We start from the raw sequence: 60,948 nt of genomic DNA on the forward strand, positions 1-60,948 counted from the left end.
AAATATGTAAAGACAATGTTCATAGGAGAAACAAAATTATAAAAAGTTTTAAAATATCAGTGATAGGCCCTGGTCAGTTGGCTCAGTGGTAGAGCATTGGCCTGGTGCGTGGAAGTCCCAGGTTCTATTCCTAGCCAGGGCACAAAGGAGAAGCGCCCATCTGCTTCTCTACGCTTCCCCTTCTCCTTTCTATCTTTCTCTCTCTTCCTCTCTCACAGCCAAGGCTCCATTCGAGCAAAGTTGGCCCGGGCGCTGAGGATGGCTCCATGGCCTATGCCTCAGGCACTAGAATGGCTCCGGTTGCAATGGAGCGGTGCCTCAGATGGACAGAGCATTGCCCCCTAGTGGGATTTCCGGGTGGATCCCGGTCGGGCACATGAGGAGTCTGTCTCTCTGCTTCCCTGCTTCTCACTTAAGAAAATATACACACAAGATTTTTCCCATGAATTTTGGATCATGAGGCATGCCCTCCCCCGCCAAATTCATGATTATGAAGGAAACAAATTCTTCAAAGTCACAACTGAAAATTTTAGATTAAAAATTCAGCCCTATATGCTCAGAAAATCAACTGTGGCTATGATCATATAACTCAGTTGGTTAGAGCATCCTTCGGATAAAGAGATTACTGGTTCAATACCTGGTCAAGACACATACAAAAACAGATCAATGTTTCTGAGGGTAAATAGACCCTTTCCTCTCTCTCTAAAACCAATCAATAAATATGTAAAAGCATATATATGTAGACACACCACCATGACATCTAAGAATACAACAAAGAAAAAATAAACTCTAAAATTGTCCAAAATTAAAAATAAAATCAATTGTGAGAAGTCACTATTATATACTACCAAAAACGTAAGTTGCCAGTGATCGTTAACAAATGATGTTGTTTATTAATAAGAAAAACAAACAAACTCTAGGTTATTTGTTGACCTTTTTTGTGGGGCTCCTCAAAGATTATTTTATACTTTATTATATTTGTTTTTGACATAGAGAGTCAGAGATAGGGACAGATAGGGACAAACAGGAAGGGAGAGAGATAAGAAGCATCAATTCTTTGTTGCAGCTCCTTAGTTGTTCATTGACTGCTTTCTCATATGTGCCTTTACTGGTGGGCTACAGCAGAGCAAGTGACCCCTTGCTCAAGCCAGGGCCGTTGGGCTCAAGCCAACAACCTTTGGGCTCAAGCCAGCGAACATGGGTTTATATCTATGATCCCATGTTCAAGCCAGCTAACCTGCGCTCAAGCTGGTAAGCCTGCGCTCAAGCCAGTGACCTCAGGGTTTTGAACCTGGGTCCTCTGTGTCCTAGTCCGATGTTCTATCCACTGCACCACTGCCTAGTCAGGCTACTTTATACTTTTATTTATCCACAAGTTTAGTAAGGATTGTTCTGCTATAAATTTATAATTTATATCTACTTTCACTTACAGTGATAGTATGTTGCCTCTGCAAATTAGCATTCCCCTACTGCAGTCCTCCTTTTACATCTTACTACTCTTGAGCCTCTTAGAATAAAAATTATGTGAAGCAAAGTTTGAATGTAAAGGAAAAGTAAGACCCGATTAGAACACCAAGAAATAAAATAATCCAAGACCTGTGGAAAGAAGTTTACTTTAGTATCATGGTGTGAAGGACATTTCTTTAGTGTACCATGACATTATTACATGTTTTGAAAGAAGGTATGAAATGTACTGGGCCTGCTAGCCCTGGGAAAGAGGTAGACTCAGAGGTCTATTTTTGAAAGCTGGATTTCTGAATTTGTGTATTTCCTTTTTTATTCTTAAAATATGTGGAACCTTTTTAAAGCCAAGAAAATTAAGCAAGAAAAAAAATAAAAGCATCAAAATTGAAAAAAAAGCAAAAACAATCTCTACTTGCAGATGACACAGCCTTATAAATAGAAAACTGAAGAATCCACAAAATACCAATTTCAGCATAATTGCAGGATATAATATCAGTAATAAAAAATTAGTTGTATTTCCATACACTAGCAACGAGCAACCTGAAATAGAGATTTAAAAAAAAATCCATTTACAACACCAGAAAGAAAAAGTACTTAGCACTAAATTTAATCAAGAAAAATAAGACTTGCACACTGAAAAGTACAAAATAGTGCTAAGAGATATTAAGGAGGCCTTAAATAAATGGAAATACACCCATGTTCATGAATTATAGGACAATTTTGATAATATGACAATATTCCTCAAACTTATCAGCGTAAGTTTTTGTGCTTCCTATCAAAATTACAGCTGCCCCCCTTTTTTGTAAAAATAAACAGGCTGATTTTTTTTAGTATTAATTTTAATTTATTGTGTTAACATGGATTCAAGTGTTCCACTGATACCACCCTCATCCCTAACCACATGCCTCTATAACAACCCTTTGCCCCCCTCCCCGTAACTTCCTCCCCACTTCTCTTTGAGATTTCCTGTCCTGTTATCTGTATCTCTGTTATGTATATATATAATTTCATTAATCTCTTCCCCTCACCTTTTCTGATCCCTCATCCCCCTTCCTTCTGACAGCTGATCCTCTGGTCCCTGTGACCCCACCCCTACCTCTATTTTGTTCCTCATTTCACTGTGTTTGTTAGATTCCACATATAAGTGAGATTATATGGTATATGTCAGGCATCGGGAACCTTTTTGGCTGAGAGAGCCATGAACGCCACATATTTTAAAATATAATTCCATGAGAGCCATACAATGACCCATGTACATTACGCATTATCCAATAAAAATTTGGTGTAGTCCCAGAAGACAGCTGTGATTGGCTCCAGCCACCTTTAACCATGAACATGAGCAGTAGGAAATGAATGGATTATAATACATGAGAATGTTTTATATTTTTAACGTTATTTTTTTTAATTAAAGATTTGTCTGCAAGCCAGATGCAGCCATCAAAAGAGCGACATCTGGCTCACGAGCCATAGGTTCCCAACCCCTGGTATATGTCTTTCTCTGCCTCTCTTATTTCACTTAGCATAATGGTCTCCAAGTCCATCCATGCCATCGCAAAAGATTTTCTTCTTTTTTATGTTCGTGTATTATTCTATTGTGTATATGTACCACAGCTTTTTAATCCACTCGTTAAACAGGCTGATATTAAAACTCATATGGGAATGTAAAGGACCCTGAACAATCAATAACAAAGTTGGAGAACACATACTTTCTGATGTCAAAACTAGCTACAATGTTACAGTAATGAAAAGTTGCTACTGACATAGAAATAGACATATAGATCAATGGTATAGAATTAGGAATCCAGAAATAAACCCATGCATCTGTGGTCCATTGACTTTTGGCCAAGACTATCCAATGAGAAAATAGTCTTTTTAAGAAATGGAGCTTGGACAAATGGATAGCCACATGTAAATGAAGTCAAATGCCTACTTCACAACACATACAGAATTTAACACAGAACATATCAAAGACCTAAATGTTAAAACTATAAAAAACATTCTTTATATGGGTGAGCATCTTTGTGCCCTAGGGATTGGTACCAGATTCTTTGATATGCCACCCAAAGCACAAGCAACATAAGAAAAAGTAAATAAAATGGACTTAGTTGAAAAAAAAAAACTTCTGGACATCAAAGGACACAGTTAAGAATGTGAAAAGTGACCCCACCAACTGAGAGACAACTTTTGAAAATTATTATTAAGCCATATATAAAATGGCATGTATTCTATTTATGTAAATTATCTGGAATAGGCAAATCCATAGAGACAGAGAATAAATTAGTGGTGGCTAGGGACAAGTAGGTTGGAGTTGTCTAAAACTAGTGGTGATGGTTGTACAACATTGTAAAAATGCTAAAAACCACTGAATTTTACTTTTTGAAATGAGTAAAAGAATGAATTTTATGTTGTTAATTTTATCTTAGTCCAAAAATATTAAATTATTTCATGAACATTGCAACAGAAAAAAATCAAGCATTATAATATTTCATTAACTATATTTTTGGATACATAACAGACCACAATAACTTTGAAGAGAACGTTTATTAAGATAAATCTAGGAAAAATTTGTGGATACACATACAATCAGAACTGCCCTTCTGAAATAAACAGTTTCATTTGTTTTAAAAATGAAATTACATTTTTATTTCTTCCCAGAGTAATACTAAAGTCACATTTGGAAAAGATAATTCTAACTCCTTAGCATTACATGAAAATACTTCACCTTCTTTATAAAAGCAACTTAGAGAACCACACATCACTTTTTCTTTTGAGATCTCTCCACTTTATGAAATTATCATATACAAGAGTAAAATCGAAATTCAAAGATTTAGCACATAACTTACACAAAAGGAAATTTACTGACAAAGTTGAAAGTGTTTTCTCCCCATATAGTCCACTACTATAATCACAAAACTTATAAAGGTTTCACATTGACAAATTTGTGGCTAATGATCAGTATGAAGATATTCTGAAATTCAGTTAACGCTAAAGAAAAACAGTGTTTATAAAATATTTGATAAAAATATTTATCTCTATAAACATTACAACATGGAGGCACACATCACCAAATTATGCAACTACACAGGGCAGCTTTAAACAATATTCTGAGACTCTTCTTTTTCTCCATCTTCCTTTTCGACTTCCGCCTTGTTTTCATTTTCCTTGCCAACTTTTCCATTTTTCCCATCTCCTTTTCCATTTTCTTCTTCTCTATCTTCCTCCTTGTTTTCTTCTTCTTCTCCATCTTTCTCCTCATTTCCACCTTCATAATATATTTCATCTTCATCTTTTTCATCTTCATCCTCTTCTGCATCTTCATCATCTTTTTCATCTTCATCCTCTTCTGCTTCATCATCTTCTTCATTTTCATCCTCTTTTGCATCTTCATCATCTATATCATCTTCATCCTCTTCTGCATCTTCATCTTTTTCATCTTCATCCTCTTCTGCATCTTCATCATCTTTTTCATCTTCATCTTCTTCTGCTTCTTCATCATCTTCTTCATTTTCATCCTCTTTTGCATCTTCATCATCTTTTTTATCTCCATCGTCTTTTTCATCTCCATCATTATTATCCTCTCCTTGATTGTCATCTTCTCCTTCATCGTTTTTATCTTCAGATTCTTTGCAACCTTCTGTTTCCCCCTTTCCATCTTCACCCTCTTTTTCATCTCCTTTCTCTTTTTCATCTTCTTCCTCTTTGTCATCTCCTTTCCCTTTTTCATCTTCACCCTGTTTTTCATCTCCTTTCTCTTTCTGGTCTTCTACTTTTTCATCTTCTTTCTCTTTTCCATCTTCATCTTCTTTACCATCTTTTTTCCCATTTTCATTTCTGTCTTCTTTTTCATCTTGTCCTTTTCCTTCTTCCTTGTTTTGATCTTCTTTATCTCCTTCCTGATATTTTTCACTTTTCTTTTCTTCGGATGCCACTGTTTCTTTCTTTTCTAATCTCTCTTCAACATCTTCAATTTTTTCTTCTTTTATTTCCTCAACTTCTTTTTCAGGAGCTGGTGCCTATATGTATACACAAAAACAAACAAACAAACACACAACATGGTTGTATTTATAAATTTAGAATTGTTTTCTCTAAAAATTTAGACCTTTTCTCTAAATATATAATACATATATATTATACATAATAAAAATGATAACACTTCATTTCCAAAACATTAATTTTCCTGTGGAAAGACCTTCTAAATATCACATCACCAAAAAAGTATTCCAAGAAATAAAATTAATTAAAATATCTTTATATAAACATTTACAAATGGACATTTGGCACAATAACTTGGGGAAACATATTAATAATTTTCACTACAAATATGAACAAGGACAATAAATACAGAAAAACGACATACTCCATATCAGTAATTCTCAATGAGTAGCATACACATAAACAAAAATATGTTGTTTGAGGAAATAATGTTTTGTTTCTATAATGGTGAAATTTAGTTTTTTTTGTAAAAAGTTACTTGAAAAGTTTTTTACTATATATCATAGGATCACTGCAAAAAGAGTTTTTGTATATGTACAGGCTTGGTTTGTATATTTGGCACTTTATCCCATTTTCAGGATTTTATTATAATACTTAAATTTTTTATGTATTAAACATGCATAGGAAGACCTATTAGAAACATTTACAGAACAACTTGTTTTGCAATTTTCAGTGAGGCAAAGCATCATAATCTGCGAAAAGGATTTACAAATAACCCATGTGCTGACAAAAGGAATAGAGAATTAGCCAGTATTTAAGAGTCATTATATTACTAAACTGTGATCAATTCCATTTTGTTCTGTTAATAGTAATGCTAAGCCATTTCTCCCATTAGCTATACCTGTAAATCGCATATTTAAATTTATTTTCTTCATTTTCCTCTTAGATACTATTAAAGTATATGTTATATATCGAATGTTTGTATCCTTGAAAACTCATATGATGAAACCCAATTGCCCATGTGATAGTATTTGGAGGTAAGTGTTATGGGAGGTGATTAAATTATGAGAGTACAGCCTTCATGAATGTAATTCATGTCTTTAAGTGTCCCTAGAGAGCTCTCTGACTCCTTCCATCATGTCTGAACATAGACTACTGTCTATAAATAAGGAAGCAGGTCCTCACCAGACATCAAAAATGCTGTATCCTTGATCTTGAATTTCCTAGCCTCTGGACTCTGAGAAATAAATTTCTGTTGTTTATAAAGCACTCAGTTTATTATTTTCCTATAGCAGCCTAATGAACTAAGACATTATGGATCACTACTCAATTTAATGTGTCTCAACTTTAAAACTGCAAGGCAAATAAAGATTTCTTTCAGTTATACTTATTGTTAAACTTTCAAATAGACAAATCTGTTAATATTGTACGATACCTCTAGAATTTTGGCTTCTCCATTTTCAGGATTTTCACTGCTGCATTCTTGTTTAACAACTTCTTCTTGCTTGCTTTCAGCTATTGCTTGAGTACTTGTATGTGCGTTTCTTTCCATCACATCATCTTTTTTCATTTTCTGTCCAGCAACATATAATAAAAATAAATATACAATTTAATTGGTATATTGATTGAATGGACCAAATAATTTTACCAGCTGTGGTAATAATTTATGAAAAAGCATTAAAATACCCATCTTTTACATACACATGTAAACTTTACAGCAACACAATTATCACTAGATTCATACAGTTTTATTGTAAACATGTGTTATTAAAAGAGAAGGTTGAGGGATTGGCTGAAAAAAGTGAAGGGATTAAGAAGTACAAAACAGCAGTTACACTCTCTTAATGTGAATGTAAAGTGCAGCATAGAAAATATAGTCAATAGTATTATAATAAATATGTCTGGTGCCAGATAGGAAGAATCACTTTATAAATTATATGAATGTCTGCCTACTATGCTGTAAATATGAAACTAATATAATACTGGATGTCAGCTATAATTGAAAAAAATTAAAAACTAAATAAATCTCTTCATATATATTAAAAATGAATAATTTTATTCTGATAGAAATCAAATAAATTTTCTTTTAGATGAGAAGCAACAAGTTAGAATGCTGAACAGTGGCCACTCAGGGCTAACTGCCACCATTATATTAGACTTTGATAAATTAACTCTCTTTGACTTGAGAAGCCAGTTTATCTCTGTCATGTCTAATAATTAGCAACAGGTTTTTGTTGATTACAAATCCTTCATTGGTAATAATTAAAAGAAATGCTAGTGAGATTATCAATTTAGATATATTTGAAAAAGATTACTTGGTGACATAGGTGATTCAATCTTTGTGTTTACAAGTTTCAGAATGAAATAGAGAGAGCACTGGCTTAAGAGGTCAGAAAATCTGTGTTCGAATTCTGGATCTACTATTTACTTTATGTGATATTGAGCAAAACCATAAATGTCTGAGTTTATTCATTTATATGTAAAAGAAAGTAATGCCACCTACATCATAGGGATATTATAAGGAGCAAATGATAAAATATATGTGAAATTTCTTTAGAAACTGTAAAACGTGATATAGATTTTTAAACTTTCAACATAGAAACTAAGAGCCAAAGAGAATAGATAATTTTTAAGTCCATGATTATATATTATTTTAGTTTACCAGTATCTTCTATTTTTATATTAATTTTAATGGGGTGACATTGATAAATCAGAGTACATATGTTCAGAGAAAACATTTCCAGATTATTTTGACATTTGATTATGTTGCATACCCCTCACCCAAAGTCAAATTGTCTTCTATCACCTTCTATCCGGTTTTCTTTGTGCCACCCCCTCCCGTTACCATTCCAAGTGTCCGTCAGTGGACTAGTGGATTAAAAAGCTTTGGTACATATATACTATGGAATACTACTCAGCCATAAGAAATGATGAAATCAGATCCTTTACAATAACATGGATGGACCTTGATAACATTATACAGAGTGAAATAAGTAAAACAGAAAAAAACTAAGAACTATATGATTCCATACATAAATGGGACATAAAAATGAGACTCAGAGACATGGACAAGTATCTTCTATTTTTTTTTTTTTGTATTTTTCTGAAGTTGGAAACAGGGAGGCAGTCAGACAGACTCCTGCATGCACTCGACCAGGATCCACCCGGCATATCCACCAGGGGGCGATGCTCCGCCCATCTGGAGTGTTGCTCTGTTGCAACCAGAGCCATTCTAGCACCTGAGGCAGAGGCCATGGAGCCATCCTCAGGGTCCAAGCCAACTTTGCTCCAATGGATCCTTGGCTGCAGGAGGGGAAGAGAGAGACAGAGAGGAAGGAGAGGGGGAGGGGTGGAGAAGCAGATGAGTGCCTCTCCTGTGTGCCCTGGCCAGGAATCGAACCCGGACTCCTGCATGCCATGCCGATGCTCTACCACTGAGCAAACTGGCCAGGGCCAGTATCTTCTATTTTTTTTTTTTTGCATTTTTCCGAAGCTGGAAACGGGGAGAGACAGTCAGACAGACTCCCGCATGCGCCCGACCAGGATCCACCCGGCACGCCCACCAGGGGCAACGCTCTGCCCACCAGGGGATGATGCGATGCTCTGCCCTTCCGGGGCGTCGCTCTGCCGCGACCAGAGCCACTCCAGCGCCTGGGGCAGAGGCCAAGGAGCCATCCCCAGCGCCGGGGCCATCTCTGCTCCAATGGAGCCTTGGCTGCGGGAGGGGAAGAGAGAGACAGAGAGGAAGGACGGGGGGTGGAGAAGCAAATGGGCGCCTCTCCTATGTACCCTGGCCGGGAATCGAACCCGGGTCCCCCACACGCCAGGCCGACGCTCTACCGCTGAGCCAACTGGCCAGGGCCAGTATCTTCTATTTTTAAAGGAAATAAAGTGCTTACTATTTTCATAACCTGTAAATTGAGTACTTAATTTTATATAATAGTTACCTTGACATGTGTAATATAGAAAAAATAAAAGAAACTTTTTCTTCTGTTGTCACTTACTATTATTACTAAAACTTTGCTTGCCTTAATTTTAGCAATATATTTTAATCAAGAATTTCAAAGAACTTTACAAACATGACTATATTTTATTTAACCAAAAAACAATAGGATTACATGACTCTAATATTCTTATAGCTATAAATATTTATAATTTTAAGAATTCAACCAATTCTTAAAAGAGGGGTTGGGAACTTTTTTGGCTGAGAGAGCCATAATCACCACATATTTTAAAATGTAATTCCGTGAGAGCCATACAACGACCCGTGTACATTACTCATTATCCAATAAAAATTTGGTGTTGTCCTGGAGGACAGATGTGATTGACTCCAACCACCCGCAACCATGAACATGAGTGGTAGGAAATGAATGGATACAATCATTTATATGAGAATACATGAGAATGTTTTATATTTTTAACGTTATTTATTTTTTTTACTAAATATGTCTGCGAGCCAGGTGCAGCCATCAAAAGAGCCACATCTGGCTCGCGAGCCAGAGGTTCCCGACCCCTGCCTTAAAACATCAATCATACTTTAATAAAGCAGTTAAAAAATAAATACAATTTAATTATATTCATACATTTACACATAATAAATATAAATAAAAGGAGGAAAAGTGAACTTAATATTAAAGCTATTTCTATTTTCAATGTCTTTAGGCATAACATCAGAGCATAGGAGCCTAGATTAGATCAATTGTGCCCATTTAAAAATAATGTGGAAACACTTTGCAAACTGGAATGTATTATCAAATGTTACCTACTACAATTATTAAAAAGCATTATTCTGGTTACTATAGTTTACACCTTTTGTTTTTCTAGGAATATGGGTTTTGTGTCACAGACATGTAAACTTTTTTATATGATATCACAGGCATGTAAATTTGACGGGTCTATCCAACTAAAATTTTGTTTTGTCTCTTCCTATCGATAGTGCCAAAACACAGTGAAAAACTACAGAATGTGAACAGATATTCCTTATTCAAAGGGATTATATGCATTACATATAGTACAATGTAATATATTACTAACTGAATAGAAAAAAAGTATTTCTGAAGAAAAGCAATTGTCTCTCAACATTGCATGTTGACTATTTACCCTTGCAGTTGATGCTCTTTTGGGTTTCAATTCTGGTATAACAGGCACAGGCATCTGCATAAAAAAACAACCAAGTCATAGGGGGGAAAAAAAGGAAGAAATCAGAAATATATATAGAAAGATTACTAACAAAATTAAACCTCTTAATTAAAATTAATGGGTATAGTTGAAAATGAACCATAAGTAAAAGAAATACCTTGGTGTGAGATTTTTTTCCCCTTAAAATGTTAAAAATAAATCTTGTGTTAAACATAGTATTGTCCAGGATTACCTGAATTTTAAAATTATATTTTACAATATATGGGCAGCTTTTTAAAAAGACTACTTACAGCAGAGAGCCTGGCTGATCTTCTCTTTGGCTGTGAGTGAAAAACAATTATCAGTTAAGAGAATTATGGACACATAAAACTAGAATTATTTATATTGCAGTAAAAATATTTAGTGTAACACTACATAAGTATTGTCATTACAAAAGCAATTATTATATTTATTATAAAGTGCCATAGTAGAAATATAAGTTTTGATTTCTCAGTCTTCTAGACTCTTTAAACAGCTAAAGAGAAAAAATCCCAAATTAAACGTCAATTGCTAGGCTAACTGAACAGAATAGCTAGTAACAAGGAGCATATTTAGACGTGACAATACAACCTTTTTGTAAACTAACAAAGCAATTCTTTTGCTTAAAAGGGAGAAGTTCCCACCTTATCTTAAGTATAATAAGGTCCTAAATTCCAAGAAGTTTGGAATTTTCAATACCCACTATATTTTTGAGAGAGCTCACCGATATATCATATTGGCACTCACGTGGTAAAATATACTAACTAGCATCTGTTTTTCAGCTGCTCATGAGCCTTAAATTATAAAAACAAGTGGATTTTTTGGACTAACAAAAAATTGATTCTAATACTAAAATATTCTAATACTAAAGAAACTCACCTCCTGACTTGAATCACCTTGACCTGCAGCCTATACAGAAGAGAAAAGCATACAGAAATAAGGTAATCGATATAAACATATAGGTGAGAAAATATTGCCTGTGGATTACAGTTGCAATATAATAGTTTATGACTTTTTCCTGGATTCGCGCTCAAGTTGCTGAGTGTTATTTTTTCTAGAAACATGCTACATATTGTCTACAAATGTGCAAACGTGCACCAAGATGCAAATGCGTTCACAAGACATAATTTTACACAAATGATAATCAATTTCATCCTTTTGTGTACATTGAACCTCCTAAAAAACAAATCTTTAAAATTTTAATATCCACCTGCTGTAGCCACTGTTAAAGCCAAAAAAATGTGGGGGCGGGGCTTCATGCAATTTCCCTGTTTTGCCTTATGTTCGAGATGCAATTGTACTTATTTGAACCTCTCTGACGACTGTGGGCTATTCTCCCCTCCAAGTTCTGCACAAAAGAACTACAACCCCCACAATGCTTTGGAAGGGGGGGCCTCTTTGTTACAACGTCAATGCGTTATTCTGAGGAGCCAGCCGCATTTTTAAAACTTCCCGCCACTACCTGCTACAAGGTTGCTGTCAGCTCAGTAAAATAGCAAGACCCATTGCACAAGCCTAGAAAAACGCAGCGGCGGGAATCTCGGAAAGGGGGATGGTGATTAGAAACCATTGCTTTCCGTGTCTGAGCAGTGCCCTAGCCTGGGAATCATCAAGCTATTGCACAATTCATACCACAGTCTAAGAGCCCCGGGAATTTCGATCTTATTCCTATGCTATAGAAATAGGGAATGCGGACGTATAAATAAGAATAATATCAAAACAATCATAGCGCCTTACATTCGCACAGTGTTTTACAATTTTAACCAACATGAAACCGCGTTCGATTTCCCTTCTAAGGGACCTCCTCCCAAACAAACAAGCAAATAAACACCAAGCGTGAATTTATTTCCTGTCCAGGATAGTAGCCACGAATTTTGAAGTAAGGGTTTTCAGGAGACCTTTAGCCCTTGAGTAGCTCAGATCAATTCTGCACGTCTAAAGTGAACACACCTATGCTATCCCAACATCAACAACAGTTAACTGATGCCATTCTCTTATCTTTCTACCTTCAAACAGAACTCGGGAGAGCCCTAGCTCTCTCAGCCTTGAAGTTGTTAATTAGAGCGGTGAATCTCTCCCTTCTCTAAGACAGTCTGAAGTCTGCGCCGCCTAATGGCACACAATTACCATTGCAAAGCCATCTGGCATGACAAGAAGTGGAGGAGGGAAAGGGAAAAAAGGAAAAAGAAAACGGGAAGAACAAAGACAAATATGGGAGAGAGCCTAGGCTTTCGGACTCCCAAATGGGACGGTTCCCTGAGAAAAGCCGGAGGCTGAGGAGGAAGCCGGTGCCTGGAAGTGGGGTTGGGAGAAGTGTTCTCCAATAGGGTAAGCGGAGGAACGGGGGTGGGGTAGGAAGCGACAGCACAGCGCTATGGCTGTTTGTAATTCAGCATGGAGACACCTCTTAAGCGAGTCTTTCCCTTAAACAAAACAAGTCAAAAGTGAACTACTAGTTGCATGCGATACGATCCTAAACCTTCCAGCGACTTTTCTTTGCCGCTCCCTCCCCTTTCATTCACTACATCACAAAATCGAACTAGAAGCCAAATTGCTTTTAAAAAAATCTCTGCCGATTAGGAAATATGTATTTCATTAGTTAATCTCCCCTATATCTTTCCATTTCACTTACCTTTCTTTTGGGCATTGTTTCGGCTCTCTACAGGGGATTTTAATAGTCAGGAGACAGAAGCGGAAAGCAGTCTCCGCTCGACTGGTCCGAGAGCAACTGAGTTTTCAATGAACTAACTGCAGCGCGACCTGTACTCGCCTCCCCTCTCCCCCCTCCTCCCAAAAAAATCTCTTGTTATTGGCAACATTAAACACACCAAGACGTAACCGAACTACGTGAATGGTTAGCTGGAGTGCTAGCCAGCTTGGAGTGACAGATTGTCAGGCCAATAAGGGGAGGTGGCCAGCCCATAAGGCGTGGTCCATGGACTTGCCGGGAGCCCTTGTACTCTGCCACCTCTGAACGCTGGTCGGGGAGAGGAGCACGCGGATTTAGGAAATGCGGACTGCTCAATTTTAAACCAGAGGGAAAGCCAGAGTTATCTGGCTTATTTTTTTTCCCTTTTATATTGTAATGACAGGCGAAAGTCACTGCAGTTGCTTTCTCCAAGTCTCCTAAACCTCCACTTTTACTTCTTCCAGGGGCAGGGAAAGGCAGGGAGTGCTTTGGAGACCTGGTTGAATGGAGGCTCCGGTCTTTCCATCTACCTTTGCAGGAGGATGGAGACGAACTGAGATGGCAGCGCTCACTGAGAAAGTAGAAAAGAGTGAAGCTGTTTCTCTGGTTGTAGGTACTTTCTTCCAAAGGAGAATTATGTCCCTAACACAAAGAAGGTGCCAAAATGGCTTGTCACCTCAAGTAGAGAGTAGCCGGAAAACTGGGAGGTGGAAAAGCAGGAGGTGCCTAAACGTAGGGACCTCAGATAAATACTGTTATCCCACTTGGTGGTAGTCACACCAAGAATTCAACGGGACCCCGCGTGAGGTTTGTAATAACAGAAATCTATCCAGAGGAAAAATACTCATACAATGGATTTTGAATCTAAAGGGAGCGGGGCGGGGGGGAGCCCACATCTAAAGTGTTTAGGACTCAAACCTGGATTAGGAAAAGGTGGTTAAGGCACTCATCTCTGGCGCAAAACTTTAGAATGTGCCCAAAGCTTGGGAGATGCAAGTCGGTCGATTCAGGTGAGACGTGTAACAGCAGGGTAGGATCCTGTCATTATGTAAAAATTTGATGTTTTTGTTCATGAAGAACTTTAACAATTTACATCTTTTAAATGTGATAAATATTTACATTTTAATACATAAAATATTAAATAAAGTGTATTAAATATTTATCTTCATTACTGAGTTTTGAGGCGCAACCTTTTATTTTGTACCTAAAGAGAGTGCTTCCTTAATCTCGCCCTAGCCCTAGCCATTTTAAGTGACTCTGTACTCTAAAAGAGGTTTCTATCTGCTTTCCAATGTTATTTCCTGAGACCTAAAGGTTGTTGGAGTGGAGCTGGGGAGGGGAAAATAAGGTACTTGGCTATAATTATGAGTAAAACGTAGGATCCAAGTCCCTGAAGCCTTTTTTCACAGTGCTTTGGTTGTTGTAACTGCTAATTGGTCTTAAAAGTGCTCCAAACAACAGCTCAAATCCCTATTCTGGAAGGTTTATCAAATAAAAGGAAATTAACCTTTTGAACAGTTATTTAAAAGAAGAATTCCATTTGGAATCGTGTGTTTAAAAAATAAATACTCGTCGCTGTTACAGAATACCAAATCACTCCTTCAAATTAAAATACAGTCTAACAGAAAAACCCATCATTTTAGTTTTACACATTTTCCCCAGCATGTAGTGTGGAATTAAACAGATCAGGTAGTATGACTGTTTGATTGCAGCTCAATTTCCCTCCTCCAACTTCATATTGCTTTCTAATTCAAGTAGGTAAATCAGAAAGACATTTAAATTGCTTCCTTTGCCCATCTTTATTAAGATTATCCCTAAATGCCCTGGATGCCTCTTTTTACTTTAATGATGAAGTATTATTAGGTGAGAATAGATATGTTTCAATCATTTTATTTTCCAAAAATTAAAAGTTAAGTGTAAAAATCAGGCTCAATACAAGGATTGTATCTTAAAGATAAACAGAAGCATGAAAAGAATAAAAAAATGTATCAATGCTGGAGCACATTCATTCAACAAATACGTATTTGTGAGTTGGATTTTCTTTTTGTGGACTAGCCTAAGAAGAGACAAAATCTTGTAGCATGAAAACTTGCATTGTGTGGTTTCTGACTTGAAGGATTTTATGTTTGTAGGATTGAGCGAACAGATGCACATATATTTATAAATCAAGCTTGCTTGTATCATGTAAGTTGCACAATCTACAATTTGCTCTGAATTGTTCCGTAGATTGTTATATTATAGCAAGTGCAGAGGTAGAAAACATTTGTTTTTATTTAGAGAACAGAATGCCTTGTCCAAATGAATTGAAACAAATGATTAGGAGGAACCTTGAGAGGTGACCCGTTGGAGGCAAAACAAAATGTTGCAGGTCAGGAAGCTCTTAAGATTCCACTTGTTTGTCAGCAATTTTGTTTTTGGTCAGTATTTCTTGCAGGCAGTCAAACCTTCATGCAGCTGTGTTTTCTGTGTTACTACAATACAAAACTAGCCATGCATTCAGAACAAAATTTTCAGTGTGAAACATTTCTTTATTTCCTGATCTCCACCCTCTACGTTCTGCTATTCAACCATTAAGCAGAGTGGTCTTTTGTACAAACCAACCGCCCGAGGCTCTTTGCTTTTGCTATGTTCTTACTACCAACTGCATTCCTATTCTTATATCTTTGCTTATCATATATCTGCCAAACTGCTCAGGCCCCAGTAAAATATCACCTCCTAGAAAACAACCTTGTCCAGTCATTTCAGCCCTAAAAAGATACTAATTTCTTGTTATATTATATAATTTAGATTGTCATAGGACACCAGAAAGCTTGATATTTTCCACTACCTCCCCAATGACTCAGTTCTACAACTTCACATTTAATTAAAAATTTATATACTTAATTCTTGTTGCTTAAATATTTTCTCAGCACATCACACTATATACCTCCTATATAATTTACTAACTTTAAAAACTACTTTTCTAAAATTGATAGATTATTGCTTAGTATTTTTTTTTATTTTTGTAGAAATGTTGAAGTGAGATTTTTTTATAGGTTTATTTTTTCTCTAAAATTACATTGGCTAATTTCTCTTTGTAGATTATCTTATGATGGTTGATCACCAGGCAATTCTCCACAGGACTCTCTAATTTCCACTGGCTATTAAGTATGACTATTACCACTCTGAAAACTTACAGGAGCTATAGCATGTCCATTTAGTAACCACTAGGAAATGATGCAGAATGATATGAAAAATTATAGAGGAAACACATTAACATTAACATGTTTGAGATAGAGAATCCAAAAGAAACTGTGTTTATTAAAAAGGGGATGCTAGCCCTGGCCAGTTGGCTCAGTGGTAGAGCATCGGCCTGGCGTGCAGAAGTCCCGGGTTCGATTCCCGGCCAGGGCACACAGGAGAAGCGCCCATCTGCTTCTCCACCCCTCCTCTCTCCTTCCTCTCTGTCTCTCTCTTCCCCTTTCGCAGTGAGGCTCCATTGGAGCAAAGATGGCCCAGGCGCTGGGGATGGCTCCTTGGCCTCTGCCCCAGGCGCTAGAGTGGCTGTGGTCGCAACAGAGCGGCGCCCCAGAGGGGCAGAGCATCGCCCCCTGGTGGGCGTGCCGGGTGGATCCTGGTCGGGCACATGTGGGAGTCTGACTGTCTCTCCCTGTTTCCAGCTTCAGAAAAATACAAAAAAAAAAAAAAAAGGGGGGGGGGATGCTAGGCAGTTAAGATAAAAGGGGTCTTTAAATATTCTGTATAATCAGAGTTTGAAAAGATATATATAAATGATGCATCATTAAAAGTATTTTTATATACACTGCTTTGCATGAAATGAGATCTCAAAAATACTGATTGAGTAATAAAAAATATTTCCTTTTCCTTACTAAATTATCTTTAATTTTGATTTCATCCATTACATTATTATTATTATTACCAAAAATGAAAACTATCAAAAACTACTTATTGTTGTTAACAAATAATAATGTAAGACTTCTAGGATATAATTAAAATGCTGTGTATTAAATATATTGTTGGTTGTTGTTTGTAGAGGGTAAAATAAATGATAAATTTACATTAAGTCATATGCATCAATGTGCTTATTTTTGAGTTTTATTTAAGATTGATTTGAGGAATTTGTTTAGATTAATTACTGCACTTAGATGAAATACTGGAAAAAAACTAAAATCCCAGGACCCATACTCCATGTTTACTTGCAGCAGGCCTGAGACTAATAAAATACTGATTTAATGAGTGACCCCTGATATGAAGAATCTGGAAAATATGTTTCTAATGGTAAAATGTAAATAGGGCTGTTTTTTATGGGGGAAAAAACAATAAAATACAATTTTATGTTTTTAATTGAAAATTTTTCACCTACTTTTAAGTAATAATTTGAATCTTATTTCTAGGCTTTCAGACCTTAAATCTTAGAGGAGATTATTAAGACTTGCCAAGTACTTGCCCTTGTTTTCTTCTTTCATTTGCCAGAAGAGTTTTCAAAGATATCCAGCTTCCAGTAGGTGTCCTCATTTACTTTAAGAGTTTCAAAGTTACTCGCTTTAGCTATAGATTTCTGGTTCTGTTAACTTTACTAAATTCGATCTATGGTACTTCATTTGTGTTTTTACTTACGTTTTGTTATGGTTTATACTTATGTTTTGTATGAAATATAAAACTTAAAATCTTAACATTTTTATAATATTGTACCGCCAACTTTATCATATAGAAGTATAGATACCAGTAATAGCATATAAACTTTTTTTTTTAATAATTTTATTTTTTTAATGGGGTGACATCAATAAATCAGGATACATATATTCAAAGATAACAAGTCCAGGTTATCTTGTCGTTCAATTATGTTGCATATCCACCACCCAAAGTCAGATTGTCCTCTGTCACCTTCTATCTTGTTTTCTTTGTGCCCCTCCCCACCCCCTTTCCCTCTCCCATTCCCCCCTCCCCCCCGTAACCACCACACTCTTATCAATGTCTCTTAGTTTCACTATTATGTCCCACCTACGTATGGAATAATACAGTTCCTGGTTTTTTCTGATTTACTTATTTTGCTTCGTATCATGTTATCAAGATCCCACCATTTTGCTGTAAATGTTCCGATGTCATCATTTCTTATGGCTGAGTAGTATTCCATAGTGTATATGTGCCACATCTTCTTTATCCAGTCATCTATTGATGGGCTTTTTGGTTGTTTCCATGTCCTGGCCACTGTGAACAAAAACTTTTAAGATTTAGATTGGAACACTTTTATAAGTGTGTGAATATTATGGTACACTAAGACAATAGCGTCTTTACTTTAAAACAGTTATGTTTTGGATTTGTATATGTTAATTTACACTAATGCTCTTTTCTCTCTTTAGAAAACTCATTAATGCTAGTTATCTTTATAAAAAGAATTTATCAAAATAACTAAAAGTTAATGAATTATTTAAGCTTCCCATACAAGACTAGATTTTATTTTCAAGAAAAGATGGGTCAGATTTTTGATGTAGTTCAACTGTCCTTCAATGAAGGTTGATTGGAAACAATCACCTTTAACTGAAAAAAATGTAGTGACCTCTAAAATAGGTTGTGTTTCAGAAACAAGTGTATTAATAAAAACATTCAACTTGGTAAATTAATACTATTCTAATCGTAGGCTAAAAGTAAATACTGTATTTTTAACATGTCCAAAGAGAAATGATTCTCTTAATTTTACATGATGCTAGTGTTTATTCACCCTCTTTCTCTGTTCTTGGCCTTCATCCTACTCAGTTAGAGCCTTACATATCAGACTGTTTTATAATAAGTATGCTCTAAATTGTTTTATTTTGTTGTAAATTATTTAAAACACATGGACTATCTAATGTTTAAATTTAGACATATCTACAGTGTGATAACAATGTTAATGCTAGTTTTCTTCAGTCATCAAACTATAGATATGAATGCTCTGATGGAGTTATAGAACTCAAGTGGATTGTGTTTTGGGGAACTGGCAATATGTGCTATTGTTATAACTGTGTATTCCTTCAAGAGGATAAGTAAATAGCTGTAAAATAAAGTTGTTAAGTCTGAAAATGTTTCAGAGTGTATAACAAAGGAAGAGTGCAAGAAGGAAGAAAGAAAAAAAGATCCACTGAATAAGAATTTTTAAGAAATGATCATTTAAACCTGACCAGGCAGTGGTGCAGTGGATAGAGTGTTGGCCTGGGATGCTGAGGACTGAGTTTTGAAACCAGGAGGTCACTGACTTAAGTGTGGCCTCATCCAGCTTGAGCGTGGACTCACCAGCTTAAGTGCAGGGTTGTGGGCTTGAACGTGAGATCATGGACATGACCCCATAGTCCCTAGTTTGAGCCCAAAGTTGCTGGCTTGAGCAAGGGGTCACTGGCTGGGCTGGAACCCCTGGTCAACACACATACGAGAAAGCAATCAATGAATAACTAAAGTGCTGCAACTATGAGTTGATGTTTCTCATTTCCCTTCCTGTTTGTCTGTCCCTGACTATTTTCCCCTCTTAAAAAAAAGGTAAGGAATTATTACTTAAGTAGGTAAACACCATGCTCACCTCCTCCTGTGACCACATCAAAATTACAACTAAGTTATAGAACAAGCACCCTTGAGAAACACCTGAATACTAGCTGAACAGAAGATTTATAGCTAAAGATATAAAGAGCAAGCCATGCTGAGACAAATAGGAGGAGCAGAGATGCCGGATTTGCTGGTCTTACACCCATATGTGGCAGTTAGGAAATGAGAGGGCTGTAGAGGTCCCCCCTGAGGAGTGAGAGGTCCCAGCCCCATACCAGGTTCCACAGCTCAGAGCACAAATGCTGGGAAGAGGGGTGTCCCCAAAACATATCTGTGAAAATAAGTGGGGATTCTGTCTATCTAAGTGAAACTGAAAACAGATGCAATCCCAAGTGTCCTCTTAAAGGATCCATACACAGACTCACTCTCTCCCAATCATTCACTCCATGCTCTAGTGAAGAGACAGCAGCTCAAAAAACACCAAGGACATACTGGGAGGAATGGAATTGTCTGCCTTCAAAGTAAGGGCTGGAGAGGCAGCTCTCTTGGAGAGATGCCATTGTTTCTTTGCTGAATCTTCCTCCTGCCATCTTAAGTAGGCACTGCAGCTGAGTCTCCATCAACCTGGCTAACACCTCATGCCCAGCCCTGGTGAATTATCTGAGACTCTGTCACACCTGATTTGCATTAGACTGACTATCTTTCAGAAGCTAATCCTCCCAAGTGACCAGGCAGTTCTGGCCCATGCTATGGACTTTCCTAAAATATCCAAAGGTTCAGAAACCCAAATAAGCAGTGACTGGTCTTAGCATGCCTTATAACTGTTTTTAGGCAGACCCCAGCCTGGCACTAGTGACAGCTGCCTTAGTTCACAGTTTTTACCAATCCTAGCACATGGAACTATCAACTGCAGTCTAATTTGTATTTCCTACCAGGTGGCCCTGGGACAGATAGAGGAAGAAGCTGATCTTGGCCTCCACTGGATCCCTTTACAATAGGACCTAAAACCAATACATTTTTTAGATAGCTTCAGAGCATATCAAATTACCACCCAATTAGTGCCACAATTAACACTCCCAAAGATTGGACTTGGCAGACACCAGAGCCCCATTAAAGTGAATCCTGCTCTGTCACAGCAGCTTGTCTGTTGTGGTCAAGGAAAGTCCTCACTACTAGTCAGTCTAAGGGCCAATCCCATCAACTGGCATGCCAACAGCAATCAAGGCTCAACCACAGCAGAATAGAAAACACAACCTATACAAGGGACACCTCTGGAGGACCTGGATCAAATGAACAAGAATACTGTGCCACTGGGCCCCACAAGACACCTTCCACATAAGGCCAATCTACCCAGACTGAGAGACATAGTAGAAATACAGTCAGCCAAATTGGAGGACAAAGAAACATGTTCCAAGTGAAAGAACAGAAAAAATTCCATAAGAAGAGATAAACAAAACAAAGAAAACTAATTTACTAGATGCAGAATTCAAAACAGTGGTTATAAAGAGACTCAATGAACTTAAGGGAAGAGCAGATGAACTCAGTGAGAACTTCAACAAAGAGATAGAAAACAGAAAAAAAAATGATTGAAAACATAAAAAAGAGCCAGAAATAAAGAACACAATAACTGAAAGGAAAAATACATTAGATGGAATCAAGAACAGATTAGATTAAGAAGTGACTTGGAAAACAAGGTTGTGAAAAACATGTAATCAGAACATCAAAAAAGACAAAAGAATCTTAAAAAATTAGAATAAAGGACTTCTGGGACAACAACAAACAAAAGAACATTCATATCATAAAGGTTCCCAAAGGAGAAGGTAAAGAGAAAGTGATTGGAAACCTATTTGAAGAAATAATGACAGAAAACTTCCCTAGGGAAATAGACATACAAGTCCAGGAAGTGCAAAGTCCCAAATAAGACAAACTCAAAGATACCCTCACCAAGAGACATCATAATAAAAATGTGAAAGGTTAAAGAGAGAATCTTAAAAGTAGCAAGAGAAAAGCAGTTAGTTACATACAAGGTAGCCCCCATAAGACTGTCAGCTTACTTCTCAACAGAATCATTGAAGACCAGGAAGGACTGCATTGAAATATTCAAAATAATGAAAAACAAGGACCTACAACCAAGATTACTTGACTCAGTAAGACCATTATTTAGAATTGAAGGAGATATAAAGATCTCCCTAAACAATAAATAGCTGAAGAAGTTCATCACCACCCAACTAGTATAACAAAAATTTTAAAGGAACTTGAAGAAAGACGAGGAGAAGAAGAAATCTAAAATCTGAAAAAAGAAAATATCAAAAGGAAAAAAATTCTTACTGATAAAGGCAAACATAATTAAAGAAGTGAATCAACCAACACTAAAGCTAGGACAAAAGTTAAAAGCAAAATTAGGAACATCATATGTAATTACAACAGTAAATTAAGGGATATACACATATACACACAAAAATTAAAAAATAATGACAAAAACATAAACATGGAAAGAGTAAGTAAAAATGGTAGTGATTTTAGAATGTGTTTAAACAAGCAACCAACAACTTAAACTACACTGCCATAAATATCAAACCAAAAATCTATAAGCAATATATAAGAAATAAGCAGAAAGGAATCCAAGCACAACACTACAGAAAGTAATCAACATACAAGTGAAGAGAGCAAGAAAATAAGAAAGGAACAGAAAAGAACTAAAAAACAATCAAAAACAATAAAGTGGTAATACCTACATACCTATCAATAATCACTTTAGATGCAAATGGATTAAATGGTCCAATGAAGACATGAATGGATAAGGAAGTGGTACATATATACAACAGAATATTACTCGACCATAAATATGAATGAAATCTTACCATTTATGACAACATGGATAGACCTAGAGGGTAAACCTAAATGAAACAAGTCAGAAGGAGAAAGACAAACACCATATGATTTTACTTGTATGCAGAATCTAATTAACAAAACAAATAAACAAACAAAATAGAAACAAACTAAAATACAGAGAACAAACTGATGGCCGTCAGATGAATGAAGGAAGGGTGAAAGAGGTGAATGGATTAAGTACAAATTTGCAGTTACAAAATATTCATGGAGACGTAAAGTACAGCTTAAGGGATAGAGCCAATAGTATTGTAATAACTACATCTGGTGCCAGGTGGGTAATAGCCTTATTGAGAGGACATTTAAAAGAGTCATTTTGAGGGGATAATTTATGAACATCTATGTTCTTAAATTCTAAACACATGGAAAACATTTATGGCAAGGTTCCCCTCATTGCTTTTTTTTTTTTTTCAAGGAATCATTCTTTTTGTTCCCATCTTTTTTTTTAACTGTCACTTTATGTTCAGTTAATTTGTTAAACAATAGCTGACAAGCTTCATTCATTTCTCACTTACTTAAAACCTGGGAAATTATATTTTATATTGAAATGAGTAACCAATCAAGCAAATAAACATGTTCAATTCTTACTTACTTTGATAATACTAGTGTAAATCTACATTTACATATTTTCAGTAATCCCAATAAACTTAATATATCTTTTGAATTTATTCTTTTGGTTTAAGGGTTATGTTGTCTAAATGCAAATAAGATAATATTTAAAAAATATGAACATTAAATAGTTAAGTCATCAGATTATATATTATCTAGTTCATTTCATGTATGGATTTATTGTTGATTCAAATAGAAGGGAAAATAAAATTACTCCTTCAATCTCATTTTGTTTTAATGATATAGATCACTTCTAAATTCACTGTTAGATTAATTGCCATTCAGCACTTAAATTCTCTTAGATAAGACCAACAATCAATGTTCTTTAAAAGTTAAAATGCATGCTATTTTGGTACACAAAGTGTATTTTGTTCTGTGAAAAGTATTATTTCTGTAGTTCTTGAAAACAAACATTATTTTGTTAGTTTATGCAAATTTTGTCAAATACAAGTAGTGTTCTTGTATTCAGAAATCCAAATTTCATCTTTAAAATAACTGTGATAGGATAAAGAAAAAAAAGCATACTGAAGGAAACTATGAACTGTCTTCAAGGCAAGGGGGAGTGAGACCACTGTAACTATTTGACATTTAGTGTCCCAGATTAAAATACATTTGTGGAATGCCAAATTAGACAATGAAAATACTGTAAGAAGGGTACCTCTGAAAATTTTTGAAATAGAAGTGCCTCAGAGATGGGTAGGAGAAAACAACATTAGAGATATCGTATACATAGTATATGATTCATATGTAGTATATGGTTCATAGTAGCAGTATGTGATTCAGTTGGTTGTCTTTTTGTTTTGTTGGCAGTTTCTTTCACTGTGCAGAAAGAAGCTTTTTGGTTGGATACACTCTCATTATTTTTGCCTTTACTTTCCTTGCCTTTGGAGTCAAATTTATAAAATCTCTACGACCAAGATCTATAACTTTAGTAGCTATGTTTTCTTCTATGTATTTTATGGTTTCAAATATATATTTAAGATTTTGATCCATTTGGAGTTTATTTTTGTATATGTCGACAAACAGTAGTTTAGTTTCTTTTGAATATGGCTTTCTAATTTTCCCAACACCCTTTTTTGAAGAGGTTTTCTTTTATTCATTGTATGTTTTTGGCTTCTTTTTTGAATATTAATTTGCTCATATACATGCTGTTTTATTTCTGGTCTCTCACTTCTGTTCCATTGGTCTGTGTGTCTTTTTCTGCTGACATTCTCTTTTTAAGAGAGAGAGAGAGAGAGAGAGACAGGAAGAGAGAGAGAGGGAGATAAATAAGAATCATCAACCAGTAGTTACTTCACTTTAGTTGTTCACTGATTGCTTCTCATAAGTGCCTTGACAGGAGGCCTCAAGCTGAGCCAGTGACCCCTTGCTCAAGTCAGCGACCTTGGGTTCAAGCCAGCAACTTTGGGCTTCAAACCTGTGACCTTTGGACTAAAGCCAACAATCTTTGGATCACGTTGATGATCTTACGCTCAAGCCAGTGACCCCGTGATCAAGCTGGCAAGGCTGCATTTAAGCTGGCACACCCACACTAAAGCCACTGTGCTCACACTCTAGCCAGTGACCTCAGCGTCCCAGGTCAATGTTCTATCAACTGAGCCACCACCCGTCAGGTATGACATCATGATGTTTTGATTAATGTCACTTTGTAGTATAATTTAAAGTCAGTGAGTGTGATACCTCTGGCCTCATTCTTTTTTCTCAAAATTGTTTTTGTTATTCAATGTTTTGGATTCCTTGTAAATATAATGACTTTTTATTTTATTTCTTTAAAAAATGTCATTGGGATTTTGAACAATAGCTCTCACAAGGGTTAATATCCAAAACATGAAGAATTCATACAACTCAACACTAAACAAACAATCCAATTAAAAAGGGGAGAAGTCTTGAAAAGACACTTCTCCCATAAAGACATACAAATGGCCAACAAATATGAAAAGATGCTGAAAGCCACTAACTTTTAGGGAAATACAAACCAAAACTACAATGAGATAATACCTCAAACCTGTTAGAATGGCTATTATCTACAAAACAAGTAATAAAAAGTGTTAGAATAGTTGTGGGGAAAAAGGAATGCTCATTCACTGCTGGTGGGAATGCAAATTGGTATAACTACTATGGAAAACAGTATGGAGATTCTTCAAAAAATTAAGAATACAGTTACCAGACCCTGGCTGGTTAACTCAGCAGTAGAGCATCGGCAAGGCATGTGGAAGTCCCAGGTTTGATTCCCAGCCAGGGCACACAGAGGAAGCACCCATTTGCTTCTCCACCTTTCCCCCTCTCCTTTCTGTCTCTCTCTTCCCCCTCCCCCGCAGCCAAGGCTCCATTGGAGCAAAGTTGGCCGGGGCACTGAGGATGGCTCCATGGTCTCTGCCTCAGGTGCTAGAATGGCTCCAGTTGCAATGGAACAACAGCCTAGATGAGCAGAACATCGCCTTATGGTGGGCATGTTGGGTGAATCCCATTCAGGCACATGTGGGAATCTGTCTCTCTGCCTCCCCACTTCTCATTTCAGGAAAATACAAACAAACAAACAAACAAACAAACAAAAGAATGGAGTTACCATATGGCCCAACAACAATCCTCTTTTGGGTATCTACCCCCCAAATTTGAAACATATATTCACAAAGATATATGCACACTTATGTTCATAGCAGCATTATTCATGGTTGCCAAGACATAATAACAACCAAAGTGTCTTTTGATAGGTGAATGGATAAAAAAGATGTGGTACCACAATATTATGTACAAAGATGTGTTGTAGAGGGCACCTGAAACCGGTATAATTATGTTAAGTGGTATCACCCCTGTAAATTTGATTTTAAAAAGAAGAATATGATGTGGTACATATACACAATGGAATATTACGTGACTGAAAAAGAAGGAAATCTTACCTTTTGTGATGGCATGGATGGACCTGGAGATAGATACTGTGAACTTCACTTTTATTTAAAAATTAATTTACAGTGGATCATGAACTCAAATATAAAACATAAAACTATAAATATTTAGAAAAAAATAGAAAAAGACCTCTAAAGATCTAGGGTTGGACAAAAGTTCTTACATTTGATGCAAAAACCATGGAAAATTTGACAAATTAGGCCTCATCAAAATTATACATTTTTTCATGTGGAAAATGCTGTGAAGAGGATAAAAAAAGATATAAGTGAGGAGAAAATATTTGCAAATTATTTATCTGCCTAAGGTCTAGTATACATAAATATCTCTGAAAACTTAATAAAAAATAAATAAAACCAACATAATGGACTGTTCAAATGATGTGGAGATATTTATCTGAAATCTATTTACTCTTGTTGATCAATGTCACCCTGTTAAATTTAATTTTCTTTTTTTTTTCCATTTTTTTTTGTATTTTTCTGAAGCTGGAAACGGGGAGAGACAGTCAGACAGACTCCCGCATGCGCCCAACCGGGATCCACCTGGCCCGCCCACCAGGGGCGACGCTCTGCCCACCAGGGGGCGATGCTCTGCCCCTCCCGGGCGTCGCTCTGCCGCGACCAGAGCCACTCTAGCGCCTGGGGCAGAGGCCAAGGAGCCATCCCCAGCACCCGGGCCATCTTTGCTCCAATGGAGCCTTGGCTGCAGGAGGGGAAGAGAGAGACAGAGAGGAAGGAGGGGGGGGTGGAGAAGCAAATGGGCGCTTCTCCTATGTGCCCTGGCCGGGAATTGAACCCGGGTCCCCTGCATGCCAGGCCGACGCTCTACCGCTGAGCCAACCGGCCAGGGCTAAATTTAATTTTCTAAATAAAAAATAAATAATAAAAGAAACCACAATCTATTCAATAATTAAAAATAGCTGGAACTTGGGCAAAATACATGAACAGTCATTTCATGCAAAAGGATATTCAGATGACAAATAAATACAAGAGAAGATGTCCAGTATTATTAGACATCAGAGAAATAAAAGTTAAACTGGAGATATTAATATACACTTATAATAAAAGCTAAAGTAAAAAAAGTACACTGGCAAATTTTGGTGAGAATGTGGAAAAACTGGATGGCTTATAAATTGCTGCTAGTAATGTAAAATGGTACAGAAGTTCTGGAAACCAGTTTGGCAGTTTCCTATAAAAATAAATATGCGTACAATGGCCTTGTAGTATAACTTGATATCAGGAAGTGTGATGCCTCCCACGTTATTCTTCCTTTTCAAGATTGCTGAGGCTATTTGTATTCTTTTTTGGTTCCATATAAATTTTTGGAATATGTGTTCTATATCTTTGAAGTATGTCATTGGTATTTTAATTGGTATTGCATTGAATTTATAAATTGCTTTGGGTAATATAGACATTTTAATGATGTTTATTCTTTCTAACCATGAGCCCGGTATATGCTTCCATATGTTTGTATCTTCCTTGATTTCTTTTATCAATGTTTTATAATTTTCCGAGTCTAAGTCTTTAATCTCCTTGGTTAAATTAACTCCTAGGTACTTTATTTTTTTTATTACAATAGTGAAGGGGCTTGTTTCCTTAATTTCTCTTTCTGACAGTTTATTGTTGGTGTATAAAAATGCCTCTGATTTCTGAGTATTAATTTTATTTCCTGCTACCTTGCTGAATTCATTTATCAGGTCCAGTAGTTTTTTTTACTGCGACTTTAGGGTTTTCTATATACCATATCATATCGTCTGCAAATAATGATAGTTTTACTTCTTCTTTTCCAATTTGGATGCCTCTTATTTTTTCTTCTTGTCTGTTTGCAAAACAGCCTGGAACTGGCATAAGAACAGGCATATAGATCAATGGAACAGAACTGAGAATCCAGAAATAAACCCACACCTTTAGAGACAACTGGTATTTGACAAAGGTGGTAGTAGCATACAATGGAGTAAAGACAGCCTCTTTAATAAATGGTGTTGGGAAAATTGGACATCTACCTTCAAAAAAATGAAACTAGATCACCAACTTACACCATTCACAAAAATACTCAAAATGGATAAAAGACTTAAATGTAAGCCATGAAACCATAAGTATCTTAGAAGAAAACATAGGCAGTAAGCTCTCCCACACCTCTCGCAGCAATATATTTGCCAATTTATTTCCACGGGCAAGTGAAATAAAGGACAGGATAAACAAATGGGACTGTATCAAACTAAAAAGATTTTGCACAGCTAAAGACAATAAGAACAGAATAAAAAAGACAAACTACACAATGGGAGAACATATTCAACAATACGTCTGATAAGGGGTTAATAACCAAAATTTATAAAGAACTTGAATACAACAGCAGGAAGACAAACAATCCAATCAAAAAATGGGCAAAAGAAATGAATAGACACTTCTCCAAAAAGGACATATAGATGGCCAATAGGCAGATGAAAAAATGCTCAACATCACTAATCATTAGAGAAATGTAAATTAAAACCACAATGAGATATCACCTCATCCCAGTCAGAATGGCGATTATCAACAAAACAACACAGAATAAGGGCTGGCGAGGATGTGGAGAAAAGGGAACTCTCCTGCACTGCTGGTGGGAATGCAGACTGGTGAAGCCACTATGAAAAACAGTATGGAGATTCCTCAAAAAATTAAAAATCAAACTGCTTTTTGACCCAGCAATCCCATTTTAGGAATATACCCCAAGAACACCATAGCACTGTTTCAAAAGGAGAAATGCACCCTCTATGTTCACAATAGCAAAGATCTGGAAACAGCCTAAGTGTCCATCAGAGGATGAGTGGATTAAAAAGCTTCGGTACATATATACTATGGAATACTACTCAGCCATAAGAAATGATAACATCGGATCATTTACAACAACATGGATGGACCCTGATAACATTATACTGAGTGAAATAAGTAAATCAGAAAAAACTAAGAACTCTATGATTCCATACATAGGTGGGATATAAAATGAGACTCAGAGACATGGACAAGAGGGTGGTAGTTACTGGGGGGAGGGGCAAAATATATAAAAAAAGTAAATATGCAATCAACCTACAACTCAGAAATTGCTCTCAAGGGTAATTTTCCCTGACAAATTAAAACTTATATTAACACCTAATCTTACACAGGAAAGTTAATGGCAGCTTTGTTCATAAGACCCAAAAACTATAAAAAAACTCAGAGTTCCTTCAATGTGTTAATAGTTAAGCTCTGGAAGAACTATACCATGGAATAGTATGCAGTAACATAGTGGAATGAACTATTGCTACATGTAGCAACCTGAATGAATCTCCAGGGAGTTAGTATGAGTGAAAATCCAATCCCCAAAAGTTATATAATTTATGAATCATTTTATACATAGAAAGCAAGCTGACAGCTGTCAGGGGCTGGGGGTTAGGTAAGGGAGGTGGAGGAATAGAACAAAAAAGGACAGAAACCCCTCTTATAACATTCTTGAAATGACAAAATTTTATAAATAAAGAACTGATTAGCAATTGCCAGAGATTGTGGACAGTGTTTGTGTGTGTGGGGAGAGGGATAAGTTGAAATTGGTTAACACAACACAAGAGATCCTTGTTGTGATGAAATTTTCTATATCTAGACATAACTTGGGATATATAAACTTACACATGTGATAAAACTTCATAGAACTTAATAAACACACAGACAAATAAATGTATAAAAATATGAAGAAATATGAATAAGATCAGTGGGTTAAATCATATCAGTATATTGATTGTGTTATATATATATATATAGTTTCGAAAGTTGTCATCGGAGGAAACTGAGTAAAGGGCACAGGGTTATCTTTGTATTACTTCTTACAACTCACTGGGAATCTATAATTGTCTCAACCAAACTTTCAATTAAAAAAAAAAGATACAGGCTCTGTCTGGTTGGCTCAGTGGTAGAGTGTTGGCCTGGCGTGTGGAAGTCCCGGGTCCGATTCTCGGCCAGGGTACACAGGAGAAGCACCCATCTGCTTCTCCACTCTTCCCCCTCTCCTTTCTCTCTGTTTCTCTCTTCCCCTCCCACAGCAAAGGCTCTATGGGAGTAAAGTTGGCCTGGGCACTGAGGATGGCTCCATGGCTTCCGCCTCAGGCACTAGAATGGCTGTGATTGCAATGAAGGGACACCCCAGGTGGGCAGAGCATCGCCCCTAGTGGTCATGCTGGGTGGATCCCAGTCGGGCACATGCAAGAGTCTGTCTCTGCCTCCCTCCTTCTAACTTCAGAAAAATGTAAAACAAAAAACCCAAAAAACTCCACAAAAAAACCCTCTCAGATAAACTGCTATTTGTTGACACCTCTTCTAAAATGTATGTAATGCCATATCCCACCCCCTCCCCAGGAATTGAATAGTCATGGTAGCTGTTGAATGACTGATGCTTTCTTGCAATAAGTTTGCCTCCAAAATAGTATTGGAAGCAGATATTTGTACTATGTGAATGTATTCTATATTACAGTGTCAGAGTATAGTCAGAAGTGAAGCAGGAATAACACATCTGAATAATAGCTAACATCATGCTGATCCACGTGTTATTTAATCACAGTGACTGAAGTCTCAACTGAAAGTTTAAAGCAGAGTTAAATATTCAATTCTGGGTCCTTTGTCTAGAACTCTTCCTTCCAGATAACTGCATGTATTTCTTAGTCAGCTTCTTCCAGTATTTCGATAAATATCATTTTCTCCAGGAGACCTTCCCTGATGATCACATTTAAAACTAATCTCCCTATCTTTTTCTTTCCTTGTTTTATTTACCTCTGTAACACTTACTACTTTCTAACATACTATTTGTTTTACTTGTTTATTTTGTTCATTTTCTGTCTTCCCCTTTGGAATGAAAACCTCATAGAACAACCAGTTTTGTTTGCTTTGCTCACTATTGTATCTCAAGTGCCATTATCATAATAAGTATTTAATAATTACTTATTCAATAGGTGAATATAAAAGGTACCTTCTCAGAATTTTTTTCTGAAAAGGCTTCTTGGTAAATTGATTGCTTCTTGTGCAGTCTGATTGTAAGTGTCATTATTAAAACAGTCATACATTAAAAACCTGTGATCATTGGTTTTATCAGTAGGCAATGATGAAACTTATAGGATGCTCCAGATGATAGTTCTGTTATGGGATTAAACCGATTGAACACAAGTACTCCCAATGAGTAACCCATGTAATTCTCTACCTTAATAAGATCTAACAGGTGAGAGTCTTCACCTAGCAGCAGATACCCGTTACATGAGCCCACTATGTCTGACAGAGGCTTGAAGTGTGTCTGGACCTGCTGAACCATAAATAAGTTTTTTTCACAAATTCTCTGAAATCTGTCATTATATGAGTCTATAAGCAGTTTATATAGGTAACCATGGTTCCCCTGACTTAAGATAAAGCAACAAGGAGAAAACCTGGCTGATTTTTATCATTATTGGAGAGCTATAATATTTCCTGATGGTGGATCCAGCACCTATATACATAAAATGAGTGGTCTTTTCTACATTGAAATAGTTCATGCTGCTGCATTTACTCACTCATGACTGGTGCTAAACTGAACCAGGATGGCTAAGAGATGGGTCTAAATTTCCAGGCAGCCTTTCAGCTATACACACAGGTCCAAGTTGCTAACCTTGATTATCTAAACCACTTGTTCACATAAAAATCTGGAAATTCTTTACTTGGGTGTCACATTTAAAGCAGCATTGTTCCATAGCACATCCCTTCCAGAAAATGCAATTCATGTATGGTGTCTTCCTCCTGCTCTGAAGTACTGGCATTTCCTCATGAGCAGGAAGTCATATAATATCCAGAGTGCTAATACTAATCCAACATAGATCTGGCATAGGGAGTGAATTTTTTGAATGTGCAGAATAACATTCATATATCTGTTCCATCAATAGGATATGCAAATGTTCTGCCTTGCTCAGAAATACACAGCCTGACTGTGCATGGAGTTATGTGAGGTGTTTCATCAACTGACTCGGGTAAAGGAAACTGTTTATAAAATATACTAAATTCCTGAAATTATGGTAGTGTAGTGCCTTTATACACAAGACTAAAAGTTTTGATTATGGGGTCAATTGTTTTGTAACTGTTCTCCCCCCCCCAATAATAAAAGGACTGCAGTATTGCTGTCAGCTCATCTATGTCCATATGTGTAGTGATTCTGGAGCTGTGGAGTTTATAACACAATGGTTACTTACTGCAATTTAGACCCTGGAGAGTCCAGTAGAAATGCTGTCTGGAGGATATTGGGTGATAGGATGAACCAAGGATGACCTGAACAGAAGGGAAATTTCAAATAGCAGTTAAGGTCATAAGCAAGAATTCTAAGGTAATTTTTGCTCTTTTGGTTGTTATTTCACTCACTTGTGAAATTGTATTTTTTTTAGTGTTTAAGAAGAATGTTTATGGTAAAGATGTAACTCTTAATTTATAAATTAAAATGTGGCACTTTTCCTTTGCTTTAAAGCATGTCCTTACACAATGCTCATTTCAAAATTTTTTTTTTATTGTATTTATTTTTTAATGGGGTGACATCAGTAAATCAAGATACATATATTCAAAGATAACAAGTCCAGGTTATCTTAAAGTTCAATTATGCTGCATACCCATCACCCAAAGTCAGATTGTCCTGTCACACTCTATCTAGTTCTCTTTGTGCCCCTCCCCCTCCCCCTTCCCTCTCCCTCTCCTCCCTCCCCCCGTAACCACCACACTCTTATCAATGTCTCTTGGTCTCACTTTTATGTCCCATCTATGTATGGAAAAATGCAGTTCCTGGTTTTTTCTGATTTACTTATTTCACTCCGTATAATGTTGTCAAGGTCCCACCATTTTGCTATAAATGATCCGATGTCATCATTTCTTATGGCTGAATAGTATTCCATGGTGTATATGTGCCACATCTTCTTTATCCAGTCATCTATTGATGGGCTTTTTGGTTGTTTCCATGTCCTGGCCACTGTGAACAATGCTGCAATGAACATGGGGCTGCATGTGTCTTTACAAGTCAATGTTTCTGAGTTTTGGGGGTATATACCCAGTAGAGGGATTGCTGGGTCATAAGGTAGTTCTATTTTCAGTTTTTTGAGGAACCACCATACTTTCTTCCATAATGGTTGTACTACTTTACATTCCCACCAACAGTGGATGAGGGTTCCTTTTTCTCCACAGCCTCTCCAACATTTGCTATTACCTGTCTTGTTAATAATAGCTAATCTAACAGGTGTGAGGTGGTATCTCATTGCAGTTTTGATTTGCATTTCTCTAATAACTAAAGAAGATGAGCATCTTTTCATATATCTGTTGGCCATCTGTATTTCTTCCTGGGAGAAGTGTCTGTTCATATCCTCTTCCCATTTTTTTATTGGATTGTTTGTTTGTTTGTCGTTGAGTTTTATGAGTTCTTTGTATATTTTGGATATTAGGCCCTTATCTGAGCAGGTGCTTAAAAATATCATTTCCCAATTAGTTGGCTGTCTGTTTATCTTGTTATCAATTTCTCTTGCTGAACAAAAACTTCTTAGTCTGATGTAGTCCCATTCATTAATTTTTGCTTTCACTTCTCTTGCCTGTGGAGTCAAATTCATAAAATGCTCTTTAAAGCCCAGGTCCATGAGTTTGGTACCTATGTCTTCTTCTATGTACTTTATTGTTTCAGGTCTTATGTTTAGATCTTTGATCCAAAAAATTTTAAATGTAAATATAATTTATTGATGTACTTTAGTGTTGTTGTTTGCCATTTGAATATATTTGATGAAAACTGAACCTTGAAGCAATGTCTGGGAACCATTGAAAATAATATTCTTTGTTATGTAAACAATGTAATTATGAAAAGAATTATTCTAACATAATTGTAAATATAGAGGAACAATTCAAAATTGTATTTATAGTATGACTTCAACTGTCAATATCATATCAATTTTGACAAAGTTATCTTAGCAGGTTTAGGGCTTGTTGTGTGTTCCTACCTTCAGGAATGCTTGTGGTTCACTGAAGGTCATCATTTCAGGTACAAGATAAAAAAATCCCATAAAATTTACCGTTATTTTCTCAAGAAGACTGAGGTAATGTCCATAAACATATAACTGGGTGCAGAGTTTCTGAGATGATCTCTTCAACCAATTATTTTGTGTGATAAACTCCCAGTTCAGTCTACAACATTGATGTCTTTAACACAGTGCCTCACACAAAATGGTTTGTTATGATCTGGCAGTTACTCATATCTGACGAGTTATTGATATTTCCAACTGCTAATAGATGGTTATACCGTTTCTATGGTAGATGATCTCTGGAGGTTGTGGCTTCTGACAACCCAGATCATCCAGGCTTGTACAACACTGTGTCCATCTGGACATTTGAGTTACTTATCACATTTGTATTTTGTACTTGAATTGCTACCATAACAGTGCCTAAATGCATCAGAGATGAATTGTGTTTTCTGATTGGTCTGAATATTCATTCCAAGCTCTAATGACTGACCTTTTGGACACATGATGATAAGTGTCCTTAAGGTTATCTCTTTAAATTAAAATAAGTCTCCAAGTAACCATATGAGGAAGCCATATATAGAAGTTCTGGCCAACAGCCTCAGCTAAGGCCCCAGCCAATAGACAGTATCAGTTTCCAGATGTGTGAATGAATAAGTCTTCAAGTGATCACAGCCCCCTGTCTTTGAGCATCTTCTGCTGAGGCCTTAGATATCTTTGAACAAAAACAAGAAATCAGCCCTGGATGGTTGGCTTAGTGGTAGAGCGTCGGCCTGGCATGCAGGAGTCCCGGGTTCGATTCCCAGCCAGGGCACACAGGAGAAGCACCCATCTGCTTCTCCACCCCTCCCCCTCTCCTTCCTCTCCGTCTCTGTCTTCCCCTCCTGCAGCCAAGGCTCCATTGGAGCAAAGTTGGCCTGGGCGCTGAGGATGGCTCTGTGGCCTCTGTCTCAGGCGCTAGAATGACTCTGGTTGCAACAGAGCGATGCCCCAGAAAAATACAAAAAAAAACCCAAACAACCCAAACAAAAAACAAACAAACAAAAAAACCAAGAAATCTTTGTTGTGTACTGTTCACAGTCTTAACCCAAAGTATTTGTAAGCATAATAAAGTGGTGGTTGCTTTGTGCTTTAAATTTGGAATGATTTATTATTCAGCAAGAGTTAACTGGGCGAGGAGCTTGTACCTGTATGTGGAGTGCTACTATAACAAAACCTAAAACTGTGTGTCATTGGCTTTAGGGCCAGGCAATGGAAAGGACCTTGAAGAGAGTAGTATAAAAATCCTACAGGGCCTGCAAGGCACTGTGGGTAAAGGCTTAAAGTAAATTGGAAGCGGAAAAGGGAGCCCTTATCATACAGTAGAAGAAAGGCAGCAATATTTTACTATGGTAATATGGAAAATAAGAAATATACTTAATAAACTTGATGATTTATCTGTATATAGAGAAATATAAGCAACATATTGAAGGCAACTCCTGACTTCTTTTCACTGAATATTGTGGTAGAGATGTGAGCTAAATAATTAACCTTCATTATAAAAAATCCAGGGCTTATTGGGTTTGAAAAATCTTTCTATTTTTCTTTCATAACCTCTCTAGACTGTTAATTCTCAAATTAGAAAAAGCTTTAGACCAAATATTAAAACCAGATTGGAATTGTAAAATCTTTTGTTAAAACTTTAAAAAGATGTAAGGTAGTTCCTCCCAAAATCTTTCAGACAGACAAAGGTCCTCAAAGGATATTAAGAACATATGTTACAGATTATTTTTCCTTAACAATAGGACTTTTAAGTACTTTAGGGTGATTATTTACAACAGTCACACAGAAAACAAAATGAGCAATGGCTTTTGTCTAATGGAATGAATTATAAATTAGCACAAAGAAAGCCCATAGAGGTTTTTAAGTATTGTATCAGCTTGAACTAAAAGAGATAGAAATTGTACAAAATAGAGTCTTTTGGACTCTCAGGCTACTACAGGAGAAAGCAAGATGAATAAACTATTCAAGTACAAACATGAACTATTATTTTTATGCAACAAGGAAATACAACTTCGAGTTAGAACCAAGTGACCAAAAGGTAGAGTAAAAAGAAATAGAGAGCAACTTTCAAGCAGTCGGACACAAGGAAATGACAACATGTCCATACTTAGATTTCAGAATTGCTATGGATCAGTGATTGCTACATTCTCTCTATTTCCCCCTTTCTCTCAGTTCCATCAGCATCTATAGTGACTATGTTAAGCCTGCCCTCTGAATTGTATGTTGGGTTTGTCTATCAGATACCTTGCAGCTGTAGTGTTCCTATCTTCAAGTCAAGATATACTCAAGGGACTGGATCCAAAGAAGCAAATCTGAAGATCTTCACCTATGCTTGAACTTCTTTTAGAGACTGAGACCTGGTAGTTAAACTTCTGTCATATTGGATTAGGTTTGGAAGAGGAGATCGGTGTATTTTGTATGCGGGAAGGGTGTTAATTATTGTAGCCTGTGGGTAAATTGTGACAGATTGTATTTTCCAAAGTTAACTATAACAATATCTTCCATACCATATGCTTGTTTAAAAATGTGACTTTAACATTTCTTTCATCAAGAGCTATGGGTTTATGTCCCTCCCATTCAATTTGAGTGGGGTTGTAGCTATGGAACAACTGATGCTGTGTGACTTTCAAAACTAGAACATAAAAGGTAATAAAGTTTTTATTTTGTGACTGTTGGGACACTTGCTCTTGGAACTCAGCCACTATGCTCTAATAAAGTCTAAGCATCTATGTGAAAAGGACACATGGTCCAGCTGACAATTCCAGCTGAGATCAGTACTGACAGCATCAATTGCCAAACATGAGAATGAGTGAGGCTTCAGATGATGTTAGCCCTCAGTCTTTGATTCTTCCCAGTTGGGGCTCCAGACATTGTGAAGCAGAGAATCCATCTCTGATATATCTTTTCTCAATTCCTAACCTGTAAAATCTTTGTGCATAATAAACCAGTTGGTACATGCCATTAAGTTTGGATGGTTTGTTATAATGCAATAGTAACTGGAACAGGACCTAATAGCCAGTTAGTACACTTCATTCTTAAATCAAGTGCTAGCTGGCTAGGTAGAATGTTTTACTATAATTCTGGTTGAGGAACTCCATTTCTAGACTTTTGAAGCTATAGTTAAAAAAATTAGTCTGGGGAGATTAGAAAATTTATTGCTGCTTGGATTAGGAGTCTGTCAAAAAGTTGTATATGTGGAATATATTAAATGTATCAGACAGGTCAGTCTTCTTCAACCTTTCTAGCTTCCTAACACATATAAGGAATGCATCTCTTTCTCATAAGTAACAATGTCTCACTACAGCAGTGGCATATACAAATACAAGATATGTATCACAACCTACAGGGGGTAAGAAGGAATGTGTAGTTTAGAAAAGCCCTTACTCCCTGGAAATTCTTATGTTTTCTCCATTCGAGATTCAATGATTGATACACTAATATGCCCCTGAGACCTGAGACAACATAATGGGCAGGTTTTAATTTCTCAGTGGGTGGGGGCATTGAAAAAGACAAAGGAAATCATTAAAAACTGAAATTATATTGTGTCCTTGAGTTGTGACATAAGGCTTGGGGTTTCATATTTGTTTAAAAATGACCCTTTGGTTAATATACACTGCTCATAAAAAATTAGGGGATTGGGGAACATGCAGATACTCCAGTATTTTCAGCCTTCTGTATAGGACATTTTCACTAATGAAATAAAATTTGCTTTTGCATCTCATTTGCATAATTGAACAACTCTCTTTGACTTGTCCTTTGTTTTTCTGATGTTCTTAACTAAAAAAAATCAAATGCTTCTTTTTTATCACTTCATATTCATTTTGAAACATTCCCTAATTTCTGTGAGCAGTATATAATTTGAGCAGAGATGCACAAAAGTAGATAGAGGCCTCACAGTACTAATGATATTATTTTAAGGTGTGGCAGAAAAGCTGTCCTTAAATATTACTGAGCTCTTTCTATCAGTGAGTCCCTTCCCCTACAATAACAGAGCTATATGTGGAATCTAATGAATACAGTGAACTGAGAAACAGAATAGAGGCAGAGATGGGGTCTCAGAGACTAGAGGGACAGCTGTCAGAGGGAAGGGGGATGAGGAGAGGGGATCAGAGAAGGTAAAAGGAGTAGTGAAACTATATATACATAACACAGAGATATTGATAACAGGACAGCAAATCCCAGAGGGAAGGGGGCAGGAAGTTGGGGGAGGGGATAGTATGGGACACAGGGGTGGGGTGAGGGTTTTACATTAAGTGGGACACTTGAATCCATGTTAACACAATAAATTAAAATTAATAAAATAAAAAAATGTGGTGAGAAACTCTAAAGTATTATCCAATTTTAGTTCAACGCATTTGTTACATGGTGTGACTCATATCCATTTGTTGCCTGGTGGGAGTAAAATTCAGTCCGAGATAAACAAGAGCAAAGATACAGAGTTACAAAGTGATGGTTTAAGTTTATCTCTATTTCCTCTAAATCTTCCTTTCCTAATACATGCTGGCATTTTCAAACCAAGCCCATCCCTTCACCCTTAGTCCCTCCAAAGCTATGTAGCTATGTTGTCTCATCTTTGTTATATTTTGTGACTCAGGGGGAATCTCCCTTTAATATCCAAGAAATGTGTATATTACAAGAAATGTGGGCATCATTTGGTGAATATTAAATAATTGATAAAATGCATTTTGGAATTCTGTTTATGAAAAGAAATGCGATTTTATTTTATTTTTTTTTAGTGTGAGAGAGACAAAGAGATGCACAGGTAGGTACAGACAGACAGGAAAGGAGAGAGATGAGAAGCATCCAGTCTTCATTGTGGCACCTTAGTTGTTTATTGATTGCTTTCAAATATGTGCCTTGGCCGGGGGGGGGGGGGGGCAACCGCAGATTGAGTGACCCCTTGCTCAAGCCAGTGACTTTGAAGCTCAAGCTGGCGAGCTTTGCTCAAATCAGAGGAGCCGTGCTCAAGCCGGGTGTCCTTGGGGTTTCGAATCTGGGTCCTCCATGTCCCAGTCCAACACTCTATCCACTGCGCTACTGCCTGGTCAGGCAAAAAATGCGATTTTATATACGGATCAACCAATGGCAATAAAATCGCAGCTTTCATTACAAAAAAAATGTATTTTAGGTAAGTGGGAAAGAAAATGAATGTCACTGAAGTAACATCTGAAAAGGTAATGATTATAAATTTTTTTCACAAATATAATTTATTTTCTTTAAAAAATATAAACTTTTAAACCCTAAATTCTTACATGTTAGGCAGTAGGTCGGTTCTAGTTCTGCCTAAACTTTAGAAATTGGTGGAAATGTGAATAAAAATGTCATGGCATGTTTTCAGGCCTGACAAAAACCATTTACAAAGTTTTGACTCACGTGTTGGTGGATGAGAGCCAAATAGCTTGTATTTTCTTATGTATTTTTTATGTGAGCTAATTAATCAACAGAAAAATTCTGAATTTTCCTGGGTTGAAGGTATATAACTGAAAAATTAAAAAAATTTCAATGACTTCTTATTGTTCTCAATTTTGGAATTAAAATTTCTTTGTCCACTTATCTAAACTTGTGTTTATAATGTAATTGACTTTATTATGAATGCCTCCCCTTCCTTGTAACATTTTTATGTCTTTCCTGTTGAGCAAGGTCAGTGTTTCTCCAATTTTGGATTGCTGTGTTACTTATTTCACTTATTCAAAGAAACTAGCAAGTTTGTAGGAAACTGATAAGGTCATATGCAACAGCAAACAGATGAGTTGGAGTGGGAGAAATGGAAGAATACAATTGCCTCCAGGATTTCTTTCTAACATTGTAAGTGGAGAACTGAAGTTCTCACAGAACAAGAAGGTTTATAACCAGGAAGATCTCTGGAACCACTCTTTAATTACAAAGAAACTTGCTATACAATAAACTTACCTAAGGTGTAGTGTTTTTGTCAGTTTTGTTTCTGGTGTATCCAAGGGCTTATAATAGTTTCTGGCATGCAATAGGTGCTTAATAGAAGATTTCATTGAATGACTAAATGCAATTTCCCTTTTGTCTGGGAGACAGCCTGATATGGTAGAAAGATATAGGCTCTGAGATGATCCTTTAACTGATATCAAATGTTAGAGTTATCTAAGAGTTTAGTTAAGGACTACCTACTTCTCTAAATCTATATTATTTCCTCAGCTGTTTCATTCACCCCCAAATCTTCAATTGCCATGTATAAGGTGGTGATGTTCACATTTTTATTTCTACCTTTAATTACATATATTCAATTACCTGCTTGATATCTGTGCTTGAATGACTCACAGACATCTCACTCTCATCATATTTAAAATTGAACTCAGTATCTCTTTCCCATATAACTCCCGTTACTTACCTTGTATACACCAATTCATCAGAATCAGAGACAAATAGAAACAAAACTACTCTCAGTCTCTATTTCTTCCTCCTGGCTATCATCCTAGAAAATTTCATGTTTAATATCTGAGCTCATTTAATTTTGAGTTTGAGTTCTATTCAAGTTTTGAGAAGTAGAATAAGAGGTTGAGAAGGAATACCAAGATTAGGGTACACAAAAAAACCAGAGACACAGCATCATGACTGTCAGGAGATTCACAACCAAAAAGATTAGATTGGACTCTGCTTAATATACCAGTAATTGAGGTGTGTGGACAGAGAAGGGTTAGCACGTGACGTTCTTAGCACTTGACTATAAAGACTAAAAATAGCCGCTTTCTTTACCCTTCATTTTTTGATACTTATAGAGAATCCTGACTTCCCATACCCCTAACTTGTAGTGGGAGTTCAGAATTGTAATTACCTAGATAAAATGAGAAACAACAGGATATTTCTAGATGAAAAAAAAAAAAAGATCACTGTGGTTCACAGCAGTGGTGTCAATGCTCAAGTGTAGTGCCAGGTGTTTTAAGACGGGTGATGGGTAAAGTTATATACACTGCCAGTCCTGTCAAGTATAAAATGAATGACAGGTAAACATTACACCCCATCTAGTGTGAATAATTTTGAGACCACTACATGTGTAAAAATAACTGGCATAAAATGGGGTGGGTGGATCTAATACAAGGTGATATATAATCATGATCTACCAACTAAAGATGAATTAGGGATATATACCTTTGCTACATGTGTAAGTCCAGCACTTGGGAACCAAAGCAGGAGGATGACTCATCTGTATTTTGCTTAAGAAAAATTTATAGTTCACTGTGTATGATTTCATGAAAAGGAGAGGAGATAGTGAATCAGAAGATGAGCCTGAAGGAGTGGTTGCCATCACAAGCTAAGGTGTCTACTTACCCATACCCACAGGTTTTCTAATGGATAGTGTGATTTGAACATATGACTCTTTCAGAGTGGCGTCAGGAAGTTACAGAAAACAGAGGAGTCTGCAGGCTTACTTCTCTAGGGAAAAGGGATCTGAGACGGAAAAGAGAATGCTCATTTTGAAAGAGAGTATGAACTCAGAGCAAAGGTACTTTAATATCTGGATTTTAAACCAGTTTTATTCTATCACCCTGGTTGTGCCAAGGAAGGATGTCACAAAAAATTCCAGGGTTGTTTTGTATGTGAGAATCTGGGCTTGTGAACAAAATTTAGAGTGCCCAGGTATAGGACTGTTATTTTCCCATTCCTGCAGGAATTAATAATTAATTCCTCATAAAGATTCACATTGTAGCATTTTCTGCAAAGATTTTACTAGAGAAAGTTTTAGGGGGTCTAAGGATGCACCCAAGTTTTGCTCCATTGAGGTTTTTGACATGTTTAGATACACTTGGAGAACTGGTGAAAAAACAGTGATAAGAATCTGCTGCTGGTCAAGGGGCGGAGAGTGCGGCTCCTGCAGTCCGCCGGGGATCTCATCTGAGCCCGCCCGCTTTCAGAGGTAATGGGGCTACCTGCTTGACACATTATGATGGAACCGACACCAAAGCTGAGGTCCCCTTGATCATGAACTCCATAAAATCCTTTTCTGACTCTGCTCAATGTGGAAGGCTGGAACTGTACCTCGTGGTGGCTTCAGTGACGATAGGCAGTTGTCACAAAAACTTACTCATCAACTTCTTAGTGAATTTGACAGACAAGAAGATGACATTCACTTACTGACATTATGTGTGACAGAATTAAATGACTGGGAAGAAAACGAAAACCACTTTCCAATCATTTATGGCATTGCTGTCAACGTTAAAACTGCAGAGATTTACAGAGCCTCCTTCCAAGATTGTGGTCCAGAGGAGGAGCTGCGTGCTGCACGAGCTTTAATAGGAGGACCAATGATTAGTTTTTATGATTCAAAGACAGAACAACTTCGAATAGGACCGTATTTCTGGATGCCATTTCCACATGTGGATTTCTGGTTGCAGCAAGATGATAAGCAAATACTAGAGAATCTGTCCACTTCACCTCTAGCTGAGCCCTCTCACTTTGTTGAACATATTAGATCTACCTTGATGTTTTTAAAAAAATACCCATCTCCAACAAACACGCTATTTCCTGAAAATAAAGCTCTCCTCTACAAAAAGAATGAAGATAGCTTATGGGAAAAGATCTCCTCTCTAGAAAGCTAAATATAGAAATTATCAAAGAAAGCAACTTTTTGGTGTGACAGACCATTGGTGGGGGTTGGACAGAAAAGGAATTTGGAATCTACATCTGTTGAGTCTTTGTGTCTTTCAAATGACATTCAAAATAATCTTATTTTGGCAAAAAAAAAAAAGAAGAATCTAGTTAATTGAGGAGTCAAAGAACCTCTCGGATAATCACATCCTCATGGAACAAAAAGTCACAGTAATCAAGATGAGTTCAATGGGCCAGCTGCATCAGAAAGAGTGATTTTCAAATATAGCACAGATATATAACTCTGTTGGATTAGTCACTGACCTCGTTCGCCCACAGGCACATTTCAGTCCTAGAGGGATATCCAAACAAGAAAAAGAGTGAAAAATGTAGCAAGCTGTTTCACTCATTGCACAGCATTACACAACTGTTTTACCACATGTGTGTCATTTTTCCTGTGCACACATCGTTTAATTCTTATATTGAAGTTTCAGGAACATTAATGTCAGCAGCCTTAGATGGGACATGGCATTCTCAGTACACATATCCCTTTCAGGCAAAGGCAGTAGGTATCAGCAACATTAGTGTAAAAGCTTCTGAGAGTACATTCAGCAGCAAGAACCTTCAAAAGCCATCAGTAATGAATAGCACCTTAAGAGGTAATGGATACCTTAGTGTTATTTATTTATTTGGCATGAGTAAGGAAGAGTAAGAAAATAAGAGGCACCAAGTACCAGCCAAAGAACTGACTGATTCACACAGCATCTCAAAGATGAAGTCTAAGGACTCTCAAACCTATTTTTGTTTCACTAGGGTCATGAGTAGAGTGAAGTAAAGAAGGTACTACATTTTTCAAACAAGTAAATCCAGAGTCATGGAAATCCTGTGTTAGAATAACTCTATTTTACATTCATGATAATGTGGTCTGGGAAACAAAAGTCACTTATGATTATACTATTTTTTGGGGGGGAGAAATAAATGTATAACAAAATCTAAATACAGGGTGGGACAAAAGTAGGTATGCAGTGGTGATTACATGAAACAAAGTTTATTCTTGTGTTATTGTTTATTAATTATTGCATTTTCTCCATACGAACAATGGAAAACCTACTTTGCTCCACTCTGTATATTATGAAAACGAAGAAAAATTAGGTAAAATCAATTTTTCTAGTAATGTTAATGGCTTAATTAACAAGACTATAAGTGGATAAGCTAGGGGTATAAAGAGTAAAATTGATGATCCTTCAAAAATTAATAACAAATGTCAATGAGATGTATCAATGATGAAACATTAATTATCAATGAGAGATTATATGCTAACTGGTAATATACATATTGAGGAAAGCTAATATATCTGAAATCTCCCAAGTCTGCATTAAGAGTGTATTAAATATTACAGTAAAACTTCATAATTATATTGAGCATCTATCTGTGCCAGATGCTTTATATAAACTATCTCCCTCAATTTTCACAATAACTCTGCATGTTAGGTACAATTACTCCTATTATGTAGATGAAAAAGCTGAAAAAGAAACTGACTTGACCCTGATATATTACAAATATGAGATGGAATTAGAATTGCAATCTTGTTCTGATTTACGTTAATCTTCTGCTACAATATTCTGCCTTCCAAGAAGGTTGCATTTAAGCATAAAAAATGTATAGCACTGTCACAAGAATAGCATATTTTTAATGTGACTCAATGCAAATCTGTCTTTAATATCTAATCGATGAGTTACAAAAAATGTTTGTACCTTTGGTTAATATTAAGTAATTGATAAAATGCTTTTTGGAGATCTGTTTATGAAAAACATGAAATTTTACATATGGAACAACCAACAGTGAAATCATTGTAGCTGTCATTACAGAAGAAAAAAAACATGCATTTTAGGTAAGTGGGAAGGAGAATGAATGTCACTGAAGTAATATCTGAAAAGGTAATGATTGTACAATTTTTTTTCACAAATATAATTTATTTTCTTTAATAATTTTTGAACCTTGAATTCTTATATGTCAGGTAGCGAGTCAGTTCTAGTACTATCTAAACTTCAGGAGCTGGTGGAAATGTGAACAAAAAAGTAATGGCATGTTTTTAGGCTTGATAAAAGAATTTACTCTGTTTTGAATCACCTGTTGGTGGATGAGAGCCAAATAGCTTGTATTTTCTTTTGTATTTTCATGTGAGCTAGTTAATCAAGATAAAAATATTCAGAATTTTCTTGAGTTGAAGGTATACAACTCAAAAATTAAAACTTTTCAATGATTTCTCATTGTTTTCAGGATAAAAATCAAAATACTTAAGGCCCTAGAAAGCCCTGCATGCTTTGACATTAACCTCTTTCTCTGCTTCTCTTCACAAGTCACTCCAATCCTTGTTCTCTACACTCTGGACACACTGTTTCAATGTCATTGTACATACTGTACCCAAATTATGACACATCACGGAAATTATTTTGTCCTCCCATTTGAAAATATTTAAAGTATAACAATAAGTATATAAAATGAGAACTGATAAGTATGTTCACAAAGACTTATTGAAGAATTCTAGATTAATGTAATAAAGTTTAGATTAATTAAAAACAATTTACTTTTTATGATTCTCATGTTTTGATAAAAATAATTATGCAGGGCAAAGTTAAGTGGTATTTGTTTAAATCTTTTGTGTGTGTGTGTGTGTGTGTGTGTGTGTGACAGAGACAGAGAGAGAGAAACAGAGAGAGGGACAGATAGGGACAGACAAACAGGAAAGGAGAGATGAGAAGCATCAATTCTTCATTGTAGCAGCTTAGTTGTTCATTGATTGCTTTCTTATGTGTACCCTTGACCAGGGAGCTCCAGTAGAGCCAGTGACCTCTTGCTCAAGACAGCGAGCTTGAACTCAAGCTGGTGAGCCTTGCTAAAACCAGTTGAGCCTGTGCTCAAGCTGGTGACCTCAGGGTCTCGAACCTGTTTCTTCTGTGTCCCAGTTCAATGCTTGGTCTACTGCGCCACCTCCTGGTCAGGCAAATCTTTTTTGATTTTAAAAAGTATTTGAGGAGGCTCTAAAGCTAGTTTTAAAGAGCAACACTGCACTCTTCTGGTTCTCCTCGGTCTGCTCCTTAAAAGTGTATACATAATAGAGGGAAAACAAAAGGGTGTAGAATAAAACAAACAAGAGACATAACAACGAAAAATAATTTGTGGATCTTATTTGGATGGTGATGAAAAAAAAGTAAATGGATGTAAAAGTACATCTTTAAAGTAATCAGGAAAAAATTAATGTAGTCTGGGTGTTACATGGTATTAAGGAATTACTGTTATTTTTTTTTAGGTATGATAATGACATGGTAGTTATATGGAGAAATAAACCTTATAAATTAGATATGTATGTTGAAATATTGAGGAAGGGGCAGACATGATGTCTGGAAGTTGCTTTAAAATATGTCAGCAAAAAGCAAAGAGAAGGAAGAAACAGATTTAAAAAGATTGTCATAATGTACACTGGACAAGTTAAGTGAGAGAGTAAACTCCATAGTTTAAAAAAAAGTTACAAAAGGACTAGAAGAAAACACACACGCACACACATTTTATAATTGAGGAATTGAAAGGTTTTTTTTTTGTTTGTTTGTTCTTTTTTAAAACTATAGATCAGGATTCAGGAGCCAAAAATTAAAAAAAAAATCAATAAGGTCAATTACTTTTTTTGTGTGTGTGACCAAGACAGAGAGTAAGACAGAGAGAGGATGGACAAGGACAGACGGGCAAGAAGGAGAGAAATGAGAAGCATCAATCCTTCATTGTGGCTCCTTAGTTGTTCATTGACTGCTTTCTCATATGTGCCTTTATCAAAGAGCTACAGCAGAGTAAGTGACCCTTTTCTCAAGCCAGTGACCTTGGGCTCAAGCTAGCAACCTTGGGTTTCAAGCCAACAACCATGAGGTCACATCTATGATTCCATGCCCAAGCCAGCAACCCCACGCTCAAGTTGGTGCACCCTTGCTCAAGCCGGATGAGCCTGCGCTCAAGCCGGCGATCTCAGGGTTTGGAACCTGGGTCCTCCGTGTCCCAGTCCAACGGCTTTATCCACTGTGCCACCGCCTAGTCAGGCTGTCAATTACTTTTTAAAAAGACACTTCTGCATGACAAAAAAGCATAATTTATCTTTTGACTGAGCAATCCTTACGAAAATTTATGGCCACACACAGAAAGCTACTTATTGGTGTACTGTTTGTAATAATAAAAGATTTGAAATAATCCAAACATTTATCACTAGAGGATTTGTTAAGTAAGCTGTGATAAACCCATACAATGGAGTGTTAGGCATCTGTTAAAAAAAAAAAAGAGAGAAGCCTCTCTGCATGTACTGATATGAGAATATTTCCAGGATATACAGTAAGTTAAAATGAGTAAGAAAAGGAAGATTATAATATAATGTCTTTTGAATAAAAGACGGAAGTGATAATGGCATATAGTTTCTTTAATTTTTAAATTTTATTTAGAAAATTAACTTTAACAGGATGACATTGATCAATAAGAGTACATAGGTTTCAGGTAAACATTTTTATAGCATTTGAACTGTTAATTATGTTGTGTGCCCATCACCCAAAGTCAAATCATTTTCCTTCACTTTATATTTGTCCCTCTTTACACCTTTCTCCCAACCCCTCCTTCTCCCCTCCCTCACATTCCCTTCCCCCTTCCCCATGTCCCCCTCGCCTAGACAACCACTTTACTCTTATCTATGTCCATGAGTCTCAGTTTTATATCCCACCTATGTCTGAAATCATACAGTTCTTAGCTCTTTCTGATTTACTTATTTCACTCAGTATAACGTTCTCAAGGTCCATCCATGTCACTATGTCATTGCTTCTTATCACTTTCCATTGAAAGTGATAATGGCATATAATTTCATTTTTTTGTATTTACATAGAAAACCATTGAAACTATCTACAAGAATTAATGAAAACATTAGTTGCAGGGTACAGAAAAGAGAGGTGCAGATGTGGAAGGGAGATGAATGGGACTTCTTAATATAAACCTTGATTTATTGTTTTATTTTTGAACCATTTGAGTGTATTATATATCCAAAGTAATGTGAATAACATTTAAAATTTTTACTTTCTTTGTTTTAGTAATATAATTATGTGAAATATATATTATATATTAAAAATTATTCTTATTTTATTAAGATGACATGGTTCATCAAATCATTCAGGTTTCAGGTATACACCTCAATATAACACCATTTACACACTGCATCATGTACCCATCACCCTAAACAAAGTATATTTCTGCCTCCATTTCCCTCTTCCATTCTTTCTGTCTCCCTTCCCCTACCTACCCTTCTTTTCCTTCTGGATATTGTCACTCTGTTGTCTGTATCTATGTGTTACGTATATGTTTTTTTTTTTCTTTCCGTTGGCTAATCCGTTTACTTTATTTCGTTTTAAAATATATAAGTTAAGCCTGACCAGGCGGTGGCACAGTGGCTAGAGCATTGGACTGGGATGCAGAAGACTCAAGTTCGAGACCCCTAGATCACTGGCTTGAGCGCAGTCTCATCTGGTTCAAGCAAGGTTCACCAGCTTGAGCCCAAGGTCACCGGCTTGAGCCAGGGGTCACTCACTCTGCTGCAGTATCATCTTACTTTTCCTGTATCATCTTACTTTTATTCTTTTTATTGCATTTATCATTCTCATAGCCCCCCAGGTCAAGGCACATATGAGAAAGCAGTCAATGAACAACTAAGGTGCCACAATGAAGGATTGATGCTTCTCATCTCTCTCCCTTCTTGTCTGTCTGTTCCTATCTGTCCATCTCTCTGTCTCTCTCACCATGTATATATTAAGTCCTCAAAAAACCTTCCATATTTCATCCAAGAAGATTTAGTCTTTTTCTTTACTGTGCTTTTACATTATTATAAATGTAGTTTTATATAACACACGTTACTCACTTTCACAGTTTTTATTTCTTGTCAGTCATTCCTACAAAGCTATGTACTTAAGTGTAGGAACTTTGAGTTAATGCATTTCTGTCTTTCAGGAAGTGCACAATGCTTCACATGCAGTAGTTGCCCATTAAATATAACCTTTCAGGTCTTTCTTTTTAAAATATTTTCCTGTATCATCTTACTTTTATCCTTTTTATTACATTTATCATTCTCATAATTAAAATTATTTGCTTAGTTTTGTTTGTTTTTATTAGATGGTGAACCCCTGATGATTTATTAGGTATTCAATTAAGATAATGAACTGAGAAACCTTGAAAAATTAGAAATTTTAAAAATAATTTTTAAGTTAAATAATGCTAACATTATAAAAATGGTTAATGGTATCTAAGGTGATCACTCTAGTAAAATAAGAGAATCTCAATGAGTGAAAAATAAAAACCATACTTAAAGCTTTTTTCATTATACTGACATGCTTGTCTATGAAGACTTTGAACATCCTATAGTTCTTTAATAAGGGTACACAGAAATCTATTAAGTTGTTTTAAAGATACCATTTTTGTTAAGTTTTTAAAATTTGAATAATTAATTTTGAAAGAGTAATGATTTTATACAGATTACTATAAATCAATAGGGTAGAACAACATTCATAAATAAGAAATGAAGTTCCAAGACTGATAGAAATATTTTCTTAGAATACTAAATTCTTTGAACGCATGAAAGTCCTTAACTTAAATGTATTTATTTAGATATTCATTCATTCCGCAAATATTTTTTGAACAACTGCTATGTCACCTATTCTGAAGTATTAAGATATAGGTGAAATACAGTCTTTGTCCTCCAGGAGGCAGTATAGTATAGTGGTTAAGAATATATGAAATTAATCCTACTTTTGAAATATTGCTTCTCTACACAACCTTGAGCAAGTTACTTAAACACTGTGTCTTAATTTTATCTTCTGTCAAATAGGGCAATGATAGCTATCTCACAAGATAGCTATGAAGATTTAGATGAAATAATATGCATACAGATTGTTCACAGTGCTTGGCACATAATAAGCTCTCCAAAAGTGTTTCTTTTCAACTTTATTGTCCAAAAATAGAAGTGTTCTTTTATGCAATCTATTTTTTCATAAGAGTAGCACTAATACATTTTATTGTAGAATGTGACTGCATTACAGATACTTACTTAGTATTCATACATGGTACTCTTATCTTAATTCTCAGGCTCTATGAAGCATGGTCGAACAACTTCTTAGAGTAGTGAGGATATTAGTAAATGAAATTGATGAATAATTATTAGTACTCTTAAGTACTAATTAAGGCCAGCTTAAACACTTGAGCAGCTGTTTGGCAGTCCAAGGACTGAGTGTACTGGTTAATGGCAGGAGGCACTTTCAGGTGCTTAATAAGAATACCAAAACTGATGATAGGAGAATGCATGTTATTTATTTCAATGATACAGTAGAATTCTAAAAAATATTCTAAGTGTATTAAAAAAGAATTTAGATAAGAAAATGGTTACTACTAAAAGTGAGTGAGTTCACTAACAATATATTATGCTAGACTAGTAGATAAGTGTTACCTAAATTGGTCTCCCTCAGAACAATGAATGCTAATAGGATAGTACTGCCAAAATTGGATAAAATAGTATGCAGTTTTTCCCAAATGAGAGAATAATTTCAAGGTCGGGCAAAAGTAGGCTTACAGTTGTTTGTATGGAAAATAACATAATAAATAACTTTTCTCTTTTTTTTTGCTTGTTTTTTAAAAGATTTTCTATTTATTCATTTTAGAGATAGGAGAGAGAGAGAGAGAGAGAGAGAGAGAGAGAGAGAGAGAGAGAGAGAGAGAGAAGAGGGGGGAAGAGAGGGGAGGAACAGGAAGCATCAACTCCCATATGTGCTTTGACCAGGCAAGCCCAGGGTTTCATACCGGCAACATCAGCATTCCAGGTCAACACTTTACCTACGGTGCCACCACAGGTCAGACAATATAATAAATAATAAATAATCCTATACTCACAACTGTAAACCTACTTTTGCCACACCCTGTATTTTGTATACGTATATGTGTGCATATGCCTTCGTGCGTTACTTATCAATATTACCCCCAAACTAGTGTTTTGTAAAGTATAGTTTTGAAAATGTAGTTCAAGTTTTTTTTTGTTTTTTTGAAACAGAATTTTTATTACTTTTATATGCAGAAAAACTCAACAGTATATAAACTTATTTCAGTTTGATGGCCAGTTCTTTAGCCTTCACTTTTTCCAGCTTGGCAATGTGAGCCACTGACTTTGGAGCCAGAATATTGTCTCTACAGTGTCAGTGTATCTCATCATATCTGCTGTTGTGATTGGTCCAGTAATTTCCACCAGCTTAGTCGGAGCTCTTTTGTCTTCTAAATTATCCTGTGTGAAAGCAATGGTGGTGCAGGTCTTCCTGACCTTCCCTTTGATAATGAAATAGGGAGCCTCCATTTTGTGTGTGAGAAAGAGAGAAAGGGAAAGAGATGAGAAGCATCAACTCACAGTTGTGTCACTTTAGTTGTTCATTGATTTCTTGTCATATGTGCCTTGACAGGGGAGCTCCACATGAACCAGTGATCTCTTGCTCAAACCAGCCACTTTGGACTCAAACTAGCAACCTTCAGCTTAAAACCAGTGAACTTTTGGGTTCAAGTCAGAGACTATGGTATCATGTTGATGATCCTATGCTCAAGCTGCTGATTCCGTGCTCAAGCTGCTGATCCTGATGAGCCCACACTCAAGCTAGCGACCTTGGGGGTTCATACCTGGGACTTCAGCGTTACCACCAGTCAGTCAAGGGAATTCCCATTTTACTGCACAGTGCAGGCAGGAAGACAACCAACCTGATGGGATCCACAGCATGTACAGTGACTAACAGCTGGGCTATCTTGTTCTCCACCAGGGTGGTTACAGTGTTAACCCCTGCTGGTCTCTTGGTGGGGACATTACCTTTACTGGCAGCTTTTTTTCTCTGCCTTGACCAACAATCTCTGCCTCTTCTCTTACTTTGTCCCTGGTCTGTACTTGTGGGCCAGCTTAAGCAGCTGAGCAGCTGTTTGGCAGTTCAAAGACTAGATGAACTTGTTAATGGCAAGAGGTACTTTCAGACGCTAATAAAGAATAACCCTTTAATCTACAGTCGAAAGTAATAGTACCATTTGAAAAAGTGAGCGAAGTCCCTTATGGGTTGGATGTATTGTCCAATACTAAAATTCTTAGGCCTTTTCTCAAACAGGGGCTTTATTGCCTTCTTGATCTCCTGCTTTTTCATGACAGAAGGCACTTGTTTCCCCTTAACCTTATTTCCTTTCAAAATCTTGGATGGCAGGAGGAGAGCCAGTTTAAGTTCCTTTATAGAATTAATAGAGTAGTAGAAAGGAGAATGAGCAGAAATACTGTATTTTACTTTTTAGAAAGCATCTGAAAAATTTATTTTATTAATATAAAGCAGAAAATTGTCTTCCAGATCAGTCATCTTTAAACATTTTTTCTTGTATAACCCTTAAAAGGATTTGAAAACATATACACCCTTACACATTTTAAAGTTGACACCAAACAATTTTCATCATAATTTTACAATTATTTTTAAACATTATGGATCTCAAAAGCATAGAATTGTCTTCACATAAACATTATCTATACTAATTCTTTTCATCAATCTCATACATAGACTATTTTAAGTCATTTATTCAGTAAATAATTTTGATTAATATAATAAGCATACACAACCTCAGCACCCCCCCCCCCAAAACTTGGGCCTTGAGAGTAAATTTACATTAAACCATATATTTTCTCCCACTGTTCCATTCCCCTGGAATATATATACCCTGAATCCTATGTTCATTGTTTCCTGGTTTTCTGTTTTATTTAACTTTATTATATTTAAATGCATTTGTAGAAATATGAAAACTTCCTCAACATCACTAATCATCAAAGAAATGAAAAATAAAACCACAGGAATTATCACCTCATATCTTTCAGAATGTCTAACATCAACAACAAAGAAGTGTTAGCAAGGGTATGAAGAAAAGGAACCCTTGTGCATTGTTGGTGGGCATGCAGATTGATGCAACCACTAAGAAAGCAGTATAGAGTTACCTCAAAAAATTAAAAATGGAAATACCTTATAACTCATTGATTATACTTCTGGGAATTTATCTGAAGAAACTCAAAACACTAATTTGAAAGAGTAGTCTTGCAGAGATAACTCAAGTGGTTAGAGCGTCGTCTGGAAGCACAGAGGTTGCCGGTTTGATCCTGGCCAGGGCACATACAGGAACAGATCGATGTTCCTGTGTCATGTATGCTCTTTCTTTCTCCCTCTTTTCCTCTCTAACTCAAATTAATCAATAATAAAAAAAGACGAGAAAAAAAGAAAGAAAGAAAATATATGCTCCCTTATGTCTTTTGCAACATTGTTTACAATAACCAAGTTTTGGAAACAGCCCAAGTCTCATCAATAAATGAATGGATTTCATTTAAATGTAGAATCTAATGAACAGAATAAACAAACGAAATAGAAACAGACTCATAGATATAGAAAACAGGTTGACAGTTGGCAGAGAGTACAGGTTTGGAGGGCTGAGTGAAACCTGTGAAAAATTAAGCAAAAAACAACCAAAGCTCATAGACACTGACAACTGTATGTTCACTACCAGACAGAAAAAGAGGTGGGGCCAGTAGAAGTGGAAAAATGGGGGACAAATGGTGATGGAAAGAGACTTGACAAGGGGTAAGGAACACATAATATAATATTCAAATGATGTGTTATAGAATTGTATGCCTGAAACCTACTTAATTTCATTAACCAATGTCACTCTAATAAATTCAATAAAAATTAAATAAATTTTTAAAATAATAGAAACAAAAAAGTCTGAGAAAGAAAAAAATTGATTTATTTTTAGGTATTTATTAACTTACATTATTTTATATAACATTTTATTTTTTATTAATTTTAATGGGGTGACGTTGATAAATCAGGGTACATATCTTCAGAGAAAACATTTCCATCCAGATTATTTTGACATTTGAGTATGTTGCATACCCCTCAACCAAAGTCAAATTGTCTTCTGTCACCTTCTATCTGGTTTTCTTTGTGACCCTCTCCTCCCACTCCCTCCCTCTCCTTCCTCCCCCCCCATTACCATTACACTCTTGTCCATGTCTCTGAGTCTCGTTTTTATGTCCCATCTATGTATGGAATCATATAGTTCTTAGTTTTTTCTGATTTACTTCTTTCACTCAGGTTATCAAGGTTCATCCATGTTATTGTAAATGATCCAAGGTCATCATTTTTACGGCTGAGTAGTATTCCATAGTATATATGCACCAAATAGACACTTCTCCAAAGGGGACATACAGAGGGCCAATAGGCATATGAAAAAATGCTCAACATCAATAATCATTAGAGAAATGCAAATTAAAACCACAATCAGATATCACCTCACACCAGTCAGAATGGTGCTCATCAACAAAACAACACAGAATAAGTGCTGACGAGGATGTGCAGAAAAGGGAACCCTCCTGCACTGCTGGTGGGAATGCAGACTGGTGCAGCCACTGTGGAAAACGGTATGCAGATTCCTCAGAAAATTAAAAATCGAGCTGCCTTTTGACCTAGCTATCTCACTTTTAGGAATATACCATAAGAACAACATTGCACTGTTCCAAAAGGAGAAATGCACCCCCATGTTTATGGCAGCATTGTTCACAATAGTGAAGATCTGGAAACAGCCCAAGTGCCCATCAGTGGACAAATAGATTAAAAAGCTTTGGTACATATATAATATGTTTTAAAAAGTTCATTTCCTACATCTGTTGCTAATGTGTTGGAATATCATTTTATTTGTATAGTGATCTTCCAACCATCTTTCTTGCCAAATAAATTTGTTATTTAAAATAGGTTATCTGTAGATTTTGGGTTTTCTATAACATAAATATTATTTATAAATAATGACATTTAAATTTCTCCCTTATGAATTATATCTTTATTTTATTTTTCTTGTCTTACTGTATTGGCTATGTACCAGGTAAGTGGAAAAGATAATAGTGAGAATCTATGTTCTATTCCCACTCTCAGAGAAAAAGACAATGATATTTTACCTGTACTTATGATATTTGCTGAAGGTTTTTGTACCCATTTTTTGGGTCAGATTCAAGAGACTCCCTTTTAAATTTCCCATTTCTTATCTTTTTAATCATGAAAGAATGTTAAAATACATCAAATTAGTTTTTCCATCTATTTAAATGATCATATGATATGATTTTTCTCCTTTCTTCAGATAAAGAAGGGAATTACATTGATTGCTTTTCAAATGTTAAGGCAATACTGAACTTCTAGAATAATCCAACTTGGTCATAAAGAATTATCCTTTTTATGTGCTACTGGATTTGGTTTAGTACTGTTTTGTTCAGCAACTTTGTTCCTATTATTCCACAGTGAGATTGGCTTATGGATTCTTTTTCTTGTAATGTGCTCATCACGTTTTGGAATGAATATGTAGCTGTACTTTAAATGATTGGGAAATGACCTTTTTCACCTATTGTCTGGAGAAATATGTACAAAATTGGTATTCTTTATTTCTTAAATTTTTGGTAGAATTTTCCAATGAAATCGCTTGGGCTTATAGTTTACTTTGTAAGAATGTTTTAATTATATATAATTTTTTTCTTAGTAGTTATAGAACTATTGTTTTTAGTTCATTCTGTGTACATCTTAGTTAAGTTGTGCTATTCTAGCAATTTGACCATTTTATGTCATTTACTAGCATAAAATTATTAATGATATTTTACTACTAGATGCCCCAACTCTCTCTTTTTTTCCCCTCCAGTATTTCCATATTTTAGATTGATTTTTTCCAATTGAATATTTTATTAGCTGAATAAATTTAATATATATATACTTTTAATATATATAAATTATATATATATACTTTTACCATTTTTTGTATAATATAAAGACCTTTTAACCTTTGAACACTTATCCAATTGATATTAAATATTTCTTATGTCTTTTGATTCTGAACATGTTTAAACTCCACAAGACACAATTGTCATTCTTTTACATAGTCACTGTTTATTACAAATCGACATAAATATTTATGTAAATATTTCCATGGTTCTTCACTCCATGTTGCGTCTCAGCTTTCATCTATAATATTTTTATTTTGCCTTAAATGCATACATTAGTATTTTAATTAGTATAGAACTGTTGGTGAAAAATACTGTTTATCTGAAAATGTCTTTATTTCACATTAGTTTATAAGAAATATTTATGTTGGTTTTAGATTTTTTTCTGTTTAAAGTTGGATTCTTTCAGTACACTAGAGTTATCTTTCCATTGTCTTTTGTTTCCCTTTATTTTCTGATGAACAAGAAACAATAGGTCATATTGCTTCCCCTTCTATAGTAATATATCTTTTATTCTTTGGTTGCTTTTATGATTTTTATCTGTCATTGGTTTCAGTAACATTTTTCTCTGAAGAAGAATAATTTTTTTCATAAACATCTTATAATTTTCCAAATATAGTCTTTTATGTCCTTGGTTAACCTTATTCCTAGTTTTTTTTTATTTCATTTAAATATTAAATTTAATGGGGTAATATTGATTAGTAAGAGTATATAGGTTTCAGGTGAACATTTCTATAGCATTTGAACTGTTGATTGCACTGTGTGCCTATCACCTAAAATTAAATAATTTTTCATCACAGTATATTTGTCCCTTTTTACTGCCCTTTCCCCTGGTAACCACTTCACTTTTGTCTATGTCCATGAGTCTCAGTTTTATATCTCACCTATGTGTGAAATCATACAGTTCTTAGCTTTCTCTGATTTATTTATTTCACTTAGTATAATGTCTTCAAGGTCTGTCCATGTTATTGTAAATGGCAATATGTTATCATTTCTTACCGCTGAGTAGTATTCCAGTGTATCTATATACCACATCTTCTTTACCCAATCCTCTATCAAGAGACACTTTGGTATTTTTAAAAAATTAAATTTATTATAGTGACAAGAGTTAATAAGATTATGCAGTTTCAAGTGTGGAATTATGCTACATCATCTGTATATTGCATTATGTGCCCATCACTTAAAGTCAAATCTTCCATAACCATATATTTGACCCTCTTTAACTTTCACTGCCTTCCAAACCCCCTTTCCTCTGGTAACCACTATACTGTTACCTGTTTTTTTACTTCTTTTTTTAACAGAGTCAGAGAGAGGGATAGGTAGGGACAGACAGACAGGAACAAAGAGAAGTGAGAAGCATCAATCATCGGATTTTTGCTGTGACACCTTAGTTTTTCATTGATTGCTTTCTCATATGTGTCTTGACCGTGGGCCCTCAGCAGACCGAGTAACCCCTTGCTTGAGCCAGCGACCTTGGGTCCAAGCTGGTGAGCCTTGCTCAAACCAGATGAGCCCGTGCTCAAGCTGGCGACCTTGGGGTCTCGAACCTGGGTCCTCCGCATCCCAGTCCGATGCTCTATCCACTACGCCACCGCATAGTCAGGCTGTGTTTTGACTTTTTGTTTGTTTTTTCTTGTTTGTTCATTTGTTGCTTTCAGTTTTATATCTCACATATGAGTACAACTATATGGTTTTTAAATTTTTTGGTCTGATGTATTTCACTTACCATAATATGCTCAAGGTCTATTCATTTTATTATAAATGACAGTATTTCATCTTTTCTTATGGCAGAGTAGTATTTCACTGTGTGTGTGTGTGTGTGTGTGTGTGTGTGTGTGTGTATTCCACAACTTTTTTATCCAATCCTCTATCAAAAGACACTTCCGGTGTTTCCATGTTTTGGCCACTAGAAACAATGCTACAATGAATACAGTGATGCACATATGTTTGTGAATAAATGTTTTCAAAATTTTAGGGTAGAGACCAAGAAGAGTTTGCTGGGTCGTATGGTACTTATTTTTAATTTTTAGAGGGTCCTCTATCATGTTTTCCACAGTGGTTGTAACAATTTACATTCCCACTGGTACTGAAAATGTGTTCTTTTATTCACCACAGCCTCTCCAAACATTTGTTATTACTGGTCTTGTAGATAATAGCCATTCTTTTTTTTTTTTTACTTTTATTAATTTTTAGAGAGGAGAGAGAATGAGAGAGAGAGAGAGAGAGAGAGAGAGAGAGAGAGAGAGAGAGAGAGAGAAGGGGGAAGGAGCAGGAAACATCAACTCCCATATGTGCCTTGACCAGGCAAGCCCAGGGTTTTGAACCGGCGACCTCAGCATTCCAGGTCAACGCTTTATCCACTGCGCCACCACAGGTCAGGTGATAATAGCCATTCTAACAAGTGTGAGATGTTGTGTCTTATTGTAGTTTTGATTTGCATTTCCCTAGTAGACAGTGAAGTTGAGCATCTTTTCATATACCTGTTGATCATTTACATGTCTTCTAAGGAGAATTGTCTATTCAGGTTCTCTTCACATTTCTTAATTGGGTTGTTTGTTCTTTTGCTGTTGAGTTGTATGAATTTTTTATATATTTTAAAATTTAACCCCTTGTCAGAGATGTTGCTTGCAAATACTTTCATTCGATTGGTTGCCTTTTTGTTTTGTAAGCAGTTTCTTTTGTTGGGCAGAAACATTTTAGTTTGATATACTCCAATTTATTTATTTTTGTTTTTAGTTCCCTTGTCTTTGGGAGCAAATTTATAAAACTTCTCTAAGACCAAGGTCCATAATATTATTACTTAAACACTCATTTTTTTTACTATTTTTACACAGCAATAGTAAAAAAAATGAGTGTTTTAGAGGTATCAGTGCAATTAAAAAATGAAGATGGTAAAAAATTGGAAAGAAAAAATAAAACTGTCATTTTGCTTGGATGGTATTACTGTATAAATATAACATACAAAATATATACAGGTACATTATTAATATTAACATTAGTACTTATGTTTTTTTTTCTATGTATACTGCTCACAAAAATTACGGGATATTTCAAAATGAATACGAACCAATAAAAAGATCCTCTAATTTTTGTGAGCAGTACATTTGATTGTTTCAGGTCTTATATTTAGGTTTTTGATTCATTTTGACTTAGTTTTGTGTATGGGGGAAACAGTAGTCTAGTGTCATTCTTTTGCATGTGGCTTAACCTTTGCAGCACCATGTATTGAAGAGGCTTTCTTTTCTTTGTTGTATGTTTTTTACTCTTTATCAAAAATTACTAGCCCATACATATGGTTTTATTTCTGTGTGTCTGTTTTTCTGCCAAGAACATGTTGTTTTGATTATTGTCTAAACAGAATTCTATTTTAGTCCTAGACATTTTTGATGAGAATATTTAATAACAATGAGGCTCTGGATGATATCTTATTCCAAAGATTGCTTTAGGAGCAATATCAGGCTACCTTAATCTAATCAATGTCTTTTTGGGGTATGGTCCAGTTTTGTTTTCTAATTGTGGAGCATAATTCTTTGGAGAAATAACGCTATGTGACTTCAAGGTAAGATCATAAAAGGTAACAAAGCCTCTGCTTTCTTTGTTGGATCTCTGAGCTACACTTTAAGAAGTTCAACTATCTGAAGTTGCCATGCCATAAGAAAAACTATATCACATGTTGAGGTCACATGCAAGCACTCTAGTCAATATTTGCAGTTGAGTTTAGTCCTTGAATCATTTCAATATAGGTACCAGATACATGAATAAAGGAATCTCCAGATGATTTTTGCTTCTAGGAACTAAGTGACTCTTACCCTCCAAAACTTTTCAGGTACGGATACTGTAGATAAGAGAATTTTTTTTTTCACTGCTGTGCTCTGACTGAATTACTGACCTATAGAATCTTTGAGCATGAAAAAAAAATTTCCATGACACTAAGTTTTTTTTTCTTTCTTTCTTTCTTTCTTTCTTTTTTTTTTTTCTGAAGCTGGAAACGGGGAGAGACAGTCAGACAGACTCCCTCATGCGCCGGACCTGGATTCACCCGGCACGCCCACCAGGGGGGGACTCTGCCCACCAGGGGGCGATGCTCTGCCCCTCCGGGGCGTCACTCTGCCGCGACCAGAGCCACTCTAGCGCCTGGGGCAGAGGCCAAGGAGCCGTCCTCAGCGCCCAGGCCATCTTTGCTCCAATGGAGCCTAGGCTGCGGGAGGGGAAGAGAGAGACAGAGAGGAAGAAGGGGGGGCGGGGGTGGAGAAGCAAATGGGCGCTTTTCCTATGTGCCCTGGCCGGGAATCGAACCCAGGTCCCCCGCACGCCAGGCCGACGCTCTACCGCTGAGCCAACCGGCCAGGGCCCATGACACTAAGTTTTGAATATGTTTATTACACAGCAATAGTAAAAAAAAAATGAGTGTTTTAGAGGTGTCAGTGCAATTAAAAAATGAAAATGGTAAAAGATTGGAAAGAAAAAAATAGAACTGTCATTTTGCTTGGATGGTATTACTGTATAAATATAGCATACAAAATATGTACAGGTACATTATTATTTTTTTTTGTATTTTTCTGAAGTTGGAAACAGGGAGGCAGTCAGACAGACTCCCACATGTGCCCAACCAGGATCCACCTGGCATGCTCACCAGGGGGTGATGCTCTGCCCATCTGGGGCGTCGCTCTGCTGCAACCAGAGCCATTCTAGGGCCTGAGGCAGAGGCCATAGAGCCATCCCCAGTGCCCGGGCCAACTTTGCTCCAATAGAGCCTTGGCTGTGGGAGGGGTAGAGAGAGACAGAGAGGAAGGAGAGGGGAGGGGTGGAGAAGCAGATGGGCGCTTCTCCTGTGTGCCCTGGCCGGGAATCGAACCTGGGACTCCTCCAAGCCAGGCCGATGCTCCACCACTGAGCCAACCGGCCAGGGCTCCCAGGTACATTATTAATTTTAACATTTTGTGTTTAGCAAAGTTTCTGGATACAAGGTTACTACAAAAAATCAATTTTATTTTTATATTGTAGTCATAAACTTACTAATTTTCTAAAAGGAAATATAAAGAAGTATAGACAATAAGAACACTTAACAAAGAAGACCAAAGTAGAAAAACTTGTGGTAAGGGATTTCCACATATTAAAACATATTAAGATTGTGTGGTATTTATTGCCACAAAGGAAGACATAGAAATGAAACATAATAAAGATACGTAAAAAACCACAATTATTGAGTACTTTTCTTCTTCCAGGCAATGCGTTACAATTACGGTTAAAATGGTGACCTTTAGAGTTGGTTAGACTTGAGATCTAATCCTGACTCTGAAATTTACTAGCTATGTGACTTTGGGAAAATTACTTATTTTC

At 36.1% G+C, this 60,948-nt stretch overlaps 1 protein-coding gene and 2 pseudogenes across 2 annotated transcripts; 1 reads left to right on the forward strand and 2 right to left on the reverse strand.

Moving 5' to 3' along the window:
• Positions 1-4,059: 4,059 nt before the first annotated feature.
• On the reverse strand, positions 4,060-13,332 carry HMGN5 (high mobility group nucleosome binding domain 5). Of its 2 annotated transcripts, XM_066356409.1 has the most exons (6): positions 13,187-13,332; positions 11,434-11,463; positions 10,827-10,856; positions 10,498-10,551; positions 6,833-6,970; positions 4,060-5,477 (listed from the first exon to the last, which is right to left on the reverse strand). In XM_066356409.1, exons 1-6 carry the CDS (start codon positions 13,199-13,201, stop codon positions 4,557-4,559), a joined length of 1,188 nt encoding a protein of 395 aa, XP_066212506.1. In that variant the 5' UTR covers positions 13,202-13,332; the 3' UTR covers positions 4,060-4,556. The 2 variants fall into 2 exon arrangements, with proteins under 2 accessions (XP_066212506.1, XP_066212507.1); XM_066356410.1 differs by lacking the exon at positions 10,498-10,551.
• A 28,677-nt stretch (positions 13,333-42,009) lies between these two features.
• Positions 42,010-42,834, forward strand: LOC136385626 (protein N-terminal asparagine amidohydrolase-like; annotated as a pseudogene).
• Positions 42,835-50,899: 8,065 nt separating this feature from the next.
• LOC136386374 (large ribosomal subunit protein eL8 pseudogene) lies at positions 50,900-53,000 on the reverse strand (annotated as a pseudogene).
• Positions 53,001-60,948: the final 7,948 nt, after the last annotated feature.

This window comes from Saccopteryx leptura, chromosome X, assembly GCF_036850995.1.
Source record: "Saccopteryx leptura isolate mSacLep1 chromosome X, mSacLep1_pri_phased_curated, whole genome shotgun sequence".
NCBI lineage: Eukaryota > Metazoa > Chordata > Mammalia > Chiroptera > Emballonuridae > Saccopteryx > Saccopteryx leptura.

What these genes read in the sequence shown, in the direction of transcription:
- HMGN5 (XM_066356409.1), bottom strand. An exon ending in GATCAGCCAGGCTCTCTGCT is followed by an intron (nt 10,552 to 10,826) that starts GTAAGTAGTCTT and finishes TTTTTTATGCAG; the next exon opens with ATGCCTGTGCCTGTTATACC. An exon ending in GAGAAGCCAAAATTCTAGAG is followed by an intron (nt 5,478 to 6,832) that starts GTATCGTACAAT and finishes GTATACATATAG; the next exon opens with GCACCAGCTCCTGAAAAAGA.